Source organism: Argiope bruennichi, chromosome 2, assembly GCF_947563725.1.
Source record: "Argiope bruennichi chromosome 2, qqArgBrue1.1, whole genome shotgun sequence".
Lineage (NCBI taxonomy): Eukaryota > Metazoa > Arthropoda > Arachnida > Araneae > Araneidae > Argiope > Argiope bruennichi.
This window is the reverse complement of record NC_079152.1, coordinates 53729990-53802078: the sequence shown is the minus strand read 5'-3', so window position 1 is coordinate 53802078 and position 72089 is coordinate 53729990. Positions and strand designations below refer to the sequence as shown.

The following is a 72089-nucleotide window of genomic DNA, read 5'->3' as shown; positions in this document are numbered from 1 at the left end:
CTAGAATAATTTTTACGATTATTCCATTATCATGACCTTAATTATCAACCTTAATCATGAGATTTTATCTTAATTGTTTAATTCTGCTCTCTCCAGCTATCGTAACTCTTACTTATTGCACTGCAATTTTATGCTGAATTTTATCAGCAAAGTCATATTTAAACATTTATTTTTTTATACACCTTCTTAGGTATATAACTTAAAATTAATAATGTCAAAATGCCTTACACTATTCAATTTTTCAAAACAAAATGAAATGGTATATAATTCTGACTGAAGAGTATACAGAAAATACATTTTAAAATGCCGTTGTTTTAAATGAAGCAGTGTTTCCTAATTTCCGTCTGTATTCGAATATAAAAAATTACGCAGTAAAATGATTTTGGCGGCTGTTGAATTCCTTCCTTCTGAACTGGTTTAAACTGCTAAATTCCTTAGACTATTCATTTTACGATCCATCACCTTCCAAGTCTTTCTCGAATACAATTTCGTAAGATTTTTTATAGTCCTAAATTCTACAGAAGTGCAAAGCAAAAAAACTATATTTTTCATCTCCCCAGATTCTAAAACTAGATCTAAAAACCTATACATTTAAAAAGATCGTTTATCACACACATACACATAAAAACCCTTCACTGCTACAACCGTTGATAAATAATTAGATGATAAAAAGATGTCTTTCCTTAAATAATTGATATTTATTTAATATTGTAGCACTTCTCTTCATTAAGGAATAAAATTAATTGTCTTGGTCCATAATTCAAGCAAAATAGTACCCGGAGTACAAATAATGTTTGATAATTAAAAGTAACTATGCTTAATATTACAATCCTGCAGTTAGTAATATAAAAGGCCTTTGGATATTTTAGTAAGTATTGCAATAATAAATCCTTGTTTTTAGAGATTTTCATTTAATTTATAGAAATTTATTTCCAATTTTCTTTTTAAAAAACTATATAAAAGAACTCAATACAAACGAAATATTGATATAAAATTGTCTAAGTCGCTATCTGCTAATTTAAATCAGTTTTTGCTATTAAATAAAGAATTCAAATTTTTCTTACCCACAGAAATAAAACCTCTTAAAACCAACAGAACAGAAAGTCAGCAGCAACTAAAGCTTTCTAGGGAATGCTTATCATGACGTGTTCCTTCTTCTTCTTATCAATCTATTTCTTATATCCATGATGCAATGTCGCACTGCAGCTATGCAACTGATTTTGGATCTAATCTTAATCTTGAATAAAACCACGGAGATATAAGAATAAGAAATCTTTGATGAATCTTCAATTGATTGATTCTAATCCCTTATGTATAATCAATAACAAGACTTAGATTGATTTTGAAGTTTATCAATATTATATTTAAAGCATTGATTGTGGAAACTATTAATGCATAAAATCTACAAAGACTGGACTTCAAATTTTGAAGCAATATCAGATGACAAATAATCTGATAATAATAATCATACATCCCAAAATTTCATAATCAGAAGTTAATTCACGACAACCATGGAATTCATTTATATGCAGGATCCAATTCATAAAAATTCTATGATTATAAAATGAGACTATGCCATCGACCACTGCATCTTCTGTGTGCCTTTAAAAATATCCATGTTTTAACCTTAATTAAAATTATGACACACTCAAACTAAATTGTTCATTATTTCAATAAGACGGTAATGTTTTGAAAACTCGATAATGTTTATAGACTGCTTACCAGCACTAAATTTCAATTATGTGAGGTGTAAAAAAATAATAATTCAAAACATTATTCTATGAAAGCCATTCACTATACTTAGAGTCATCAGATTTAGTTTGCAGTTACTCTTTAGTAAGTTGAGGCCTTCTTTAAGAAAGAGGCTTTTCCCAAATTTCTGTTAAATTTTTAAATAAATAAAAAATTAATTGAAATTATATTGTTTTTCTTCAATAACTTTAGAGTACATTTTTGTAAAGAAATCTTTTTGCATCGCTTTTAAAATCAAAATATTATCTTCTCGATTATATCAATTTTTTTCGTACTATTTTTTTTCTATTCAGAACTTTTTTTTTCTAATTTCAAAACTAGCTGCAACACAATTTTGTAACATTTTTTTTACATTATATAGCCGAATGCAACAAAATTGAAGTAATCAGTATTATTGCAAACAATTGTGTGAAATAATCAGTTCAATTGTTTTAAAAGCTCTCTTACGACTAAGCACAAAAAAAACAAAAAAAACAACATTAGTATTGTTTTCCAATTTATTACTAAATTTTTAACAGAATTTACTAGCATTATTTCTTTTAAATGGACTACATAAAACTCGTTGAGTACAGATTTCAACATTTTGTGTAATCAAGCCGCTAATATTATTAAAGTAATATTTTTTTAAATAAAATTTAATATTTTGATATTAAAGAGGTTTGAACTTATGTCATAATATGCTCCGAAGATATTGAATATAAATAAAAAATTGCCTTTAATTTTTAATCGTTTCAAAACCTCATATAAATTTTGAAAACCCATTGTTATTCAATTTGGTTGTTCTAACTCCAATAATCTACTTTATAGAGTTTTTTTTATCGATTTGTACATCTTGCATTGCATTATTTATAGAAAATGCGATATCCTAAAATATTACCATATTTAAAAATAATTTTATACGGAATAATATAATGCTGAGTCTCTTTCATCCTGAGTCTAAGTATCATAGAATCTTGACATTTAGGTCCTTAATTTCGAGGACGGTTCGAAACCCGATTTCACCGAGGAACCGCTGTGTCAGTGGTACGTGCTAAATCCATTGGGGTTAAACGTTCTCTCGTAGGTACGGGGTTGATGCTTGCTCGTTCTGGTCATCTTATCAAGGTTCAAAATTACTAGGTGTGTCTCAAAATAACCTTAAGCGGCTTTAAAACGGAATGTTAATATAACTACACCAAATCAAACATATGTATCATAACAACGTCAGGCTATCTAAAAATGACCAGTCTACGCACTTTTATAGCAGAAGCAAGAATTTCGATACTAAAAGTACAAATGCCGGTATGCTATAAATTTATTTTTAACAACTTATTTTAATATTTTTTGTAAAATATTAATATGTGTTTGCGCAATTATTAAGTTGATATACTGTAGAGCTTTGATGGTTATCTTGATTTAATACTTAAAAAAATATATTATATCGCATCATGAATTCTATACTGATAAAGCACAAATAGATAAGCAGCATTGAAAACAATAATCCCACATTCATCATGAATTTCTGATAGCTTTCTCATTTTCATTTAACAAAAGATTTCAATCTCTCCATGTATAAGATAAATTTAGTTATGAATTTTTTTCTTTCAATTCCTACTCGAGCCAAATACGCCGAACCAATTCAATTTATTAGTCCATTGCGTGTTTTTGAAGGAGACAAACCAGTATGATGTCATAGTTCAACTTGGGAAAAATATGTAATTTTTCATGTATAATTACATTTGTTTTGATATTTTTATGTCGTGATTCGACTCTTTTTAGATCGCGATAGAGTCGGTGCGCATGTGTCTGACATTAACGAAAAAGTGCCTGAGAATTTATTAGCAGCGAAGAGTACATTGATGGTAGAATTCGAATAGTACACATATACTTCCCGCAGTGCTGTGGGGCTGGACAAGTAATTAGTGACAATTTTCCTCAGCAGTTCACCTAGAAATCTGAGGCAAATTGGAGGTTTATATACAGTACTCATTTGACACAAATGTGCTCTATGTTGTTATTCACTTCTCAGATATTTTTCTGCAAATTACTTACCCAACAAATCAACGGAAGAGGTCTCCTCAATACATTCTCGCAAATTCTCTAATAAAGGTGAATTTATATATTAGATGTCCTTTTCCCAATCGATTGAAGCAAAATCTGATGCAGAACTATAATTCAAAATTCAGTCACAAAATTACATACCAAATTTGATATATTTAAATCTTTGAACTTTTGAGGTATCGCGTTTACATGTTTCTAAGACCGACAGACTGTCAATCCCTTATTGGATTTAGCTCAAAATGTGATAAGTGTCCATAATATAGATATTAATCCTGTATAACAAATTTTATTCATCTCTCTTCATTCTGTAGTTATCGTGTCAATTTATATTTGAACAGACAGGCAGACTGACTTCTAAAAAGATTTTGTTCAAAATTTGATATAAATTTATAAATTTAATGTAAAGACCGTACATCAAATTTCATCTGTCTAGCTCAAAGCGTTTGTGAGTAAACTTTGCCACAGACAGACAGATATAATTCCAGAAATGGGTTTGTCGAACTCGGGGTCTAAAAAGTAAAGATTTATCAAAATCTCGAGTTCGATTTTTTTTTTTTGTACTATTATTGTTTCATTTTTTTATTTTCATGTGCATACAACTTTTTATTTTCATATATGCGAAAGAAAAAGATATATGCTTAGGATCTAGGAATGAAAGAACTTTCAATAGAACACAAGAAATAATATATTTTTATGTGTAGACATGTCATAAAGAAAATAGAGCTCTAAATTTTATTAAACAATTAGAAATAGTAATCTTTATTTATATAGTAACTTTTATTTATATTTTAGTCGTCAAAATGCAATTCGGTTAAAATTTATATGTGCATTTGAAACAAAATCATGTCCTCGATAAATGCAAGAGAGTGGGTTCTGACATAGATCGAGTAGGTGTTTTACTTTCCGCAGAAGATGGAATGGATGACTGGGATGAAGGCTGGCCACGATCAGGAATGCTACTTGAACTATGAAGTTTATTCAATAGCACTGGCTTTAAACTGAAAATAAGATTCATTTTATTATTTTATCATCAAAACAAAATGATAATAATGACGAAAGAATCCCTTTAAGTATAGTTCCATTATTTATTTATATAAGTATTACTGAAAATTAATTTTTATTTAGCAAATCAAAATAAAAGCACGAAAAGAGCTGCATAGTTCCAACAAATTTACTCTGATTTTTTAAATCTTATTTATCTTATAATTTATTTCTTATATTTTTTAAACTCAATTTTATTATTTAGCCTGATTTCTCTCTCTCCCCTTTTCTCTCTTTTTTTTTTAGATTTACTCTGTCATAGTGGTTCTAGATTTTACCACTAATCCTGTGGTCTATTTGAAAGTAGTGGCATCAGAGGGCTCTAAACTTCACTTAGATATGTCGTATATGCAGGCCTCGTGAGTGTTAAATCTAATATTGTGGTCATATCTCTTCCCATTGGTGTGATGCAAAGACTTAGAGAAGGGTTTAGTTTAATTTAGTTATAGTAACGTCCTGTTTTTTAAAGCAACACTAGGGCTATTTTGGGACAGACTTCATAATTTTGAACCGCGATCAGATGACGAGGAGTACACCTGAACTGGCACCTCTCCCCTCTCCAAAATTCCACGGCACACCAGCTGGAGGACGTTTGGCCCCAACGGATTTAACGTGCACCAGATCTACTTACACGACGATTCGTAGGTGGAATCGGGTCTCGAATCTGAAACCCTCCGGTTCCGAAGCCGATTTATAGAAGGGAGTGCTTTTATATTTTCAAAAGTGAGTTATTATGTGATTTGTTATGCTACTGCAGCATTTGTTAAATTTTTCTGCTCTCATTTTCACTTGTAAACATGTAAACTTCTATTGTTAGCCAATTTTGTATATTCATTAATGGACTTATGTAATTCATCACGGTATAGACGATAATGTAGAAATAGTACATGTATCTCACGTGCAAGGGACAAATCTTTCGACTTATGAGTGAGAGACTATTAAGCCCATTCCTGATCAGGAGAGCTATATAACAATGTCATTAATTCACTAATAGTTTGAATTATTTTCTACTGAATAGTGCCAAAAAACTTTGAACATTGAAAAAATAAACAAATTTTTAAGGCTGATTTTTTTCAAATAGATTTAGCAAGTTTATCCACTTATTTCATCATTTATTTCAGTGAATTCTGAGAAAAATATGTCTTTGAAATTTTTGTCGATGAATTGATGAAATCCCAAAAAATTTCTTCAAACTCCATGACTAAAAAATAATTTCTAAATAATATTTTGAATTACTTTATAAATTCTGAAACTGAAAAAATAAATAATTATAAATTAATAAGATAATACGAGGGCTATCTAAAAAGTATTCGACCTTGAATTTTCTAGCTTACGGTGATGATACTAGAGCGGCATCACTGTGCACAGCGGAAGAAGATAACTTAATACGCATGTTTGAATTTTTTCTCCGTATTCGAGTGCTCCAGTCGCTGCCTGCTGGCCACTGAGTAAGGTGCTGTCAAAAGTGTTCGTCATTTTGATTTCTCTCAAAATGACTGAACAAAATGAGCGAAGATAATTTATCAAATTTCATCAAAAGCTTGGTGATTCTCAAAGCGAAACAATTTGTAAGATTCTAGCAAGTGTTTTGAGACGATGTTATAGGGGTAACACAAGTGAAGGAACTGATTCAAATATGGCCGCATATCGATGGAGACGATCACAAATGCATCACGAATACGCAATGGAAAGACAAATGTGACAAAACAGTATTATCAAAAAGTTCTACGCCACCTCATAGATGCAGCTCGGCGCAAAAGACCAGACATCTGGAAGACGAAAAATTGGCAGTTGCATCATGACCATGCTTCGGCTTATTTGTCACACCTGATCAGACTTTCTTGCCGAAACACGGAATTCTCCAGTCATCTCCCAACCTCCCTACTCTCCAGATCTGGCTCCTTGCGACTTCTGGTTGTTTCCGAAATTGAAGATCCCGTTTTGAGTTGAGAAGGGATAATGCAGAACGTAACAACGGAGATGGTCATTCCAAAAAAAGCTCTTCAGGGGTGATTTCGGAAGTGTTGAAAAGATTGGTGAGCTAAGTGTGAGAAGGAGCAAGGGGAGGGTTACTTTGAAGGGTATTAGGGTTACAATTTCGTCACGTAAGTAATATATTTTTCAACCAAAGGCCGAATATTTTTTAGATAATCCTTGTAATTAGTTGAAATTTTTAAATTTACCTGAGAATTATTGCTACTGTTTCTAGAATGAGAAAAATGCTGAAGAACAAATACATTCCTGTTCCGGTGATTCCAAAGATTAAGTAAACCACGGCCACCAAAAGAAACGTTATTCCGCTTATCGCTAACAGCTTTACAGTGTAAGTACTGACCAGTGTACTATTTTGCCTTGGTACTCTTTGTGTGGAACTACTTGCATCTCTTACCAACAAGAAATCTCTTATGGGCATCATGATCCTGAAAAGCAATATATTGTAAATGCAAGATGAGAAATTTAAAATCTATCTCTTTCAACTGACATAAAAATTAAGCAATTTAATACACCATAAAGCATATTTAGAAGCCACGTCCCAAAGTTGCTCATGTTAAAGACCGGAGTACATTTAGTATATGGTTTTTTGAAACCGCATTACATATTTGTATTAAATTCTTAGTATAATCTGTTCAGTCCTTTGTATATACTCGTGTAGGTAAACATAAATGTGATCTTATTACCATAGCTGTTGCTGTTTCTAATGGTACTTGCTATGAACAAGCCCACTGACGAAATCAGCGATTTAATCCAAGGGAGCGTCTTTTGTTTTAATAGTGCCAACTAGGGCCAAGAGTACATCTTAGCTACTCACGCATCACATTAGCTTGCACAACCCCTTTTTTCAGGGGGACACATTCACACATCTCACAGATAGAACAGATCAAGAACAATCATGCCCAAACCGGGACTCGAACCCAGGACGCCCAGATCACGGGGAAGACGCGCTACTCCTATTCCAGGACACCGGCAACCATAGTTGTAAATCTGTTTTGAATTTTTGTTCTAATCGGTGAAGTAAAAGATTTCAAAATGCATTTTTTTTTTTTTTTTTTTTTTTTTTGTACCAGGAAGCACAAAAAGTGATATATTGCTTCAGTAAAGGAGAATATCTAAAGGAGAACCCTTCTGCTCTTTTATTTAACTCAAAATATTTAGATTCACAATAAAACATCAGGAGTGACCTCCCCGAACTTTTCTTGTATGCTTGTGCACGTATATTAATAACCACGTGCTACAGCATACAAGAAAAGTTCGGGGAGGTCACGTGGTTATTAATATACTCATGCACGTATATTAATAACCACGTGCTAAAAGTTACGAAGCGTTCGGCTTCTGGCTACTTTTTTTGGTGATTAATCGCTCGAATGCGGCTATTACACAAGCACAGAACACCAAATGTATATTTTAGATTATTTTTTCCATTTGATTGAAGCAAATTTGATAAATAATTATAATTGTAGTAACAAAATATCGTAAAAATTTCTTATATTTAAGTCGTTTCGCATGTTTTAAAGTTATCATATTTGCATGCGTCTAGAGGTGCAGACCGACAGATGGTTGACCACTTGATTTGAAAAGTATTTTGACGTTAAATGTATGTACTAAATTTTATTCATCTTTCATCACTACTCTTTGCAGTTATCGTGTGAACTTGTATTCTAATAGTCAAACAGACTTCATTTGAAAGATTTCAATCAAAATTTGACACAAATCTACAAATTTGGTGTAGAAACCGTATGTCAAATTTGATATGTCTATCTCAAAGCGTTTTTGAGTTGTCGTATTTCACAGATAGACATAATTCCAAAAATGTATTCTTCTGATTCAGAAAGGTCTGAAGCATGAAGATTCGTCAAAATCCCGGCATCGAATTATTGAAGATTACAATATTTTCTCTTTGTTATACTTCGAGTACTAGAATAACAAATAAAAAAAATATTGACGGAGATATTTTCTAAATATACACCACAAATCCTAAAGCAGGCACTGCCTCATGGATGTTGGAGAAATGAACTGAAATGAGCACACAGTGTTCAAGAGACCTGGTACTTCTGCCTAGAGGAAGTTTATACATAAAACGACCTGGGCTTCCAGATTGTATCGAGGGTTGACAACCCCCCCCCCCCCTCATGCTGTTAAACATTTAGTGAATATATTATTATATGTTTGTAATAAATTAAGTATTTTCTGTATCTTAACATATAAAGATCTAATGGAGTCAAGTTTATGAAATTTTTATCCGCATTTTTTGATTTTGTTTAAGTCATAAGGCTGTTCCGTAACACCATCGTCATAACTAAAAGTAATCAAATCGAAAATATAAATTAAATAAAATGAGCCATTATACATTTTTGGTTCCAAAATATTATCACTGTAACAGGAAAATCCCACATATCAATATATCATCAGTAAGCAATATATTTTGCATACTTACTTATATTTAGCATACATTTTAAAATAATAAAAAACTTTAGTCACTTTTAGCTGCATACATACGATATTGTTTTGAATACCTCTATCCAAACTATTTCAGATAAATATGTTTGTTTAACATTGATCGAACATATATTCAGAAATATACACATTTTTTAATATAAATCTTTCGTAATACTTTATAATTAATGTAATGGCGCGATCCATTACACATGGAGTTAAGCAACTACATTTTTTTCACACACTCTTTCATTTTGTGTTAGACAACTAGCTAGGTTAACCAAACCAAAAAATCAATATAAATTTTATAAAAGGAACTACACAGAAGGTAAGCGTCCTGATTTAGGGGTAGCGCGTTTTCACCGTGATCTAGGCGTCCTGGGTTCGAGTCCTGGTTCGGGCATGGTTGTTCTCTACCCTGTGTTCTATCTGTTAGGTGCGTAAATGAGCCTCTTGTAAAAAGGAGTTGTGCAAGAGAGTGTGTGTGTCATCTTCATATGAGCTAGAAGTCAGACTTCTGCCTTGGGTGCTCAGGGGTCTTTACCCTCAGAAGCTACTACGCAAAAACTTGGCTTAAAATAGTCACACGACAACAACTACACAGAAGAATTGCGGATATTTCAGTATTTGTTGCATATCAGAAATCAATTGCCATAAACTGAACACTAATAGGTGATTTTATTAGCAAAACTTGATTATGCTAGTCAATATTTAAGTACCGAAAGGAATTAGCTCAAACAATTTTAACATTAAACAAGAATTAAAAAAAACGAGATTAAGGTGCATTTCGTACATGGTTAACAAATTTACAGATTCTATGTGAACATTTAGGCAAAGAGTATTATTTTAAGCACATAAGAAATGTAGTGATTTTTAATTGATTCGAGTGCAATTGTAATTTTAAAAGTATTGAAAATGTAATTTCCATGTTCGCATAAAATGCTTTCTTTTTTCTCTTTTCTTTTCTTTCTTTTTTTTGCGAAATTTCTGCATTAAGTCTGCCTCAAACGTCCTTCAGATTCTCCTAACACTGCATGAAATTGCCGTTCTTAGGTCATTTTAGCTGATTTCATACTAATAGAAAAATAATTTATTTAGCCTTTTTCAAGAAGATGGATGATTTATTTAACTGATATTTACATCGATTAAAAGCGTGAATTCGATATTTTTTTTTTAAATATTAGTGCCAGGTTCTCGCCAAACACAAATGACCATCCAAAACTTCGCCAGATGTCCATCATCATGGATGTTAGCAAGAAAAGATAAAAAAAAAAAATTTACGATTTCATTAAACATTTGTCAAGATTGTATGAGGCGAGAATTAAGCCCCCAAATTTCAGATTTGGCGAACAAACATTAATTTTATGTCGTGCCTACACTAAGGGCATAGATTATTATCTGCTTATTTTGGAATTACTTTTATTGATGCGTATTAACCGCATGCTAGCGATTAATCACCAAAAAATCACAAATAGAATTAGTAATTAAAATTTGACTGTTCTCACCAATGGCATGTGGTTAATTTTAAGTGTCATTTTATTTGTTAATGCCTTGTTTTATCTGGATTACTATTTGCATCGTTATTGAATCAGTACTTACAATTCAAACTGATCAGCATTATATTCTGTTTTACAACATAAAAAAATCGCCAAAAAATAGGAATGCTAAAATTTTCTTATCGATTGGGATTTTTTTACTTATAAACCTTTTTTTGGTACGACTGAAGTTTAACCCCCTACTTGGCAAAATTTTCAAAAATCGCCAACAACGGTCTTTAGACAACGGTCTCGCCAACAACGGAGTAGATGTCCAACCATAGTGCATAATAAAGGCGAAAGATAATAGGTTTGTCAGTCTGGAGGTTGCTAGCTTTGGCGCAACTTGGCGAAGAAGGGGATTAAACTCCGGTTTACCCCTTATTTTTTACTTATTAAAGCAGAAAAAAAGTACACAGAAATATTTGTATGACTTAAATAGGTTCATTATAGTAGAGTTTGCTACTCGAAATCTGTTTTCTCAAAGTTCCAGTACATTACATAGCAAAAACAGAGCTTTTGTTAGAAATAACGTAAGATACTCGGATAAAAAATGACATTTTTTAATTCAATCAGTCTAAAAAAATCTGCGTGACTGAATACTTGGTAATCGGATTGTACAATATTACAAAGGAGAAATTAAATGGTTGGAATAGTGATGATAATTGATTTCCAAATTGGGCGTTAGATTTAACACATTTAAGATTTATCGTTTGATAGTCATCTTAAAAGTTTGCGAAAGCTTTATGAATTTGGGGACATTTTTAAATAACTTTTAGTCCAATTAACATGGTTATTTCCGAGGTATAACATCAAATATATTATTAGATTTAACATGATTAAAACTTGACATTTGGCTAATGGTGCGATAACTTGGTGGCAAAACTATATTCTTTTCTTAAATTGACTAAAAACATTAATGAGGTTTTCACAAAATGTGTGTTACGCAATAAATATATTGAAACTGCCATCAAATTTTACATTCTACTACTCCCTCTAGATTTTTAACAAATTCTTAAATGTCTATATATTGCGTGTCCTCTGTAAAGTCTAGAAAGATAGAAGAAAAATTTTATCATATTTTTAGCACGCCTTAAAAACGATATATGTCAATATATTACACAGTTTTTAATTAAAGCTTTATTACTTACCTATCGATATATTATATGGGAAAAGCACATTTCACCGATCAGATTCAATGATATTTGTATACTGTCATATAAAAGTGATCCGCAACAAATATAAGCAAAACCATTTTAATCCGTTGAGTAAGTGATGATGAAAACACACAAACCATGTGTTTCATTATAATTTAACTTTATGTACTCCAGGCTCATACAATTATTGAAATTTGCTATTAAAGCGAACCTTCTTCTTTCGCGGATTTTTTTTATTGCAGTCTATTCTAGAAGTTTTCAAGAATCTATCATATTTCATATTTTTTTCTAACACTGTTTTCTTTTTTCAGTTATTACGGGTGATATTAAATACTGCGAAACATTTTGATTATACGCAATGGCAAGAAACGAACAAACAATTCATTTCGGTGTACTTATCGGTTGTAGAGACCACAGGGTCGAAGTGCCAAAAGTGCAAAACAGCGCCAAATTATGTTTTTAATTATTGGTTTTAATATTCATCATATTGCCATTATTCGCCAAATTTCTTGTTGGTGGCTATTATGAAAAATGATCGCCAACAAGTGTTAATCTTTAACCAATGTTTAATAATTTTTAACACGTGTTTCTTATACACCATCTAGGAATTCTTTTTTCGCTCCCCCCCCCCAAAAAAAATCTTTCAAAAAAAATCATTTTGTTTAGTGTTCGTTGTATCATAAGCGCTTGAAAACAGCATTCATATTTTCAGAAATTAAATTTTTTGTGTTACCTGTGATCGGCAATGGTAAAGACGCAATAATAAAATTGGTTTGAAATTTAATTTAAAGTACCTCTAATTTGTTTATTTCAGAGACAGGTTGTGAGATGCAGAGCAGCAAAGTACAATTCCCAAGTACCCTTCGATTTTGTAAGGATTATCAATATGGTAACCCAAATAAGCAAACGGAATAATTTTTCTAACAACTCTTTTTTTCTTTTTTGTTCGAGTTTTGTTTTGCTTTGATTAGCCTTCTTGGCGATAAGAACGAGTGCATTTTTATATTTCTCCATTTTTTTTTTATTTGAATCGCGTTGATTGTATATTTTTATAGATGTATTATGTTTTTAATGAACTATACTGTGAAATTTAGACTATACTTTTATTAACCGTTTTACTATTCAAGTCTTTGTAAATGGCAATAGTTTAAAATTTCCTGTATCATTTAAAATAAAATTGAAATGGGAAAAAAATGCTTATATCTTAAAAAACTTTGACTTCCACATTCCGATTTTTTTTTAAAAAATCTTGAATTTGAAAACTATTGTTATTGATGAAAAAACAGTTTTTAATTTAATATTTATTTTGTTTACCTTTTGTTAAACTTTGAGCATTATTGGTAAAGCCGACTGACTGACGAAACTAAAATACAAAACATCAAAACTTTTGAACTGAATGTATCGAAACATTAATATCCAATCCATTTATTTTATAAATTGTGTGAGAAAATATGACAAAAGGCGACAAAAAAAAACCGCATTAAAAATATTATATTTATTTTGGATAAATAAGTATTCACAAGTCTACAACCAGAATCAGTGGCGTAGAATTCCAAATTATAAATTCTGAACTAAAACGTTTGTAGCAGTTAGACTTACCGTTAATAAGCTCTATATCGTTTGCAAATAAATTCTGAAGAATAGGCAAAAATATAAATGTTTTTTTAACAAAAATAAAAAAAGGAGTGGCAAAATTGATAATACTCGTTTTTTGTTAACATGCCATACCTTCTATTTACTACTGTCATTTAATGGAATTATATTGTATTGTAAATTTCAAAAATTATCACTTAATCTAACACGATTAACTGACAATTTTTAATTAAAAATCCTAATTTAATTTGAATTCTGTATTAAACTTGTTTATCTATCGTTTAGAAAAATTAAGCGTTATCGGTAAAGCCGATTGATCGTCAATATCAAAATTCTTAAAATGAACGTGAAAATATTCTTCACGTGCAAATGAAAGAACAATTATTGATATTTTTAGACAACATTAATTCCAATTCAAGTTAAATCACCACTACTATATCATACATATAAGTAATATATTTAATTAGATGGCTAAATGGGGAAAAGGTGATCCTCGACGGTTGGTTGAAGACCGGCCTGATGCAAAGAATGTTAACAACTGGCACTGGTCTGAAAAAAATGCATCTTACTGGTCCAAAGAAAAGTTAAAGAAAATTTTTATTGGAGCTAAGATACAAGATGAAATTGCTCAGTGTGTGATAGTAGAAATGACTAAATGCGAAGGTGATGCTATTGTAAATAATAGAAAATCTAAATTAATCGTTTTCTATGACTGGGTAATAGAGTTTAAATGGATTGGTTCTTTAAAATATGACGACTCTGATGTTGAAGGATATATTGAAATTCATAATTTTTCAGAAGACCACGACATTAACGATATTAAAATCCGTGTGCATTCAGAAACAAATGGAGCCAAAGGAGAAGTTATCAGAGATGCAATTCAAGAAGCTTGCGTTGAAGTTATTCGTAAGAATCTGAAAGAATACGTAACTTCTTTGAAAGAAGAATTCGCAAATGAACTTATTTTGCCTGTGAAAGACAACGTACAAAAAGACATGTTTAAATGCAAAAAAAGCATCGAAAAAATTAAATTATTTGACGAAACAGGTTCAAAAACTGCTAAAAGTGATATCTTCGAAACTTGTGAAATAAGTAACACGGAAACATTTAAGTGCACTGCGCAGGAATTCTATTTAGCTATGACTTTGAAAGAATTAGTTCAAGCCTTTACTCAAAGTAATTGCATTTTAGAAACTGAAGAAGGAGGCAGATTCGAATTGTTTGATGGTAACGTTCAAGGTTATTTTACTAAACTTGTTCCGTATCGATTAATAGAGCAAAAATGGAGATTCAGAACTTGGCCTGAAGGACATTTTTCCAATGTGTCTATTGATATTAATGAAAGGTCAGATTGTACAGAAATAAATATTCACCACAAAGATATTCCAAAAGACTTTCTAGAATTTACGAGAGAAGGATGGAAGAAGTTTTATTGGGACAGCATGAAAAGAATTTTAGGTTTTGGAAGTTTTCTTCTATGAAGTAACTTGAACTTGTAGCTATGTACTTTTCTGTTATTTTTACAACAGCTAAAATGCATGCTCGGATAAAATTATGTTTCTTTACAAAAGATCCTATGTTTAATGATATAAAACATATTTCTACTTCTTATAGAAAAATGTATTTTTTTGTTAGCTCCATGTTTGGTAACAGCTGCTATTGAGCTAACGAAAAAGTACTCATTTTGATAAACAAATTTAATTTTTAGTTACTATGTTAACCCGTTTTATTAAGCCATGCCAAGACATCTTCTCGCCCACAAAATTACTTTGTAAATCATTTCGTTTCTGTACGTTCAGTCAGTTATAAGACAAATTGGCGTATCTTCGCTTAGCGAGTGTGCTAAATTCTAGCTTTCAACCAAGAAATGTATGGAGTTATAGCATTTTATATTAAACTTAAAGAAGTTGCTTTTTGATTTATTATGTACATTACAATTTTTGTAAAGAAAGTTATGAAGTATACCAAAAATGTTAGATAATTGCCCATGTTGCGATTCTTTTTGGCTGCTGAGAATGATGTTTCAAGTCAGATTTCCACCACTTTGTTAAAATAAACTCATAAGGGAAAAAAAAAAATGTAATCATATGCATTAAGTTTGGCTCCAAACTATGTTGATTGTATTCTTCTTTATTTGGTTCTTTTTAAACGTAATGCTATTGCGTATTACCCAAAGAAAAATTTATAGTTCATGAAACCCTGTTTTTGTTGTATTAACTTATAAAATTAATTTAAAAAATAAAATAGTTTGCGATTCAAAAATAAAATTGTGTTTTTTTTCTTCTGTCAAAATTATTATTATGCCTGATTCAGATATTATTAAATTGATATGAGCTTTTTCACATTTCATATAAAAGCATATTTTTTCTATTGTCTATAAAAAAATAGATTCCTCATGTTTGCAAATCGAAAATTTTCTTTTATAAATATGACAGATAACAATATATATATATATATATATATATATATATATATATATATATATATATATTTCGTCATTTTAGGGAATATTTTGAATAAATTACTACTAATTCCATAAAATGATTAACATTAGGCTTATATTGATCATCCATTTTCTAACCACATAGTTTTTCGCGATTATGTAACAATATTTTCATGTTCCTCATTAAGCACCGCAGATAAAAAACAGAAACTCTCTTCTGTAGCTCTTGTTAACGTAAAAAATTGATGCTATTAAATGTCTGAGGTAAAAATTCAAAAATATATGAATTTTTGCAACAATAAAAAAAGGTTTGCTTAAAATTATGTACGTGCGTGTAAAAAATTACCAAAATCAAGAAAAATACAAACTTAATTAATTTCATTAAAAGATTTTTTTTTAAATTTTAGGCGCAGAATTCATTTTTGCATGATGATCTGTTTTGGAAATTATCTTGGTAAAATATAAAATCTCGCTTAATTTTCGATTGATTGAAATTTTGTGAAATTCACACAAAAGTGCACATTCCTACCCTCCTATATATATTTGTGCCAAATGTGACTGCTCCAAGTTAATGGTCTAACCGGTGCTGCGCCAATGTACACATGCGCACTTTGTCCTTAACAGTTAGTAAAGAATAATGTTTCACAAGAAAATTATTAAATTACTTTATTAACATTAAAAAATTAATGTAGTCTAATTAGGTTACGTTTTTGCTTAATTTTTTGTTAGTGGATTATAAAGTTCTGAAAATTGATTTGTAGATTTTTTTCTTTTCGAACAAATAGAAGATTGAGCATGATCTGCAAAATATTTTGATGCAGAATATTGGGCCTTTCTTAACCATTCAAGTATTGGTTAGCCCTAGAGATATCTACAGAAGTGTTTGGAAATGGTGAACAGCAAGTATGAAAAGAAAAATTCAATTAAAAGTATATTTCCCTAATAACAAGCGGTTAATCGAATTACTCAATGAAAACAATTTTTTTCCTCAGAACCTGTGATAACATCTTAGCCGAAAGACAAAGATTAGTAGGCAAAAATGCTACATCTTGTTTATTTGGCAGTTTATTGATTATTCTGCTGAATATAGTTCCATTTGTAAGCTGAACGAGTAATATTTAAATCAAATGTCTAAAAACATCGTAAACTTAACATTGAGTTCTTATTCGACCGATGAAAAATATTTGGCTAAATGCGAAATCTTATTCACTTGTCACTTTATTGATTATATTGCAAAAAGTAATGTAATTTATAAACTGAATGAACGACATTTGAATCAAATATCTGAAAATCTGCGGTCCACCAAAAAATTTCGGCAGAATGCAATATCTTATTAACTTTATCGGATATATAGCCAAAAGTAAGGCAAACTATAAGCTTGATGAATGACATTTCAATCAAAGTCTGAAAATCTGCGAATTTAACTTCTTTGAAGTCTATCGCCATGCGTTTATAGTCGGTCGATCAAAATTTGTCCGCAAAACGCGACATCTTATTGATTTACTTCCCTATCGATTATTTTGTCAAATATAGTCAAACCGCTCTAACTATTACTTGGATATTTCAACTGTTTACAACATATTAAATTTAAGGTAATTTTTAAATTATCATATTCAAGAATGTTTAGCTCTCCATAACCATCCTAAAGTGGTGAAGACTTTTGCCAACGGAATTCTTAATCTCTCACCAATGGAGGGGGGGGGAACAAGTGGCTGTCGACAGACAATTGCTCCCCTGCCACTAATGCTGCTCAAAAGCAAAAGAGACATAGATTTTTCTTCAATGATTTTAGTATGAGATTTTGATAGAGATTTCTTTGACACGTGTAGTCTTAGGAAAGGGAATCTTAGGTATCTTTAGAAGAATGTTGTAAACATTAGGAAATTTTATTCCTTTGCTCGGAGCGTGAGAACAGGCTGAAGTCATCAGTTTCCTATAGCACCTGTAGAATTAATTAAAAAGGGGGAATTGGATCAGGGAATAGGGAAATACTTTATAACTTTATAATGAAATTAACATAGACTTATTTGAGATAAAAATTAGGCAATCAATTAGAATTTAAATTAAGAGTTTGTAGCGGATTGGTATGGGCGAGGACAGAACCCGGGACCTTGTAGTTCGCAGCCCAGTAACATGACCACAATAAAGAAGCAATTGCTGGTGTAGCGTAGCTGTAAACTGGCTTATAAACTTTCACCACAGACTCCCTCCAGTAAGTCAGAGGTGAGATGGACGATATGGCTGTTGAGTGGTGATGTATTTAGTTGTTGAGTCTAATGCGCCTGTACTCATTTGAGTAGCGCCAAGCGTTATGGCAAGCGAGAGCGTGTGTGTGAGTGGTTGCTGTTGCTGCGTCAAGTGAGTCTGACGACTTTGGTTTTTCTGTGTGTAGATGGCGCCACAACAGCTGTACGAAGGTTGAAGGTTCATCGTCCGAGGTACCAATGTGACGGATTGGGATGAGCGAAGATAGAACATGGGACCTTGTGGTTCGCAGTCCAGTAATATAACCATAATACAAAAGCAATTGCTCATGTAGCGTAGCTGCTGTTAACTGGCTTATGAGCTTTCACCACAAGTTATATATATTGCAACAAACATTGATCATCGAATCAATAATTTAATAACAATAGTAATCTGTCGAGCCCCTATTATAGTTTTTTCGCACCCAATTAGATATTATATTTCCTCAAATTCATTAAAAAAAGATTTGAGGAATGTATGGATTTTTCTTATCATTACTAATAGTTCGAACATGTGTAAATAATTCGTTTCAGTTCAATCTCATCTTAAAAAATTTAAAAATTCTAATACTTCTGAGTATATAAGAATTTTGTTTCTATTAGAATTTATATGCAATCAGTTTCAAAATATTTTCTCAAGACAATATGAATTAGAGCTTAAAGTCAACACTATAGGTTAAACCGAGTACTCACATATAATGAAATGAAATGAATAGTCGTAATTCCGTATTACCGAAGGTAGTTTGCAAATAAATCTCGTCGCGCAATTCTTTAAACCGTAAATCACATTTTTTTTTTTTTTTTTGTGGATTGAGAAGTTCATGTTTAATAATTCTTTCACGTTTATATTGTTTATACATTTATATTTTTAGGTTGAGTTTTTCTTTTATTATCCAATGATACATTTTGTAACTCGATTTTGCACGCAATTCGTTCCCCGATTATCCTCTGGAATACGCTATACATTAAATCAAAAAACAGTTATTGGGTCAATAAATTCAAATAAATATGTTCCACATTCTGTTATTTGTTGCACACCAAAGTGGATGTCTTCATCTGGTAAGTAATAATAATACCTATTTTATGTTAAATTCCCCATTGCTCTCGTGTTTATTCAAGCATCGCATGGGTGGAAGTGTGATAAATAAATAAATATTCTGGTTCAATTGCTTCAAAAATTATTATTTTTTTTAAAGTCTGATTTCTAATTATGACCTTAATAATGTTACTATTAAAAGCAATATAATATTACCTGATAAAATATTTTTACCAGAATATTTAGGAAATCATTTAAAAATTATTTGTGCAATTTTATTGTTTATGAGAAAATATTAGGTAATGCTGAGGTTTTTATTTTAAGAATATTTAATTTTTCATTTATATATATAAAAAAATCTGCATTTGTCTAAAATTCTGTGATTATTAATTTTGCAGCACACTCTTTTTTTAAGCTTGATATACAAAAATTTGGTGCATTTTTTTGCGTTTAAAGGTTTTTAATATCAATAATTAATGGTCAAGCTATCATTAATTTATTCTAAGTCAACATTAATTTGATGGATCAGCAAGTGTGTAAATATTGCAGTACTTTTAACTTTTTCTATGTTTTGTTTTAACTAACTAATTTATTTAATGTGAGTTGAATATTTATAATTTGTAGTTAACGTAGTATAATTTCGCTTAAGTATTTCAGTCTTCAGAGGGAAATGCAGGGATAGTTGCTATTCATTTTGTTATTTCATGGAGAAAAAAATTTTTCTTTGAAAGCTGTTTTCTTGATTCTTACTTTTTTCCTGTTTTTCTTGTATAGTTACAATATCTTTTTTTTTATTATTCATATGGTTGTAAGTGAATAATTACAGTTATGTATTTGACTGCCTTTGTATTGAATAGGGGAAAGAAAAATAACTTCACAGAATTTAAAAATAAACAAGAAGAAAGAATTTTGAAAATATTTAGCATTAAAAAAATTTTCTTATAAATATGAAAATATTTACCTATATGTATATTTATTTTAAATTTACACTGCAAGTTTTTTTTTAACTTCAATTCTCTCTATTTTCTCACATTCAGGGGGGGGGAACCCCAAGAAAATTTATTTTGAAGTTCAGTATTTAAATTAAAATTTGTTGTTTGCAATTAAAATTTCTTTTAAAATTTTTCTTTAAAAATTCATGAAGCATTATGTAATTATTAATTTTTATAAACTAATTGTTAATTATTTTCCCTCATGTTAGTTTTGGAACTAATTAGTGACTAAATATGCATAAGTAATTAAGAAATTAAAATTGACTACTTATTATGCAATTATAATTTACAATGAATAAGCTGATATTGTTAGTTTATTCAGTTAGGATATTTGATTTCATTAGGATGCATTTGAAAACTAATTACAAAGAAAATACATTTTAAGATGGAGCTGTTTTTATTGTATATTACACACACATAAAGTCAAAGAAAAAGAAAATACATCATAGTATTCCAAAATTATTTATAGTATTGTAATTAGCCTGTAATCCTACAAAGTGAGATTAATGGAATTTTGCTCCAAAACTGGGCACACTTATATAATATTTAAAATTCTGTTTCTGATTACTTCAAAATGGTTGTTGATTCCCATTGTATTATTACATCTTACTGAGTAATTTCTAAAGATTTCAGATATGTGCTGGTACTTAAATTTTACTGTGGAATTGTTTTTCATTATTTTTATTAAAACTGAGAATTTTTAAAAATTAGACATTAAATTATGTAATAATGCATTCCTTATATGTTTTAAAATTTGATTTCTATAAAATCTTTGATTTGGATATTAAATATTTTTCTTTTAATCCAGTTGCAGCTGTTGCCAAGCATAAATGTCTAAACTTTGACTAAATATCCTGCATATATTTATCTACATTTTTAGAATTTATAAAATATTTTGCTATTCTAACAGAAAAGTTTTGAAAATGTAAATTAATTTTGAAATAGATATTTTGTGTCTAATAAAGCACAACAAGAATAAACTAGTCATAAATTAAATTACCTCTGTTCTGATAAATTTTTTTGCAGAGTAATAAAAGTCAATAAAAGAAATATCTTATTTCTTATTTAAAGAATTGTTATACATAGGTACAGATACGAGAACAATCTATTTTGGCTTATTATTAATTGATGTCATAGTTTTTCTTTAACTTTGCATAAAAATGGTAGTCTTTCTGTTTAAGTTTTTAAAGGAATCAATGTGCATTGTACATTGTGTAAATGTGTTAGATATTTCAATTATAAAAGTGAAATAAGTAATATTTATATTTTGTTATCAATAATGCATGTATTATTTACTTATTTGACGTAAAATTGTATGTATTTTATTATGTCCTATAGATGAGACTGGCTTTATTTCTTTTTAGCACATTCCGAAACACAGGCTGAAGAGCAAGGAGAAAAGTAAGTTCAAAAGTAGAATAGAAATAAAGATATTCATTGACCAATGAAGCCAGGATGTTGATGAAATAAGGACAAGATCAAGATGAATAGTTCTAAAATTCATTTTTTTAAAATTTATATATATTGAAAAAGTTTCCTTCTATCTTTCTTTCATTTATGTGTTATAACTCAAGACAACAGAAAATAGTAAAATAATGTGTATTATATATTATATATATATTTTTAAATCAATTTTTCCAGTACATGCATTATTAGACTCGCCTGCAATTTTTGGGACATTACAAGTCTTGGGTGGAATAAAAATGAAAAAATATCTTTTGTCCACTTTCTTTCCATATAGTCTTTTTCAAATAAAATTATTTTATTAAATTATATATTGAATGCAATTACACATGGGATACCAATTATCATTTTTTGAATTTTATACTTAGTTTTGCAAAATTTTCTATGAAGTGTAAAATTGCAATCTTTTGCAGATTACTTGATACTTATGTAATAATAAATCAGTATTTGAATTTTTTTCTTTAATATTTTTATGTAAAAATAGGTATGTTACAAAAGGGTGTTTTCAAAGAGATTTTTTCTTACATAACTGCCATAAATATGTTTTAGATATCTAAATTTAAAATAAATATTTTCATCTTTGTTCTTTATCTGTTTTACATAACAAATAAAGTAAATTCAATGAAGTTTTTGAGATTTGTATTAATTTATGAAGGCATTTTTTAAAGCATTGATTGATCTTATTGTTTGCTAATTAATAAAAAAATGGTTCATTTTATTTTATTATTAAAATTTTCATAGTTTAAAAAATTAAAGGGAATGGCTGTTTACCTATTTAAAAACATTTTTATGTAAATATTTATTTAAGAAATATACTATAAAATATGCTATTAAATTTTTTTTTCTTGAATTATTATAATTGTTTAAATAACAATTTTTATCTATTCAAATGTTTTTACTGAAATTTCAAAGTTTGTTCATTTATTATTGATTGATTTTAAAATTTTCAAAAACAGCAACAATTGTTACTTTTTATATTGAAATAATATTGGTTGCAAGATTTAACTAAATCATTGTAAAAATGTCATTTTTATATATATTATTTTAAATAGGAATTGAACATAAACTTGTTTCTTATTACTTTGCTATTTAGTATGATTCATTAATTTCTATATACTACAAAATGAATTTAGTTAAAGCCAAATGTCTGTAAATTATGGGGGTTTCTGAGATAAGCACTTAAATTTGCTGTACACATTTATGAAATATTCTACTCTTCATATTGTAGTTTTCTCGCATTACTTTTTGAATGCAGAGACAGAAATCCTTTATTTATTTTATTTTATTTTTTAATATGAAACTTAGAAATATAATAAATATTAACCATATATCATCAGTTTGTTTTCTCAAGATACTTAAATGCTTGATTAATTCTGCAGAGTAAATTAAAATGATGGGCAGAAATATATGATACCATATTGAATTATTATAATATAAACTTAATATTCAAATTGTAATATCATAAATGATGAAAAAATATTTATTTTCAAAGATTTTTTAATTTTTATATAATAGATATTTTGAATTTGTCTCTTATCAGCATTTCTATAAAGACAACTTTAAAACAATTTTTATTGTGTTATAACCATATCAACAATAACTCACTATATAAATGTAAGTGCTGAGTATTATCTCATTATATATATAAATGTATTAGAGATATATATAAATATATTAATCACTTATAGGGTGAAAATTTATTTCAAAATGCCTAGAACTGGCGAACTTGTTGAAGCCACAGCTCGAGAAGGCCAAACTGTTATGAATGTTGCTGTAAGTCATGAAATAAGTATGGAAGGTAAGTTTATGTTTAAAAAAAAAGTATGTTTCTTATCTATTATCTGATTATGTAATGTGAAAATTTAATTACACACTATTACTAAGTGCTACTAAATCATTTCAAACTTATAAGGATTAATAAAACACATCTGAATAAGCACTGTTTACTATACTATGCATTATTCCTACTCAAGCAGGAAAGTTCTAGAGAGAGAGTTATCTACTAGAATACTACTGTAGTTTCTGATATTTTGAAACTTAAAAATAATAAAATAAAAATGGAAAAAAAAAAAAAAAACCTTGCCTTATTCATGAAATATGGAACTTTGTAAAATGAATTACAGAAATCACTGAAAAGTAATTATGGCTACTATGACATGCCCAAAGATTGATGAAAATTTTGAATGAGTGAAATGGAATGGAATTATTTGTACATAATGCACAATGGAAATGCAATTCTTAATAAGTAAAAAAAAAAAAAAAAATGTTAAATGATTGTAACAAAATCTGCATTATTTGTTTCATACTGTGTGAGTAAAATTTGAAGAAAATTTGTTTAGTTTGAATTTTTATAGCATACAAATTATTTATGCATTTCACTTTATATTATATATGTTTGCAAATTATTCTAATCTACTTCTGTGTTAATAGAATAAATTGTCCAAATAATTTTTCTATCATGTGTTCAATTTATTTTCTTTTTTGAATTTGAATTTACAAATTTATTCTTTAGATAAATTTAATAAAAACACTTTCTTATTAATATATGCTTAATTATAATTTACTTCTGCTGAAAAAAAAAAGAATTTAAATTATCTTTTATTATCTTTTTTTTTGATACATGGCGAACAATTTTCTTTAATTGCATTTCAGATTAAAGACAGTTTTTTTTTCAACAGTGTTTCTGATTTTAAATAGTTATAAAAATTTTAATTTTAGAAAAAAACAAACATTAATTTTATATCATTTACATTCTCTTTGCAATTCTCTTTACATAATGTAGCATGGGGCTGTTATTTTTTCACATGTTGTCTTTACAATTTTATTGAATATTGTGAAGAATCTAAGAGTCTTTAATCGTATGATTTATAGCAACATATTATTTACTTCTTTCTTATGGGTTGAAATCATGGTTATAATTTTTTTTCCCCATCTGATATGAATTAAGAATTGAATAGATTCTGAAATCTAAACTATTTGTATTTTACCTCCATACAAATTCACTTATCCATTCTCTTATAATTCAGTTTTATAGGGTTTTTTTTTCCTGTGTTCCATTGATAACTTCTTATATGATGTCTGGATACCATGTTAATAAAGGAAAATAAGTATAGTATTATAAATGTGGCTTAAAAGGAATATATATATCTAATTTTCAATTAATTGGAAAGGAACCAAAAGTTCTATTTCTCCATCAAAATTTCTTTTCTAGCAAGAATTTTGATGAAGAAATATAATTTTTTTTTTCAAAATTTCTTTCCTAAAAAGAATTTTTAAAATTTCATCCACCTGTAATTTAAAGTTTAAAATTAATTTTAAAGCTTTTTTTAAAAATTATTTAGTTTATAGTTTGCTGTTTTATTTTTTTTCTTTAATTTGTTTCAAATTTCGTATTTAAATTCTTTTGTGATTTTTTTTTGAAAAAATATTCCCAGATTTTATTTTGTATATATATGTGTATAGTATGTGGTTTTCCATTATCTGTATAAGTCTTAGTGACACATTTTAATTCTTTTAAATTCTGCTATTCTATGTCTTAAATATTGCAATTACAATTTTCTTACTATTGAAAAATTTTTATTACATGAAAAAAAATTCAAAATTAAGATTACCATTTTTCTTATCTTTTTAGAAGTTCCTCCCCCTTTCCATCTTCTTATGTATTCAACTAACATTTTTGGTTCCCTTATGTATTTATTTTATGTATTTTATGCAAGTCATTGAAGCTCTTAGAAAATCTCTAGAGAATTTTAGAGATATCTTAATATCTGAGAATAAGATATCTCAATGATATCTTAATTTTAATGTGCAAATATGAGATTGCTTTGCCATTAAGAAGAAAGGTTACTATGCCATATCCTAATAAATAAATGTGACTTATAATTATAAGAAGCTAATTTAATAAGTCAAATATCCTGATGGTATATGTGTTTTAAATCTTTTCCTTAGAGATATTACAAATGCTGTATTAGTAGCATTTTTTACATTATATATGGATAGTGCACTAAACCTTTGAGAATTCTCAGTGAATATAATCTGTTCATTTTTTCATTACCCTGTAGATAATTTTACCCACTAGATGCTTTATCTTATCTCATGTTTGTTACGAAAAGAAAGCAATCATGAATGAACAAAAGGGACTATTGCTTTTATCCTCTAGTAACTTGAAGAAAAATAATGTTTCTTTGTTTGAGTTTGTTTTAATAAAATATTTTTTCATTTTAATTAAATTTCTTTACAGCAAAGATATGTGTAAAATTATTTTCTCAAACTTTAATTTTCCTTAAATGTTTTTGCTTCTTTCAAGGTGCTTGTGAAGGAGCTATTTGTTGTACTACATGTCATGTGTATGTACAAGATGACCTTTTTGACAGACTTCCTGAACCTGTTCAAGCGTAAATATACTTAAAGTTGCATTATCTCATAGATTTATAAAATTTATTTTTATGTTATTTAACAGTTAAAAGTTATATTATTAACAATCAAAAGTTATTTTATTAAAAGTTATATTATTAATAAACAAAAGTTATTTATTTTTTTTATATTCTGCATCGCATGTGTACATATTGCTTTTTGTGGGAAAAATGGTTCTTTTGCATATTTTTATTGATATTAATATTTATAATCTTAAATATTTATGTGTTAATTTGGGATCTGTAAATTTATTTTTAACAGAAACAATAATTTTAAAATATTTATTTTCAAGTTGAAATATAATAAAAGGAATTTGTTATACTAAAATTGATAAGAGCGTAAAATGCAAGTATGAAATATTTGAAAATTACAAAATAAATGTATTTTATTTTTTAAAATTAAATTTATTTATAAAATTTTTCTTACATATAGAATAAGTTATTGCATTTTAAAAATTCAAGGTATTAAAGATTTTTGGTACTTTTTTCTTTTTATTCAGAATTTTGTATATACAGTAGTTTTGGTTGCAACTTAGGCTGCACTTTATTTGTTAAAATAAAACTTGTTCTTATTTGTTAAAATAAATACCCAGAGATTTGTTTAAAAGTAATTTTGAAAAGCGTTAAATTGGATAAATGGTAACTAAGTTAAAAAAAATAATAATTTAGAGTTTTCATTATTTTAGTGGTTTATATTTCTAAATTTTAACATTTAATGTTTGATTTTTTTAATATTATGTATTTTAAAAGTATTAAATCAGAATGTTTTAATGTGCATTTAATTTGTTTCATTCTTAATCAATGCATAAATGCTAATATAAAAATTTATTCCCGAATATATTTTTATCTCTGGATATCAATTATCTTTATTGGGTAGCTATTTCATAGAGAAAGCTTTTAAATAATATGTATTAAATAGGAAGATTTAAAAATATTTGAAAGAAATGCTTAAAATAAAATCAAAATCATGAGAAAGAAAATGTCAAATTTCAGAAAAAATTTGTATTTAGGAATAAGTTATTTAATTCTACAATCTTACCAACATAATTTGTCATGTTTCTATATCTTATTGTATTATTTCTACAACTTAACATACTTATTAATTTTTCTCACATTTTTGAGCTGCAGAAAGAAAACTATATTCAGTTGAGATTTTATGATGTATTAAATTTTCATAATAAAAGTGTGGTTATAAAATTTGATTAAGATATTGTTTTTACCTATAATTGCTCAGGATCATTTGAATCTGAGCAAGGATGATTCACAAATGTTAGAGAAAAAGGGTGGTGGTGGGGGTGGAGACTGTAATTCTCATGCATGAGGAAACAATGCTGCTATGTGAATGAAATATCCATCTTTATGATATCAATCTATTGTTAATGATTTTATTTTCATTTTAATTGCATAAAATGTGCAAAAAAAAAAAAAAAAAATTTTTTAAAAATTGCCTTATTGCTGTTTTTGTTTTTTTAAGAATATTATTTTTTTTACTTCTGTTTAACTGGTTTTTTTAAACCTGTTTGCTGATTAAAGGATCTTATTTGTATTTTAAAATGGTTTTTATTGTGAAAATTATCATTATCATCCATAATCAGATCTTGCCTATTTTCTTGAAGTTCAAAAATTCTTTTTCATTAGTTGCTAGATTTATTTGAAGTTTCAAATTTTTGTTGTTTAAGTTCAATTTAATTTGCATGATGTACTCTTTTGAAACTATATAAAGACTCTTTTGGGATCAATTCCAGAATTCTGAACTGTAGGCAGATAATGAGAATGAAACATTTTGTCTATACCTGAAGAAGGACAGATTTGATGGATTTAACATTTTAAATTTTTAGTGCATTCAAGCTACAAACCCACTACCCTTTGCTCGAAAGCTGACATTCTGTCCTTTGGCTATGGAGTGTATCTTGTCACTTTATAGATTGTCTGAATATGTTTCTAACTCTGAAAATCTTGCATAATATAAATTAATAATTTCTGTTTTATCAGTAATGTGAATCTTGTTATTGATATAAAGATTTGAAATTTGCTACTTTTAAATAATGTTCCTATTTTTTAATTTTTTTTTAAGGGTAGCAATTATACTTATTTCACAATGTATTGCAAAACTTAGTGTGTTTGTTGCATGCTTGTATTAGCTCCATTTTACTTTTATTGCTTTTAATAAATATGTCATTTCTATTTTGAAACATTTAGCATATATAAAAGGAATGATTCTTTTTATGCATAAATATGTTTTTAATTTTAAGATATACAATAATTTATTTGCAAAATTATACCATGGAGAAACTGGTTTTATTTATAATTCAATGCTTTTTTGTTTATTGTTGTAGTATTTTTCTTTTTTTGTATTGCTAAGTATTTCTACTTGAAATTTGTACTCATTAATATAGGAAGAAATTTCTTATTGTAAATAGGATTAGATAAACAAATTTAAAAACTAGATATATTTCATATAATATAGTATACAAAATTAAATTTTTCTCAGTATTCTATAATTTATTTGCTTATTTTATATAGGGAAGAGGATATGATAGATTCTGCACCTTTCCATAAATTGACTTCAAGGCTGAGTATGAACCTTTTTTTTATATATATATAATTTTGTATAGTATGTACGTTTAGCTGTAAGAAAGTGCAAAATTTCTAGTGAAATTGTGATTTTTTAAAAAATATAAAGATTAAAATTAAAAATAATAGGATTTTTATTCTTTATTGAAGGAGACATTTGCAGTTTTCTAATTTACAAGTCATTGATTTTTAACTTTATCGAAAAATCACATACTTATTCAGTTTTTTTCACTTAAAAAGAGAAACTTATTAAATTGTTTTTAGAGCATCAATATTGTTTGCATGAAAGAAAAAATAAGTCTGATAGTTATGGAATTTAATTATTTTAGAATATCAGTATAGAATATTTGTTGCATTCATAATTATCCACTGTTTATTTATGTCATCACAGTAGATTGTGAAGAAATGCATTTCACCCTCCCGCAAAAAACCCCCCACTTTAGACGGAATTAACTTTTTTTTTTTCAGTATGAAGAATGATCACTATATCGATATATTGCTGAGCATAAATAATTTGAAATAACAAGAGAATATAAAATTACACTGATAAAGGCAGATTAAATTTCTATATTACAAAAGCAAGAGAATAGTTCCAAGTCATAAGTAGAGAGATAAATAGTATGTTGAGAAAAAAAATAATAATGTATTGCAAAATAATAATAATAATAATTGAGGGTTGATGAAAAATAAAGTGAGGTGAAAAGCAATAAAATTATATATTTTCTGTTTCCTGCATGATTTAAAAAAATGTAAGAAGTATGAAATTAAGTATTTTTTCATTAATTTTCAAAATTTCTCTTGATTTGTTTAATATAGAATTATCTATTTACATGATTTCTTAAGAATTCTTTTCTTCTCTCTTTCACTCTCTCTTTTTTTTAAAACCAAATAACTTTTATTGCACATTCCATTCAAAATTGATAAAAGTGAAATTATTTCTATATGCAATTATCCATAAAGTTGATCAGTAATTGTTATAAGGCTATGAAATCTAGTCAGATTTACTTTTTTGTATTCTGTTGCCTCTATTTTACTCCCATAAAGAAACAGGGAGAACAGATACGGTATTGTTATTTATATTAAACATTGATGCTAAATTATTGAATCGCAGATAACAGCATAGGCACAGATAGCCGCATAGACAGCAATATCCTATAGACAATTTTATGTAGGATATGTAATGATTCAGAATATTGCAACTGTAAATTATGTTGAACTTTGAACTCATTCATTACTTTGTAACAAGGTTTTTGTTTATAAAAAGTTTAACCATAAGTTGAGATCCTGATTGTTGGTTTTTCACTGCAAAATTTCTTTTGTGAAAGAAAAAAAAAATGATTATAAATGCTTATTTTTATTTACAGGGAATCCCACTCTATATTTATGTTCAGGATGCTCAAAATTTAAAGTACTGTTTTGATCAGAAGTATTGCAAAAAATTTACAGAACTGAATCTAGATACTGTTTCATTACAATATTGCTACTGCTTAAAATGTCTTTCTGTCATAATTCAAACTACCAAATGTCATCTGATGAGAAGAAAGAGTAAAATTTCATAAAAAAATTAATACAATGAGAATTATTATGGATAATAATGGTAACAGCAAATGGGTTTAATACCTAAATTGTTTTATCAAAAATTTTCTAATTTTTATTTTCTGTATTCTTATTATCCATTTCTAACAGAGAATATTCTGTTTTGGAGCTTAGTATTGAAAAAAAGAAAACATGAGCTATAAACAAAGAAAATATGAAATTTGACATTAAATAAAAATTAACCTTTAGTTATGCACATTCATCGACTTGTAGCATTTCATTTATAAGACAAAAAGTGAATGTTATGTTGTTGATTAAAAACTGAATATTATATTTCAAAGTATGTTCATGTATTTTTGTCAAATTTGCTGGAAAAGTTACTCAAAGCTGTAGACTGATTTTTACATGCACACACACAAAACATTTTATTTTTAAAAAGTTGAATACTAATTAGTTTTTACTATATAATAATCAAATCAAGAACATATATAAATAAACATTTGTGAAAAGCAATAATTTTTTGATGGCTTTTTTATTGAGGTTCATGCAGGAAATTAAAGTATAATTGCATTTTCATGATTTTTTTTTCATAGTGCTTTTAGCCATTTTGTTTACATACTGTTTTCTTAATTTCTTATTACAGTGCAGATGTTTATATTGGTAGATTTTAAAATTATTGAGAAAAAATTTCAAGCATTTCAGTTTTTTTAAAATATTTTTGTTGAAATATTTACTTAAAAAGATTAAAAGTTTGTAGTCATTTTAAATAATTTTAGAAGTTTAACTTTTTTTTTTTGAAATTTTGAAGCATAACAAATATATTGCACTCTTCTTTAGATAATATTTTAAAGATTATGCATTAAATGATTTTTTTACCATAAATTTAATGTTTTGTTTCTTCTAGGTTGTCAAATTGTTGTAACCAAAGATATGGAAGGTGCTATTTTTGAGCTACCACTTGGAACACAAAATATGCAAATCGATAAAAATCACAGAGGGTAAGCATCAGATGATTTTGAAATTCTGTATAGCACCACACACTTTGTTTTTTATCAATATATATTTTACAAAATGTTTCCAAAATGAATTTTGTTCATAACATGTTAACATTTTGTAAAGTTAAACATAGTTAATTTAAGGCTTTTAATAACGCAGCATTTAAATGACTTGTTGCTTAATTTGTTGCTTAAATTGTATATTGTGTTAATTATGAGACCAAATCAATCAATTACAGTACACTCCCGATTATCCGCGGAATCGGGTGGCGCGGCCGCAGCAGATAACAAAAATCGCGGATAATCCGAAAAAAGTTAAAAATGGGTATAGCAAAAGAGAAAATAGTCATTCCAACTTTGAAAAATCGTTTTATGTACAATAAAAGGTAAAATAAACAGCAGGAAATATTTAACTAACGCTTAATATTTAAGTATATCACTCAAAACTAACATAAAATGCATTTTGTTAAAGAAAACAGAAAAGTGCTTTGTACTTACGAGAGGCGTCAAGAATACACAGAAAAATTAATATATATGTACAGTTTTAATACTGTAATGTATTATGTAATTACAAAAGCATAACTGTAAAACTGCACCTTTTTAAAGAAATCAGTAAAAAAAAACTTTATGTGGCAGGCGCGTATAACCTGCCCGTGGATAATTGGGAGTCTACTGTATAGGGATTATTGCTTAAAGATATGTATTAGTGGAATTGTATGTTTGACTACACATGATCATATCCCTGTATTAGATTTGTTTCCTTGAATACACTCTGTTCATAGAGAGAAAGGAGAAAATTTTGATCAACAAATTGATATTTACTTTATTTTATGTACTGTTGTGAATACTTATTTCTATATCTTCAGTTAAGAAGTAAATAATGAGTAAGTCTTTGCTAAACATTTGTGTGAATGTGTTATTTTTGATAATCAATGTATGATTGTTTTGCTGCTTCTGTTGCATTATTTATCTAATATAAAATGTGTATTATTTGAAGCAGAACAAATGTATAATATGCTTGACTTGAGTTAAGATACTGTAGTGGATTCATATCATCATAACAAAGTCTAAGTACAAAAATAATTTTCAATGATCTCTTTATTTAGTTTGTCTTTGAAATATGTGGATTTTTATTCCATTCATTAATTTCCCTATTTTTAGTAGAATAGCAGTGGGATAATTTCAAAATCAACAAATTTAATCATTGACTAATATGTAATCTCTTGATAACATTTAAAAAAAAATTTGTGTAATTTGGAATCATAGATAACATTTAATTTTATGAGCATTTCTAGCATTAGTTTTTATACCCAATGTCCAAGCATGTGGTTGAGTATATATTATTTTATAGAACACCTTTATTTTGTAAAGAAGTTGGAATAATAGGTAGTTATATGAAAATGCAAATTCCTCTTTTAATTATATTTATGTGCCTTCTTCCTTTACTTGAAGAGTTTTTTTAGTAATTTTTCTACAGTTCTTATAAAAGTTAATGAATTGATATTGCAGTAAAATGTAATAATTTAAGAGAAAAAGGCTTTATATATATGCTACAAAGAACACTAGTGAGTTGCCCACTAGCTTTTCAATATTCTTTTTTGTGTGTGCATGAACACATGGATGAGATTCACAGACACAAGCACAAATACATACATTGTAGCAATAAAGTATGTATCAACAAATAATCTGAGCAAGACTTGCTGTCATCATCAAATCAACTGTCACACTCCTTGTGCTTTGACTCTCTCTCTATCACTAATTAACTGCAGTTTTGGTTTTTCTTATTGTTAGATGGCACAGCTATTACATACTTCCTCCTTTTGGTTTGGATTTCTCCTATATTAAAAGTTCAAGAATTTAACACAAAATTTCTTTTAATGAAAGGACTAATGAAAACTAGTTCTGTAGAAAACTATCATTAGATTCATGTAAAGTTCATGGAAAATATTCATCAAAATGTAAGCATTTCTTAAGACATTCTCTATTTTATGATCTTAGCTGACAGAAAATGTTACACATATGAGAATAATAACAAGCAGGGTTGAAAGCTATATTCTTACAGTCCTTAATGCAAATAGAGTAGTGAAAATCTGAATTTTGTACCTGGGAGTCATTTAATATGCTAGACTTACAGAATTTGTTTGAAGAGAGATATAAATGTTTTACCAGATTATTCTGTAGTTGACAAATTGTACTTCTGATGACTTTTCTCCTAAATTCTGCGAAAAATTCAGTTATTAAGATAATGGGGAAAGACTTCTTCCCAATTTGTCTGGATTTCTCTTTAAAACCCCATATGATTAAAAGTGTGATAAGATGCATTCATTACCAACTTAGAAATATCTGGCATAGGAATTACATCAAGATGTTTTCATGCTAAGTTTTCTACAATATTGCTAGCTCCAGGATCTTAAGTTCAGTATTATTGGATAATTTAATTACATAAAGGGATGGTATATAGTAAGACTTCAGCATTTCCAGAATTCCTTGTTAAGGCTTGACTTTGACTTCCATTCCATTACATACATTTTTTTTTTTCATCTTACCCCCATTTTAGCTAAATAAATGATTCCAGATACATACATAAAAGCAAGGAGGTTTTCATATCTGACAGGCATTTATTACCCAGCATTGAAATAGGCAAAGGCACACATGCATCAGCATTAATTTTATTTAAAACTTCAGCTATTACTGGAATTTCTTGTTTCATTCCATTTTCTTCTCAGTTGATTTTCCCAAGGGATGAGTCACAAGCATCGCAAGTTAGAATGAATTTTTTATTTTTTAAATACTAATTTGGCCAAAAGAAATGCTTTGCTAACTTGCTTTAAAAATTCCTAAATGTCCTGAAGTTCCTTTAACACATTCTTTTAATTTGGTTCCTGAGTACTTCAAATACAACTATTTAAATATTCCTCATATTCTAATTGATTTATTCTCTTTTACTCTAAAATTACATTTTAAAAATAAAATTTAGTTTTGCAATCCTCTTTTTTGCTAATTCCAATATTTGCACTAATTCTTTGCTCTTCTGTTGTTCACGTATGAAAGTACTTGAATCTATATGAATTCTATAATATAAATGATCACTTAGATCTGCCTCAGATAAAATTTCTTCTGTATTGTCTATTTACTCCTGTTTTTCACAATCTTTTCGAATTTCATCCTATAACTTAATGTTTATTTGCTCACATGGTAAATTTTTATAATTCTTTAATTTCTGCTTTAGGATTTTGAGTAACTACATCATTAATGCTTTCACCATTTAATTTGTGATTTTCATTAATTTTTTAAAAGAAGATGTGCTGTTTGATTACCTTAAATATATTATTCTTGATCCAATTTATCACCACCAACAACTTTAGTTGTTATAGTGTCCAAGTTACATTTGACATGTATTTGAGCAATGGGTTAAATGCATATGATCAGCAAATATATGCTTTAGCTCATATACACTTCCCATTGTTGTGTCTCTATTTACATTTTTCTGACAGACAATGTCTACTGTTGTGGTAGTATCTCTGAGAACAGGCATGTAGTAACCATTTATTTTACACATTTTTGTGTATTGATCTCACATTTTTATTTTTTTCTGCCTCATAGAATTTATTTTCATTTGTGAGCTCGAACGCTGTAAATGATCATAAGAGTTGCATTAAAAAATTTTTCATCACTTTCTCTTAAAGAAAATCAAAAAATTTCCTAAAGATCTTCCGATTCATTTCCTTTCTTAAAATTCGAATTGGGAGGAATTTTACCTTTATATTTGGTACTATTATATGTTCATATTTAATTACCATTTGCTTAAGCTTTGGAATCTCCTAATTTTGTTTTCCCAGTTAAAACATTTTTAGCAGCTTTAACTTTCCCTTTATTTGAAATAACTCTTTATTCAGTTGTTAAATTATGGCTGCTAATTCATCAAGGAAAAAAAAAAAAAATCTTTAAAATCATTTGAGGCTCACCTTTTGTATCAATTCAATATCATTTGATCTTTAAACTTTTGAAATGTTCCAACTTCGTTAATGCCTCCAAATACATCCTAACTTCATTATAGAAATCTTGTCATTTAGAATCAAGATTTTTTTTTAGCTTTTATTAACAACTATTGATTTTTTTTGGTAGGTTAGAAATTTTTAAGCAGCAATGACTTAATATAAGGATAGTATCAAATAATTAAATTACTTATTTCACTTGACAATATACCAGTAAGATAGGTAATTTCCTTAGGTATCTTCATAATTTTAGTTTGTTCTCAAAAAGCACAAGAAATATACTTATCTCATCTGTTTGAGTATTAAATTTTGGCATGAGATTTTGAAAATTGTGATCAAAAGATGATACAACAATTGAACAGATACAATTTGTTATCAAGCATTTTAATCCAACCAATATTTTCTTAGATCAAATTCTCATTTTATTCTATTTTTCTAGTTTAAATCTCTGTTTTGCTAAATTTTTCTCATTCTTTCATTAATAATATTATTAAGCATATCATTAATTAACTCTGACTCATTATTTTTGTTTTTAAAGTTTAAAAATCTGTTGCCCATAAATCACCATCCCCTAATTCAATAATAAGAGACACAACATCGAAATACTTGTCTTTGTTTAAAAATGCCTTTTCAAAATAATTATATAGTTCAATTTTAAAGATTAAAATTATAAAATGCAAATTTTATTCAATCAAAATGAAATGAATTGCAGAATTATTTATGTGTATACTTATTAAATACTAAAAATTCATATATGTATATATGTTACAGTCAAAATGCGTTTTAACTGACAACGTTAAGGAGAACTATTAGTGTTTTGAATCATTTGTTAGACAATATAATTTAATCTAAAATTATTGTATTAAACTATATTTACTAATACAGTGTTTAAAGAAAGAACCTATCATTGAAGGAAAAAAATACTACTTGAATATTTTTTAATTAGTACAGTTATTACAAATTACTTATTTCGACATGGCAAACTGCTACGACGCTTAGAATTGCAAAGAGAATCATTTTTCTTACAGAAAAAAATCTTTGAATCTATTTGAAGAACAATCTTTTTTACAAGAATAGTGGGCAAACTCTTGTCCAATTCGTACAGTTCCGTTTCTTGCTGCTGTTCGCAGCAAAATGCCCTGATTCAGTACTCATTCTTGAGGCAAGAAAATTTGCAGTGATACATCGAATTAAGATCTAAAAATCAGTGAAAATATTAAATTTTTGTATCAAACTTTACTCAGGTTAGCTGTAGTCTACTGCATAAATACTTATATGGTTATTGCTTATATTAACTTTATATTTATTGAATAAATACTGAACTAATTAATTTTAAATGTCATTTCTTACTTTGAATACAGTTTGTTCAGAACTCTATCTTTTATGCCAATTTTGTACAGGCCATCTTAATTTTTTTCAAGCATTACACCGATGATATTTTGCAAATCATCTTTTGCTCTATCAACTTCTGGAATGGGAACAAAGACATTTTCTCAAATATAAAACTTAGGATGTGTTGCATTTCTTTGGCTTCCTCTCTAATTCGAAAATTGTTGATTGAATTACTTGCAAGCATATGTGCTCCCCTAATTGTGCTTATTCAGTTTCTTGCTCTTTTGCATTCATGTCTGCGAAAATTTTTTGAAGTTCATTCTCGTCTTCTATATTTTTATAATATCTGATGACAAGGTTGTGGCTGTCATTCCAACTCTTGGTTCAATCCCAAAATTAATTTGTTTGGTAATTGTTTAATTCTTGAATTTAGAGCTCTGTTTTTTCATGAATTGGACAAAACAAAGACTATTGCACCAATTTGTAGTTTGCTTATCCTTCGCCCATGAAGCCAACATATTTTCTATGTCTTGGTTGGCCCTCTTAACTGAACCCTGTGACTGGCTGTACCGAGGTTTTCCATGAACAATTTTCAATTCTGGCCAATACGTACTTAAGAGCTCTATAATGGAATTTTCAAACTCTCTTCCAATATCAGATTGCAGTATACAAAGAGCCCCTAATATTAAAAAGATATCAAGTACTTGGAAAGCAGTCTCTTCCTTTTCTTTGCTGGGCATTGGTCGTAGTAACACAAACTTTGTTAAATGTTCCTGGTAAACCATAATAAACCTAAATTCATTATCTGTCATGCATTATTGATTGCATATCAATCAAATTCACTTAGCAGTGTCCATTAATTTCTGAGTGAATAATAGGTTTAAAATCCAAACTTTTTATTTATTTTTTATTTTTTCTGTTGACATGTTTCATACATCAATAAAAAAAAATTTGTATCATCTCATTAGTTATGTTACCAAATTTTCTTGAATTTTCAATTTTAAGTCTGTCTCTAACCCCATGTCCTATGACCACATGTGTAAATTTGATAACATCAAAAATTTCTACAACTGGTAAGTAATATTTTATGAACATATTTGAATAAAGCAATTTTCTTACTCCACTGATTTCAAGAATGTCAAACCTTTTTAATCTGCAGTACTGCACACAAGTCTTGCTAATGGCAGATTTTGCTTCTTCAACCTCAGATAAGAGAGTGTTATATTCATAATGTGTCATAGCTTTAAAGTTATTGTGTTTTTTTGTGCAAAAAATAGTAATTGCCCTGTAAATTTATTTTATTTATTTATTTAGAAATATATTTTATATTCAATGTTAATGCTTTTTGGCTCAAAGGCATTAACATTTTCTTCACTCATCGTAAATAAATTAACAGCACAACACGCGTACCGGCATGAATAAAGCCAGACAACTGCACTTGCTTTGAAAATTTCACAAGCAAGATATCTAGATTCATATGGTTTTAACTGGACAACACCTGAAATAACTAGAGAAAACGGGTTTTCTTTATCGTTGTCAGTTAAAACTGATTTTCTGAGATAATTCGCGTTTTGACTGATTTTGGGTTTTAACTGTAGCATACATATGGAATTTTTCCGAGGATGAGAATTAAATTATTCAAAATGAATACAGATGTAATTCATGTAAATAGGTATAAATCATAAATTAACTATATTTTTGTGAGGAGAACAACTATTAACCATTAGTGTAATGATGCCTGTAAACCTCTCGGAACATTACAAAACCTCTTTCCTTTTTCTCAGGATGAGAGACAAAACTCATATAATAGCAATAGTCTGAATGAGAACTGCTTTATTTCAGGATGAGAAATGAAATTTAATCATATAATACCACTTCAATTCTGAAAGGCCAGGTAATGGATAACATAAAAGAGAGCATACCTTTTTATTATTTCCCAATTTTTTCTTTCTTCAATCTTGGTGAAACTTTCAATTTATATATCTGTCCTGTTTTGATCATCAAAGAACAGCAGTGTGTTGGCATGAGTTATTTAACTCTTTATTTCGAGCATACACAAATGGACAGGATTTATAGGTACAAACAAATATTGTACAATAAAATATGTATTGAAAAATAATCAGAGTGAGATATACTATTAGAAACTATCATGACTTTGTGCCAAGTAAATCATTATACACCCAATTCCTTGACTCAGACTAAAAAGAATCCAATAGTCTTGTTTATTTCCAATCACAAGGTAGTTGTTTAATGTTTTATCCAAATATCTCCAATCTAGCATGCAACAATCATTTTCAAACATTTTAATGATATTATACTTATTCTAAACTTTAATTGGAGTTGTTGTTACAAATATCTTCATATTTATTAAAAAGAAAAATACATTGTAAAATTTTAGATTTTCAAGCGCTTAGAAGTATTATTTATCGGAGAGGAGGGACCAAATATGAGTCTTTATGTTGGCATGATTTGAAAATTTGAAGAAAAATGACAGAGTGATTTGCTTTCATTTTCTGAATACAGTGTGAAATGATTAGATCTTTTGAAAATAGTTTTCATGTTGCTTGAAAAATGTTTGAAAACCTGATATATGCTGCTGTATTTTTTTAAAAATTAAGTATTATTTTGCATATGTGCAAAAAAAAAAAAAAAAAAAGCTGATGCACTAATTCATTTCCATTTAATACTAGGTATAGACATATATTCCAACACAGCAGAATGAAATAAAGTGTTTACTTACATCATTTTTGCATGAAACGTGCCGGATTCATCTATGTAAGAGTTGAATATATAAAAAATATTGTAAATTTTCTTGGAATATCTGATTTATTAAAACATTTTTTCATTTATTTGCTAAATGATATTTGAATTCCTTTTATATAATTGCTAGCAAAGATTGAGTTTATGGTTAAGAGTTTTATTTTATATCTTTTTACCAAGGTGAAGAATAAATTATTAAACACATATATGCACCAATGCTGTTTACAGTATAGAATCTGCTGCATGTCTACAGCATTGAAAATTATTAAATCTAATTTAAACAATATTTTCACAATAATTTTTAGAGATTTACTGATTATTTTTCAAATAATGCAAGAATTTAATTATATCAAAAAATGAAACGAAATATTTGATAGACAAAATGAAATTTGTCTTTCGACACCTATGTCATGAAAGATATCAAAAATTGTTTATTCTGTTTCATTATCCCACTTATTTTAATTGTTTAAACTTAACATTTATGTTATTTAATCCAGTGATCAGAGTATAATTATCTAGGTAACTAGAATCCTAAGAAATACATAAATTATAAGTGATTATATTCTTTATAGACTTTAATTAGTTATTTTTATCTGGATAAAGAATACATAAATAATGCTCACAATATTGTTAATTAATTCAAGAATTTTATGGAATTAAATTTTGGAAGTTTAAAATAAGTGAAATTACTGAAATCAATATTACTTTTGACACTCTTATTTAATATTTTAGCATCTTTCATTAGAGATTTTTTGACAAAATGTTATTTATTACTTGTCTATTAAACAAAGACTATTATGAAATTAAATATTTAACATTTTCTTGACCAATGGCTTTAAGCTAATAATTTTAATATAAGATATCTTTTGTAAATAAGTGATTAAGATTAATAAAAGTTTATAGTGATCTGGTATGGGAGTTAAAAGAATATTATACAAGAACATAAATAATTAATGTAATAAGATAAGCTAAAATATATCTGAAATGAAATAAGTTAATATCTGAAAACTATTCCTGTAGTATGTGTGACCTCATACTACAGGAATAGGTTACAATTGTATGCCATATATTTATTTGCAGAGTAAAAATTTATTATATATTTTTGATTCATTCTGTTTGTAATCTTTGATTCTAAATTACAAAAGTTTATATTCGTATTCATCATTAAATTTATTATTTTTCTTGTGTATGTTTATTATAAAATTGTTGTATAAGTTTTTGAAGACAATTTTCTAAGAGCATTGGAATCCCCCGAAGGAATTTTTCTTTCTTCTAGATCTTAACTTGTCAATACATGCTTGGTTTTTTTTTATCTCATCCTTTCTCTTTTGTTGAGATATTCTAGGAATTAATAAAAGTTTACATCTATTACTTTCTATACCTTCAGGGGTGAGCTAGAAAAAGATTAGAACAGAAGAAATCAATGAAACAGTGTAACTAATTTTTTACTGGAGAGTTGGGACGAAATTGATCCCTGCATGTGTTAGCTTTTCAGATTCATTTAAAGTTATAGTTATGGTTGTGTAGTACAAACATGAGCAATGTAAATTGAAAGATCTTCTAGTGTGTTCTTGCTTATAGTAAAAAGGATGGCAATTCAAATTCGTCAGATATTGATGAAAATTTGTAAAGCATCATGATATGGAATAGGAACAAAATGAAGGATTTTTTTCTGTTTACATTTTATATAATGATTTGCTGCTTTTTCATATTTTTATATAATAGGAATAAACTATCTTGAAATTCATTTTATTCTGAAAAAGGAATGTTAATTTTTTTTTTTTAAGTATGTATATTAAAATGAAAACCAAAAGTTAGGAATTTTCAAAATTGTATGTTTAAGCTATTTACTATATATAATTTTTTTTATATACATATATATATAGAGAGAAAAACTACTTACTTAAAAAATATCGAGCTTTATATGAATGGAATGAATAGCAAAAATATATGGGAATAAGGAGCTAAGTTCATTTATTAAAACTGTTTTTCTTATTAAAAGTCACATTTAAATAGAATGGATGAAAAAAATATTCATATACCCAATAGGATAAGGAGTAAGTACCTAACAATTTGGGGGGCAAAATAACCCTGTGCGTGTAGTAATATTCAAAATTCAAGAATTAAAATTATAAAGGTTCTTAGAAAAAGTTGCTATGTAATTCTATTTGATGTATTGAAGGTTTAATAAATCATCATAGTAGGATTAAATAGTTTAATGGATAAATACCTAACATAAGATTTTGGTCATTTTTTGGTGGTTAATTGTTAGTTGCAATTTACATGACATTGGCATGCAATTAATATAAAAGTACAAATGAATAAATTCTGCCATATAGTCTAGTACAATAGTTTAATTTTTGTAAAATAGATTCTTGATATCCATGAATTATCACTTAAGTTGTATGTTTATTCTGTATGTTGATAATTATTTTAATTAGTATTTAGCATTTGCTAATTATTGCAAAATGAATTTCACTAATTGTTCGTTTTCAAGTTGCTGCAAATCAAAATCATAGTTCACTATTGGCATTGATGTAAGATTTTTTGCCAACAAATTAATTGTTGCTATTTCCAGAGAAAATGCAACATTATGTGAATATATACTATAAAACTAGACAAATTAGAAAAATCATTGCAATATTTAATTAATCAGATGTTACTATGAATACTATTTACAGAATGACTGATGTATAATATTAAATTAATAAAACCTTGACTACAATAAAATCAGTTTATATCAAAATTTATTTATAAAAAGAAACCAGATTTTTATATGCATTTTGAGGTAACTTATCCAAATAAAAAATAGATTAGGAAAGGATTTTGAATTTTGAATTCTTTTTTAGAATTTTCAAGGTTTTTATCAAGTTTTATGGTACAAAATGTTTCGTAGCAGATATCTCCAGATTGTCATTTCCTTGCTTGGTAGCCTTATTTTTTTGTAATGAAATATTATTCTTTTGCAAAAAAATCAAATGTTTGTATTTCATTCCAATAATAATTTAATGAACTGCTCAGTATAAGGAATAAAATAGAAATTTATAACTCAGTATATGATGGTTATAATATATATTAAATTTGAGCAGTTTTTTCCCCCCTATATATTTTCTATTTTTTAATTGATAATTTGACCCGCTTGAATGAGAAGCACATATTATGTTATGGATCTAGAAAAGGAAGGAAAAGTTATTTATGAGAAATTTGTGTTTAAATTTGTAATTCAATTATGAATTTTTAATCTTTGTTTTAAAAAATAGTACTTTTTGGATATTAATATTTCTATCTAAACATATACCAATGGTGTTGTATTGTAAACTTATATGCTGTTCAAAAACAAATGCTTATAGTATCAGACATCATTCTTTTTGACTGTTTTGGAGCTGTTAAATAATCCAATAATGAGATATTGCAAAAAGTTAACATTGTCTGTGGTGTAAACAGTGTAGTTATTAAACCTGTTGGTTAAGGCATATAAGTAAGAATATCTAGTAATTTAATTTGATTCACATCATTTTGCAATTATTACATTTTATATAATATTAATAGAAGTTTGAATTTTCTTTAAAGAAACCTATAAAACAAAATTGTCATGTACTATATTGTAAGTTTTTCTATTTTCATGCTAAATTAAATTATTTTATTATTTTTCTTTTAAGACAAAATTGTTAAAAACTGCTATATTTAAAAACAAATTATTTTTATCCTAATAATTATTCAAAGCTTAAGATTCTTCCTTTTACTGAAAATTAGCAACCTTTCTTCCCTTTTAAAAGGGGATATAAATTGTTCCATTTTAGTTCTATAAGAATTCAGATTATTATATAAAAGTTAACTTGTTTTTAAATTTTTTCTCATATTTTTTTTTCAGGAGATAGAACAATTCTGATTACTATGAAAATTTAGTCATGAATTTAGTGATTTATAAAGAAGCAATGAAAGCCTTTATGTGATTAGAAAATGTTTGTTATTGTTTTAAGTTGAACTCTGAGAGTGTACAGACAATAAAAATTATATGTTTCTTATATTTTTGTTTTATTATTTATTTTCAGAAATTGTTTTTAGCACTAAATCGTTGTAATAAAATTTTAATTTCCGGTTATAATCACGGAATGCTGCTAACGAATATATTAGATGATTAGAAATTGAGCAAATAACTGTTATGTATCTCCATAATAAACATATAAGTTTTGAACAATCATTTGTTTACAGTAGAGAATAAAAATATAACAAAATAAAATTAAATTGAAGTTAAAAAAAGGTAATTAAAGATAAAATAAGGTTTAAAAAAAAAGATTTTTAAGTTTCTTTTTACAAATAGATACTTTTTTGAGTTGCTATGTAATGCCATCTCATGAAAAATATCATGAGATGGCATTATGTCGCTCTTCTTATTAATATTTGAGTACTTCTTACTTCTCAGTATATTTCAAGTCTACTACAGTAGTACTTAGTTCATTCTTATAAAATATTTTCATTCGTTTAGAACATTGCATAGATTCTGAAGAGCCTCAAATTACATTGTATAATGCAATAATATTAGCAGTTTTTCTTTATAATAATGAAATGTTGGAAACTTACGAAATTACAAAAACAGAAAGTAAAAGGCTTCCAAATTTATTAACTCTTAAAATATAATGGTGAAATTAAAATTTCATCTATTGAATTTAAAATAAAACTTCTGCCTAACTTATCTTCGTTAAAATTACAAAACAAATAGCATTGGACATATACTTAGAATGACACCAAATGATAATACAAGAATTACACGCTATAAGACCTTATGGAAAAAGGGACACTGAAGTCTACATCACACCATATGACTATAGAGAAAAAAAAAAAAAATATTTGGGATGATAGAGTTGGGAACTAGTGTTAGACCGTATCGGATGTCATGCAGCTATTGTGGTATCATGCACCAGCTTTGTGTAAGGAAGAAAAGATATTTTAACCTTTTCAAATGCTATCATTTGAACTTACCCTTCTCATTCTTTATCAATTATTTCAGCATCCATACTGTTCAACAACGAAGAAAAATTAATGGAATATTAACTCTCCCATTCGCCATCAGTAATCTTATCGATGTCAGTATCACTCATTTGATTGACATTCTACTAGAGGAAAAAATAAAAATCATTTAATGAAAGTGAAACTTTTGTGTTTTTTTTATATTTATAATTTTTAAGTTGAACGTCAGATAACTGAGACTACTGTTTTCAACTTACGCGATAACACGGACGAACGCTCGAGAGTATCTGGATTCGAGAATCACAATCCCCACCACCTGAAAAAAACATCAACAATTAAAATATATATTATAACGCTCATGATTTTGACTGAAAGAATACTTGGTTTCCGATTCACTTTAACTGAAAAGTTTCAATAGTACTAAATGAAATGGAGAAAAGAGCGCGCGCGAGAGAGGGGAAAATAGGTTATCCTAGCTGTGGATAGACTCGTTGCCCGATCAGCTTCTACACTTCATACTTTCATCAGAATCAGACGGCGCTTAAAGGGTAGGCCATCATTGCGTTGATATGATTGGCTTTTCGCTGAGATCTTTCCGAATCCGAGTGAGCTTCAACCATTCCACTAATGCTGCGTAGTCTTTAAGAATTGCTCTAATTTCTTTCAGGACTCCCATAGTTTCTTTAAAGGTATTATATTCGTCTGGTCTAAAGTCTATCTCCACTCTAGCTGGTTTTTGTGGTTAGCTGGATTTCTTGTCTTCTAACTCTTTGTGCATATGCTTTACCTCGATTCCTGTTATTATTTATGGCAAGGATTCCTGCAATGTCCCGTTACGCGACCGTTGATGCAAACTGGTTCTGGGGTTTTTTTTCATTGATGTTGCAATTTCTAATCGCATTTCTAGTCGCCCGTTACATTTTATGCAGCGCGGATTGCAGCTGTATTTCTGCATGCTGTGGTAAAATCTTGCACATTGACAACACATAGTGCCTTTAGTTCTGTATCGTTTTAATTTTACCATCAGATAGTGCAATGTTTTGACCTTGCAGATGTTCTAGAAGTTTCCAGTTCTACCATGAAGATGGGCTGTAGGTTCTTTATAGTTTTCAAGCTGGGAGATCTCGACTCATAGTTTAATTCTTTTAACTCTGTGGCCAGTTCATTGTTGTGTTCAACCACCGGCCCTTTAATAATTAATGCTTTGTTGTCTGGGATTTCTGACTGGTAGTTCTCCTTTTCTTTCTTCTGTCTGCTAAATACTGTCTATCACCTGGATTCTGGGGCTAAATTGTGATGTATTTTTTTTTGAGCTTATTTTCTATCTTTAGGAATTTTTTTTGGTAGAATCTGCTTTAATTTACAGGTTACTGCTGTAATTGCTTCAACTGCCATGTTAACTGCACGAGGAGAGGGGAGGGTGCTTCCTGGTTGTCTTATTTCCTTCCAGGATCAGAATTTTATTCTGGATGGTGGTTTTTAGGTTTTCATTTGCTTTTTTGTTCTAGTCGCTTTTCCATTTTGTTGTTTTTATTTCTCTGTAACTAAGAATAAGGCTTTTGTTTCAGTAAGTTTTCATCGAACTTTTGAGGGCGTATTGTTTCTATGTATCTATCAAGGATCGTACTGCATTACTCCGTCGATCCTGGCCTGCTTGGAGGGTCGGATTTCCGTTTCTAGCGGTATTGACTAGCGGGATCACAATCTTCCTCTTCCATAGCTGAAGTGAGAAGAAATGCGCTTCTTATAGTTTACAATATTTTTTCTCCCGAAATTATTAAGTTTTATGAGTAGATAAACACTTTTTTTCCTTAATTATAAAGTTATTTGTACAGTATTTGTGATGCTTTTAATCAACAGTATTTGATAATAAGTCGACTGAAACTCATTTGACATAAAGAACGCAATAATGAGCTTGGCGAATCATAATCAAATATGGCTCTTGCATAATAAACACCATAAACTAAACAAGAAATGATGTCGGATGGAAATGATACTTTTTACTGTTTCTAAATGTTTTTCATAACTGAGTTATAGTAAGAAGACACATTTATGATATAAAAGAAAGTTTTAATTTACTATATTGTACGCTTAAATTTATGATTTATCTATTAGAAATCTCTGAACCAGCAGATATAACAGTGAGAAACATGGGGGAAATTTATTTGCATATAAAATACTCTGCATTACTGTTACATTTTACCCATTTGTGAATTGATTTTATTATCCTTTATTTATTTTAAGGGATTTTTTTATTGACAAGTTATTAGAAATGACTAAGATGCATATTTTCATCATTAGTAGCAATAATGAGAACAGTTGTATTTAAGTTATAATTAAATATAACTTAGCTGTATAAGCGGGGCTGGTGTACATTAAATCCATCTGGGCCAAACGTCCTGCCACTGGTGTGGTGTGGAAGCTTGGAGAGGGCGGTGCCAGCTCAGGTGTCGTCCTGGTCATCTGACCGCGGTTCAGAATTACGAGGTCCGTCCCAAAATAGCCTTAGTGTTGCTTTAAAAATATTTAATATAACTAAATTAAACTGTAATTAATTTTATGTGAAGAAAATGCAGCTTTTAAAAGAATTTCAGAAACTTGCTTACAATGAGAAACTAAAATGTCATTAATATTGAAACATTTGTTGTAAGCTCATTAAGAGAGAGAGTGAGAAAACCAATTGAGAAAGTATTCTTTACTATTGCAATGTTATATAGTTTATGTAACAATGCTGTGTACTAAATTTATCATCCATTCAGGATAAGCAACAAATGGAAATTAATCTAATACGAAACTGTCAAACTCCCTGGGTATGCACAGCCTAATGAAACATTACTTTAAAAAATTAAAAGTAAATAAAATGAAAAAAAAAAAGGCTTTGTAAACTCCGATACTTGTTTTTTACATGGGAACGATTGAAGATGAACATGGCAATTCATTTTCTGTTTATATCGAATTAAATTCAGTTTGAGTTATAATTTCAATAATGTGAAATTGGATAGTAAACCGGCCATACGTTTCTTATTTTTGATCATTATGGAAGAATGGACAACATAGAAAATGAGACAGCACTTCCGTATTAACCGCATACTGTTTATTCACGGATTCTAAATCTCTCCGCACTTTTGAGCGTCCGTCAGGATGCATTTATTTAGTCAAAGTAGAGATGAAAGTAATGATGAAAATAGAAGATGTTTACATTTAACTGTAAAGTGAAGTCGGAGTATTCGTGGATTTAGAAAACGAAAAAATTGCGGATCACTCGTAATATTGTAGAAAAAAAGATTCTGATTCACAATAAAATATTTAAGAACAAATTTTATTTACTGTAAGGTACCTAAACTTTAAATTTTGATGATTAAATGGAATATATCTGTTCTTAAAATTGGATAAGTCCTTTTTTTTAAATAATAATAACTTTTTTATATTAAAATACTTTTTTTTATTTGTTATTGAATTTTTTTTGATAACATTTTGAAATTAACAATGGTAGATAATCTCATTTAGTGGTATTATATAAAATATTCTTTAAACCGCTTCTGAAAGCCCCCCCCTTTTTTTTTCTCCCCACTTGAACTAGCCATATGATCAATGAAGACGAAATTTTGTATTAAAATAGTATGCTCAGAAACAACACAACACTATGTGAGGAGAAAAAAAATATTTAATGGGGTGCAAATCAAAGCCAAAGAATGGCGAAAATTCTGGAAATGCACTCATCCTCCTCGGCTCACCCCTTAACCATGTAGAATCGTCGAAAATTGATAGTCTCGGAATACTAAAACGAACAGTATCAATAATTATTCACAAGGGGGAAAAAGCCGAAGAACGGTTTTTAATAGTAAGTCAATGTCGTAAGTAAAATTGGAGTATTTTCGCCAATGGTATGGTTAATACTACCCATTAAACAAACAATAAGATTACAATAATTTGCTTATTAGGGGGGGAGAGAGAGAGTGAAGAAACTTTTCCAAAATGCAGATAAATGCTCTGATTTAGGATCGGGGAATTTCAGGAGGGATTTCCGTTTAGGATGTATTTACCATTTTAAATAATTATCAGTAAACAAATAAGACAGCGACCATTGTTTTTATTATTTTTAACTATCTTATAGTAATAAAACTGTGTTTATGATAAAAGATTTCAGCAACATATTAATGTACATTTTAAATTTACAAGAAATCTAAAACAATTGAAACTGTATTTCAATTCACAGCAGATAACACCAGTGTCTACTATGAATTAAAGTGTCCTATCTGATGTAGAGTTCTCAGAAAATGTCGCCTTCAGATCATTCGGTCCTTAAAATCCTTCCTCAAAGTTTAGAGATTTTGCAATTCGTATTACGCTTTAGAAACTTTATGCATTCTAGTCGAACTTTCCCGTCCTACTAAACAGTCACATTTGCGCAACATTATTTTATACTACAATAACTTTTAATCAAAATCTCTCTTTGGCAGTAGTTCTCATTTATCAAAATGGAACATACAGATGCTTTTGTAATAATTTGATTATTGTCGTCTGACTGTACAAATGGGACATTTTGAAACGACATTTAGGTAAAGACTTTAGAATAATAGAATACATAAGTTAGGTTCATATTAGAATCTTAGAATTCAGGTAGAATAATATATTTATTCGGATATTGTATCAGGCATTTCATCAACACAGTGAATCATCAACAGATCCATCCGAAATTTTAGTAATATTTGTTGATCATTGTTTTCGCAAGCATATAAACGCGATAACAACGAAACGCAATGAATAAATCAATGAATTTTATTATGTGATCTTATTACAACAATTATAGTTTTATGTCACAATTTAATCTCTGTTGGTAAAGTAAAAATGCATTAAAAATACATATTCAGTTTGTTATTCACGTATTAGTTGCGTGTTACCGAAAAAAGAACACCAAGGAATGTACGTGAAATTTTATGAAAAAATTAGATTCATGCCGAAGACCAATCTTTCGTAACTATAATTTGGAAGGGATATGCAGTTAAAACCACATGTGCCAGTTTCCCTTAATATACTTTGAAGTTCAGTTAGCTCAGTTATATTAAGATCCAGTGTTTAAAGCAACACTAGGGCTATTTTGGGACTAACCTTGTAATTTTGAACAGCGATCAGATGACGAGAATGATTCCTGAGCTGGCACCCCACTCTCCAAACTTCCACGCCACACCAGTGGGAAGAAGTTTGGCCCCGACGAATTTAACTTGCACCATCCACTTACACGGTGATTCTTCGGTGGAATCGGATCTCTAACCTGAAACCCTCCGGTTCCGAAACCGAAACCAGGCCACTGCGGCACTAATACACTTTAAAACATAAAATGCTAGCAGAAATTATATTTACTGTCTTGTCCAACATGTCTTCCTCGGTCAATTTTATTAATGAGCGGGAGATTGAGATACCTGTATTAGAGTGTATGCGAGAAAGTTTCGGGAGACTACTACCGTTGTTTTTAAGTAACGGCTCTGTACTGGGAAGACCGTATTAAAGGCATTCATACTGATATGGTATATTTCACTTGGATATTTTCAGGATCCCTTGTTCATTTTCAATTGAAGAAACGGATGTGACATCGCATGCACTATTAGATGTTAGAAGAAATGCATTGTTGTGTTTTCCAGTGACTATGACGCATTTGAATTCACTCCATCCTAATATTTAAAAAAAAATTCTTATAAAATTTGCATTACAAATTGCTGTTTAGATTATTGAGTTAAAAAACTATATTTACAAAAATATTCTCCTGTTACAAATTTAAAACTCAACTGCTGTTTGATACATAGGCGATTAATTCATGTTATTTTAACCCATATTGGACCACTCATAAAAACAACCACATGAAAAACTTAGTTTTACAGATATGATCAACGTGTGGAACTTATACGCATTATAACGTATAAAATAAAACTTATAAAATAAAAAAACTAAAAGGAATAACGGTCCAATACAGTACTAAAAATTACATGGGTTGACTTACTTTACTAAGAAGGTTTTATAAATGGAAATCCGAAAAACAGTCTCTATATAATCTAACATTACACTGCGTAAAAAAAGTAGAAGGACATTGCCTTTTTGCCAATTAATATCTCTTATTTTCTCCTAACTACCAGATATTTATGCAGATTTAGTTTAATGACCCTTGTTTTCATTTTAGGCAAAAATTAAACATCTACCACTAATATTATTAAGAAAATTAGTATATATAATTTCCGATGCGTAAAAAAAGTAGAAGGACACTTGCCAATATATTTAATTTAGTGAGTTGTTCTTTATTTAAATAGTGATCTTGTACTTTGTTTATCCTTTTCTGTCAAAAAAATCTAATTTGTTTAATAGTTGCGTTGTTTCTCCGTTCTCAGAAATGCCTAAAGGAATACCTTTGAACGATTTGCAAAAAGGGCAAATTTCCGCATATCAAAATGACGGTAAAGGTGTCAGAGAGATTGCTCGATTGTTGCAGGTGAGCCCCAATACAGTTTCAAACTTTATCAGAAATCCTTATAAAAATGGAAATAAAAAGAAGACTGATAGACCGAAGAAGTTAACGCCACGTGATGAAAGAAAACTTGCTCGTGTGCTGAAGAAGAACAAAGGAAGTGTTTCAAAGGCAAGAAATCAAGCAGGACTTAATCATGTGACGAAACAAACAGTTTACAACTATTAAATGATCTAAAAAATTCATTTTCAAAAAACGGAAACATCATCCTAAGTGGAAACAAGCTCACATTGATAACCTTTTAGTGTGGGTTAAGGAGCACATGTCCTGGACTACAGAATGGACTTCTGTGATATTTTCCGATGAAAAGAAATTTAACTTAGACGGTCCAGACGGATATCAGCACTACTGGCATTGTCTGGGGACTGAAGGCGAATACTATTCAACACGACAAATGGGAGGAGGGAGTTTAATGGTTTGGTTGGCTGCTGGATACGGAGGAAGGACAAGTCTGGTTTTCTTAAATGGTAGGCAAAAACATACAGACTACATTCAAGTGCTGAATTCCGAGCTTCTTCCTTATGCCTCTGACATGGGGGGTGAAGAGTGGAAGTTTCAGCAAGACGGAGCTTCCATTCACACCGCGACTGGAGTCAAAAATTGGTTCCTAACAAATAATGGGGATGTTTTACCATGGCCAGCCAAAAGTCCTGACCTTAATATAGTGGAAAACATCTGGGCAATACTAGTTCGTCGAGTTTATACTGATGGAAGGCAATTTGATTCGCAAACTCAGCTTCGAGAAGCATTGAATGACTCGTGGGACAATTTTTGTCAAACTGAAATTCAAACTCTATACAATTCACTTCCAAACAGAATATTTGAAGTTATAAAGGCCAATGGGAAGACCATTCCTTATTAAAGTCCCCATTTTTTCATTCATTATAATGCTGTCCTTCTACTTTTTTTACAAAGTTTCAAAAAAGAGAAACTATTTTTGTTGCCATTAATATTTTATGTTTGAACATCATAATTCTGATGTTAAAATTGCATTTTTGAAATATTTGCTAAATGTTTCTAATAAAAAAAATTTAGTAAAAATAAAATATTTTTCGGTTATTGTTACAAAATCAAGTGTCCTTCTACTTTTTTTACGCAGTGTACACATTTTGCAGACTGTAATAGGTTTTTTTCTTGTAATTTTTTAAATTGACATTGTCTTCGATGACCCTTACTAATAAATGATCACAATTTAAGAGACGAAGTTCTTTATTATTCTGCAGCAAACCTCTTTGTCTAATGCTATTTCTTGGAATTGTTTCATTAAGGTAATTTATTGTTATTGACCTGAGAAAAGTTAATAAATCCTGTGAATCGTTAAGTAAAACAGTTTTGATATTTCCTAGGCTGCGGTGAGAGCGGTTTCAAAACAATTCATGAAAGTGCCATTACCACTTTTTTCCTTGACTGGAAGTAAAATAATTTTTCGAAAAAGTCAACTCCATTTTTATATTTGTTATAAGAAATAACATGAAATGATACATCAACATCCTTTTTGCCTCCTTTCACACGACGCTGTATTTTTCTGTGCACTTTTGTAACTTCAAAATTTGTTAGCTATGAAAATACACGGTTATCATTCCAGCAATCCACAGATATTTTGTTTGCTTTGTCAAACAGTGCATCAGATATTCCTCTCTGAATTTTAGCTAATGATTTCAAAAATATCAAAGGGCATTTTGCTATTCGATTATCTCGAACAGTTCCAATGGTGAAAAGGGCCGCGGTGGACTGGTGATAAGGTTTCGGTTCGATACTGGAGAGTTAAAAGTTCGGGAATTGATTCTACCGAATAACCGTCGTGTAAGCGGTCTAGTGCCCGCTAAATCCATCGGGGTCAAACGTTCTCTCGTTGGTGTGGTGTGGAAGTTTGGAGAGGTTGAACAACAGGTGTCGTCCTCGTTATCTGACAGCGATTCAAAATTACAAGGTCAGTCCCAAAATAGCCGTAGTGTTTGTTTAAAACGGGAAATTGATATAACTAAACTAATCTAAATTAAACTAACCAATAGCGCAAAATCCTTTTTGTTTCAAACAAACCATGAACAAATATGAAGTAAAAAAAAAAGTTATCCATACATATTCTGTGAAACTTGGGATTTTTCACTACAGAGGGCAAAAATTCCACAACACGTTGGGTAAGTGATTCCATAAACCTTTTTGAGCACCTTGACAAGGAATAATATAGGAGGGATATCCATTATAAGATGTCAACATTCATAACTTGTATCCAAATTTCATAGGTTTATTTTTCTTGTACATCTTTATCATATGTTGACCAAAATAGCGTACCCTTCTTTTAACGATTGTTAGATTTTTCGAAAATATTCCAAATTGTTGCAGTACAATATTAAGTTTTCTAAAAGTGGACGAATTTTGTAATAGCAATTCTCTTTGTTGATGGCCGAATTGTCATTCAAATGTAGATATTTTTTATGGCACTGTATGATTTCCTGGACATAGCTCTATTCACTATGGTTGTTCCAGTGTCCGGAGCCATTTCCTGTAAATTTTTTGATGTCACTTTCGCCGACTTCAAAAGAATGATCATTCTTCTGCGTTGCGTATGGATTAGTCTCTGTAACTGTATGCTACATCACATCATTAGGCATCGTGTGAAAAAGTCCAGCTGGAGTTTTTCCTAATATTTTATCTGTAATATGTTGATGATCTTGAGAAGAAAAAGAAGATGGTGAATGCGAAGATTCTGGTTCATATTTTTTCCATTTGGTTGGTTTTGTATCAAACCTTGTTTCTTCACAGATATTTGACAAAAACTCTATAGTTCCAGCAGTATCTTTGATTTCAGGATCACCACATGTTTCAACTATATTGCAATTTGTGAAAGAATCGTCTGCTTTTTTTCTTCGTCACTGACTTCGTCGCATCTGTTTCCAGCAGAATAATTATCATTTCAGGATCATCAAATTCTTCATCGGATTAAGAATTCAGATATTCAAGAACTTCCTCCACTGTTAGAAATTTTCTGGCTATTTTACAACAACTAAAGTGATCAGATAAACTCGCAAATACAAAATAAAGCAGCAACTGAATTAATGGAAAGACAAGAAAGAATTGAAACAAGTTTCACAAGCGTATATGCAATGTTGTTGTGTTGTGACTTATGGCACTTTACAAGCCCGCTGACAGTTATCTTGTCAGCAATTTAAGTCGAGTGAGCGTCTTTTGTTTTTTTCAGTAGCACCAAGTAGGGCCAAGTGTTTGACTTAGCTATTCCATGCGTCACATTCGCTTGCACAGTCCTTTTTTATAGGGGGCCACATTCACACACCTCACAGATAGAACACAGAAGAAAACAATCATGCCCGAACCTAGACTCGAACCCGGGACACCCAGATCATGGCGTATGTGCAATAGCATACACAAAAGAATTGGTTTTACCAAAGGGACTGATATCAAGGAATTTTCGAGAACATTCCAATCTTTTGTTGCTTTCTACCTCCTAGCATGGGAAAAAAAAAAAAAAAAAAAACGTTGTTTCTTGAATTTAAAAATAATGCGATGTAGAAGTATGGGTGATTTGAAAAAAAAGATGGGTATCGAACATTTGTCTTATTTATAGGACCTCTAAAAAATACATGTCAAATACTTGTAATATTTATTTTTTTCATGGATACTTTTAATGTTTTGAATACTGATGATTTACTAAAAACTCTATATGTTTATTTAAGGAAAATAATAATTTTATTATTATTTAATAGGTTAAAACCATAACATTCTTTCAGGGGTGAATTTAAAGCAATTTCTTTTAATTATTTTTTAAATTCCATTTTTTTCTTACTAATTCATTAAATTTAATCTATTTATAATAATTTATGAAAATTTTGTGTAGATTTTAATTGTTTCTTTTACTTTATTCACATTTAATTCAACTGTCCTATAAATAGAATATCGGTCCAATATGGGTTGAATTCAAAATGTAAAAGGACGTAATTTAACTTTTTTCATTCGCTCTTTCAATTATCAAATAAATATTTTGAGAGGAAAAACTAATAAAAATTTTAAAAATAATGAACATAGTTTCAATTTTACTAACTAACTAAAAAACAATCAAATGATATATACTTTATATATGCAGAAAAAATAAAATAAGAAAATGAACATTAATTAAAATAAGAACATTAGTAAGAGCAATTCTAGTCCAATTATTTTTTAAATGATTCACCAGGTAATCAAGGATAACTTTTTATTCCATAAAAATGCAAATTAAAATTTTTGAAGGGTGGTATATTTCATTCTATATTTATATTCCTCAGTTTCGAAATACGATATAAAAACAAGAGAAAAAAATTTCTGTGTAAATCCAAGAACTGCTTAAAAAATGAAATTTTTTCATCTGTTATTAATTAACAATTAATAATGATATATTTTCCAGCTCTTCAGTTCATTTTTTGATCTCATTTATTTTAAAGTTCTTCGTACGATTAATTATTATTTTTTTTCAAGCAAGTGGGATAAAAATGTATGTGGGTATGTTTTAAATTTATATCAGTTTTATGTTTTTTTTTCTTCTCATGGCTCAGTAGAAACTTCCTCATTAATTTTTATAAAGTAATGTTTTAAGTTAAGTGTAATTTATGATAGTTTAATATATTTCGAAGTCCTCTCATTTGTAGGTTGATAAGCTGTTCATGTATTTTTTTAAAAAAGCTGTTCGAGTTTTTTCCCAATTATTAATTACATCAGCATTTTTTAACGATGATTCTTAAACTACCATGTTAAAATTTTTTATTTGTCTTTAATGATGTTTCCTGTTTATTTTTTTATTTATCTATAATAAATATTTCCTTGTGCCATGAAATTTTTTTGATTGTCTATTGGTTTGTCTACTTATACTATGTTAACAAGATAATTCAAGTTTAGTTATATTAACCTCCCGTTTGAAGCAACACTAGGGCTATTTTGGGACGCACCTCGTAAGTTTGAACCACTATCAGATGACGAGGACGACACCTGAGCTGGCACCCCCCTCTTCACACCACACCACACCAGCGGGAGGACGTTTGGTCAGGATGAATTTGATGTGCAACAGACCCCCTTACACTAGTTCTTCGGTGGAATCGGATTTCGAACCTGAAACCTTCCGGTTCCGAAGCCGAGACCTTACCACCAGGCCACACGGGATAATTCAAAAACATGCTAGATAGAAGAAATTTGATATTTGACTAAGATCCATTTTTATAGACCTGTATTGGATATTAGAACATAATGAGTTTGGCAATAAAAAGAAGCACTGTGCAAAATGCGCATTCGATTATCACTTTAATTCCACGAAGGTAAATACAAAACGAATCATACTGTGAAAATATGCAGAGCAAACTATAATGTTGTTGGTTTAATTCTTTCAATGCCTGCGATTTTTTTTCTACTGCTTGTTTCGGGATCCTGAAACTAGAACTTTCATGTGATTTAACCTCGCAAAGGGGTGATATGTAGTCAGATGTGCGCTTTTCAAGAATTCTTTGTTAGGCATTTACTTTGGCTTTCAATCTGTTACCCGCATCTTCTTTAATTTCATCCTATTTTGACTAAATAAACGTCTCTTGATAAATGCGCAAAAGCATGAATTGTTTCCATATCTAAGACTTGACTAATGAGTGAATAATTTTAATTCATTCATTGTTAATTTGCATCTGAACGAATTGAATAATTTTAAACATGAAATCTTTCTTAGTATTCTTTCAATTAATAATTTACTTCAATAATAATGAATAGAAATAAGCAAGATTTCTGAGTGTGAGTAATATGATTATCATAAAATGAAGTTTAAAAATAGTTCATTGAAAAGCTATTAAGCCGAAATCACTCAAGATACTTAAATGAAAATTTTATCAACCATAAATCCTGGCCAACCAACTGGTCGTCATAGGTAGCAAGTAATAAAAATGCAAATGTGAGAATGCTCTACAGGTCAAACTGTCAGACTTAGAGCTTTAAAATTTGGCATAGATGTACTTTAGAATGTGATAATGTGCTCTATGCGATTTTTTTTCGAAATTTTAATTAGACTTCTTACGAATTAAAATTTAAATGAAATTATGCCATTTCTTCACAATAATATCCGAAAGTACCATTGCATAAAAATTATTTTTACGTTAATTTAAAATTCCAAAAAAATCGCTACAAATGGATGTTATCACTTTTATTATTGTATAATTTTTTCTGAATTTCAAAATTTTTTTAAAAACTATTTGTTTTTATAATTCTGAACAATTTGATTTGTTATTGCAAAGAAATGTAAAGTTTTTTCATTGTTCCATCAGTTATTTAACCGTATAAGTTACTTTCAATGTTAAAACTATATAAAGGAAGATTCGTTTTACATGAAGAAAGTCGGAAGACGCATGAAACGGACAGCTACATTTTCACTAGTACTATTATGTTATGGGATTTGATTCTATTTTGAAGATTCAAACACACAATAAACAAAAAAAGTTCAAGATTATTAAAATTACACGCCATTACTATATATAAATCACAATTTGATTCTCAAGTACATTTATTTGTGGGCGTTATTTATTTGAAAGGCGTTTTTGCGACTTATTCATTTAAGATATAAAATTTTTATGCGAATGTATTAAAATATAAATATATCAAATTTCTTAAAAAAACTTTTTAAAACGATTATATATATAAATTTAAAGCTGTGTAATTTTTAAAAATTTCAAAAAATTTCAGGCGATTTAATTTTTTACTTTAATTTTTTTCTTATTACTTAATATAAATTTATTTGGAACAGAATTGTGTATAATTTTGTAATTCCAATTAAATTCTTAGAACAAGGTATAATTTTGTAATTTCAATTAGATGCTACTTTTTTAGAAGTATTTTTATGCACACGTATTTAATTTTCATAAGAATTTTATGTTTTTCTGAAAGAAAATTGACTCTTAACTATCTAAAAAAAACTCGAAATATAAAATGCATATCACTTTTTCTTTTGATGTTTAACAGAAATCTTTATTATCAATTTCATTTAATAACTTCAAAAATTAAGACACCTGGAACATTTCAAAGATATTTAAATCTAATTACAATATCATTTTGCAAAAAGTCATTAATATGTACTTTTTCCCTATAGCACCCTTAAAATATTTTTTTTGAAAAATACATTTTATAACACTGTTTTAGTTGTATATAAACATATATTTTGGTAATAAAACGAGAAAAATAAAATATCATGTTTCTGTCAATTTTTGCTTAGTTTCATGTCTTCTTAAACTCAACTCATATTCCCAGCCAACCATCAGCTTGCCTAAAGCGGCCCGTTAATAATACTCGATTAATTTCATTAACTTTAACATATACACAAAATTCTATTCCAACAACAATGCAATATTTTTTCTCATTTTTTTCAATAAACCTTTTAAATGTAGGTATTGTAGGTTGTATAGATTATAAGCATTATTGATTGCAATGCAGTTTTTGTTACTATAAAGCTAAACATTACAGCTCCATATATATTTTTATTTATAAGGATTTTACATCTATATTTATACAAGAAATTTTTTAGTTATAAAATATGGTATTTAAATTACAGTTTGAATAAAAAAATAATTTCAAGTTGTATAAAAGTGTCAGAAATATAAGCTATAGTACTTATAAGAACGTCGAAAAGTTACCGATGGGGAAACTAAATTCTTACCACTGTCACGTTCACTTCAAAAAAATTAATAAATAAATTACCGTAGTGATATATTTAGTATGTGACTTGAAACTCATGCTGGGCTTTAAAAGTGTTTAAGAAGTGGGATATGTTTAACTTAAATTTATTTTAAAGCAAGAAATATGAGTATCAAAGAGTTGTAAGGAATCTATAATCATTTGCATCGCATTCAAATGGCGAAGTAAATATTCAATTCACGTTGGAAGAAATGTCATCTGCAAATGCACGACCTTGATTATTATTCTACAGTTGATATCCAATGTCAAATTCATGTTCAAAAGCATAGTTAATCTTTTTTAAAGGATTCTAAGATTATAGCTACAAAGACGGAAGCAAGTTTTGTTTAAATTTTATGTTGATATTTCATACCTATAGTTGGTAGGTCAACTTCCGAGAAAAATAAAAATAGACTTCTCGAGATTTGAGTAGATGTAAAAATTAAATTTTGAGAAAGAGGAAGAAATATTTAAAAAAATGTATCGGGAAAAAATATGTACTTCCTTTTCAAATTTAAAAACTTCAAAAATAATTAATTTTTTTTCCTGTAAATATTTAGTTATAGAATAAGTTGAGAAAAAAAAAGGTTAGGTTTTTATACATCGTTGATTTTTATAGTTTAAAATTTGACTATTTTCTTTTTATTTTCAGCATAAGCTTACATGTCTCTTATATAAGCTTAAATAAGAAAATAATATCTGCAATTATTTATTATTTGTTATTATAAGCTTATATATTTGTTTCTATTTTCAAAAATAAATAAACAAATTTAAAATAAAAATAATGCATCGAAATAACAAATAAGTTTATTTGGAAGTAACTTTTATGCAGGTAGGAAAAGCGAATAATTTTCTAATAAATTGCTTTCGTATCATTGTTTTGAATCATTTTCTAAATCTTTTATTTAAGTATGTTATTTTTCTAATTATTTTCAAAAATTATAAAAGGATTTAAGAGATAAGTCATTAAGGAGAAATACATATTTATTTAAGAGAAATATATTGTCATTTTTCGAAATTCATTAATTACGAATGTCGTTTTTTAGCTGTTTACTAGAATTAAAAAATAATTTGGGAGGAATAAGAGATAAAAATGAATTTAAAATATTTATCCACCAAATTTTAACGAAATATTTATATAAGAATTTCTTAAAATTATTATTTTTCTTGCATATTTTTTACAAGAAAAGGCACTTTAAAGTTATCAGGCCAAAATGAATTTTTCAAGCATTTTTAATAAAGATTATGTGCCACAATTTAAAGTGCTTTATTTTATAATGTAAAAAGGACAAAGTTATTGGCTACTAAAACTGATCTGGTAAATGCTATTTAACTATATTTATGAATATCCTTATATAAATTCATTTAGAATAATAATAATAATAATACATTAAATAATTTATATAAGTAGCAGGAGTATGTTTTTTCTAAGAACTTTTGTATTTTTCAATAGAAAGTCGTAGACTAGAACAATAATCCTGTAAATTTAAGTCAGTTAAATTTAAGTCAGTTTGTATCTTAAACTCGCCTCATTACGATTTAATGTCCACATTCAGTTGCCTGGAAGGGAAATTTAATTGCTAAAGCAAATGGTTCTCGCAGCAAAGCCTGAGTATTATTAATTGCAAAGTAGTATTTAAGTTGCTGACTTAAATGATCCTTAATGGATTAGGAAAGCTTAGAAAACAGTTTGAATGGTAGGAAATTAAATTGACTAGAAAATGTTAAAGGAAATTGTAATCTGACACAAAAGATGACATTTTTAATAGTATTAAACGCTGCCATTGTGACAAATTGTAGCTTTAATGTCTAATCTTAAAATTCGATGACTTTTAAAACTTCAATAGTAGTCTAAAATTTTCTTTAGATGGAAATCAACCACAAATATATATTTTTTGATAATTGAATAAAAATTGGCAATATTTTCTTCTGATGACAATATATATTTTTCAGTAGTTCGTTTTTAACGATGATAATATATAAAAAAACATATTGAAAAAAAATTCATTCAATCATTTATAATTACATTAATTTAAGAATGTTATATTTTTCATTTCGGAACTTTTAAATTATAATTTAATAAAAGAGGGGTGAAAACAGGTAATTTGAATAAATAATAGCTCGAAACTGGGCAGAAAACAAATTACATTTTTCTTCTTTCTGTCGAAACTTTCGTGCTGTGTAATTAAAAAAAATGATGTACTTTCATAGAACTTGAATATTTTTGCAAGCTTTTAATGATGGATGAAATATTGATAATATTGAGAAAAACATTTTAAAGGTTATAATTCAATAACTGCGTTTAGTTTAGTTTTGAATACATGCTTACTATTACATTATGAAAGAGTTAGAAAATAATTCAATCAAATCTAGCATTTAAAAAATCTTACACTTTCTAATTAAATGAAAGAAATATTTCATCTCATTTAAGAGCTTCTTAATCTTAACATTATCCAATGTACTTTTGATTTTACAAAATTATTTGAAAAAAAAATTCCTTTAATCATTTAAAATTACATTAATTTAAGAATATTATATTTTTCATTTCGAAACTTTTAAATTCTCATTTAATAAAAAAGGAGGTGAGAACAGGTAATTTGAATAAATAATAGCTCGAAACTGGGCAGAAAACAAATTACATTTTCCTTCTTTCTGTCGAAACTATCGTGCTGTGTAGTTAAAAAATGACCTACTTTCAGGCAATAATCTGCATATTTTTCAAAAATAAACTTCATTTAATTAATTTTTTCGTCGAGGCTGATGAAAAAATTAATTGGTAGGGGACTAATGTGTTTTACCACATATTTAAAAAAGTGGCGAAGTGAAATATAACTGTGGAGAACATAACTTGAGCAGCCACATTTTTTTATGTTGATCCAAAGTTATTATTCATTTTTTACCAAAAATGATGTGCGTTTCATGAAATTTATGGAATGTAAAATTGCTTATCTATCCTTTACGTTTCCATTTTTTCCCCGAATCTGTTTATATTATTTTCATTTACAACAGTAACAAAAACAATTTTAGAAGTTAATAATATTAATAATAAGTACAATTTTGTAATTAGCAAATATTTTACACTGGGTACTTGTTATTCACCATTTGTTAAGTTATTGGTTAAAAAGCGTGGTTTTTGATGAGGTATTTTGAGAGTAATTTAGTTTTGTGTTTTTGCTCATTTACTAAGGACTTTTTGAAATTAAAATCAATTATCCCTTGAATTACAAAGAAATATTCTCAAGATTTTTCACACAATTTCAAATTCGCTTGCACAATAACGTATTACCTTTTTTCATAATTGGACATATCATGATATTCAAAAATAATCAACAGGCCTCGTAAAGTTTGTATTAGGGAGAAAAAAGGTAAAAATGTGTTGTAATTTTTTTTTTTTTACCATTCTTATTTAAAATTAATTTTAGATTTCATTTTTTCATACTCAATCCTGAAGTGGGATTCGAAATTTAATTTTTTTATTCTTTAAATTCCCCTCAATATTTGTTACTTATAAATTTCTTACAAACAAATTAATTTAAAAGCAATAAAAAAACAAGAAAAACTAAAAAAAAAAGTTACGCCGTCCAAGGAGTTTCACAAGAGTTAATCGGGCCCTGAATATAAGGTTGAAGATAACATAGCATCATCTTTATTTGAAGTATGATGCTATTTTAAGAACATAAAAAAACAGGAATTAAAGGGACAGAAAAAAAAAAATTAAGATCAAAACAACGTATCGTTATATTATGGATTGCACTGATCAGTCAACAAACAACAGCAACCTTATTTTACATAAAGGGTGGGAAACTCTCATCAATCTTTACACACAACAAGAAGGACTGACCTGCGTTGAAAAATCATGTAATTACTTGCTTCCGACATGATTTATGGCGAACCGGAGATTATCCCATCAAAAACGTCCCTGCTTCCTTTGGTATTGCATACATTTCTGTCGCTATGCGGAAGACAATGAGGCAAGCACACCTAGTAACCTTTGGAACTCGTATTTCCTGCCCGAGTTTCTAAATTTTGATGTCAACGGTCTGGCAGTACAGATCTATATATATATATACGATTCTTACGTGAGGTTACTTTTAATTTGTAAGACATCTGTCTCAGTTCTTTCAAAGCCGCACTCTATAAGCAAGATGAACAAAGTTGTGGTTCTTCTGTGTGCCGTTTTGGTGCTAGCACAGTTTACGGAATCAGCGGGTGAGTATGTCTTCAAATAATTCTTTAGTATTGCCTTTTTAATTCATATTTAAAAATTGTTAAGAAATGGCCAATAAAATGATGTATATAAATTCCAAGTTGGCTTTGCTTAAAAAAATCGTTTTCTTCTCTGATTACTTTTATAAAATTGTTTTCGTTTAAATTGAATTAAAGTGAAATGCTTTTTTTTGTGGGAAAAAACATATTATTTTAGATCTCGTATAAATAAAGTCGTAATTTGATTAGAAAATATACAATCGTCGTAATTTGATTAGAAAATACAACAACAATTAGAAATATACAACATATCTGTATCACAGGTTTTGGTGTTTTTTGATCGCATGATTTTCAATTTTAAAACAAAAGGCAAATTTATTTAAATAACGTTGTGCATTCAATATGTGTGCAGTTTTAGCTCTTTATTGCAATTTTAGATGTCTTTTGATCGCATGAAGTCAATTTTAAAACTACAATCAAATTATTTTAATAACTGTGCATTTAACATTGTGCATTCAATCATTTATGCAGTTTTAGCTCTTTATCGCAGTTTCAGCATGATTTCCAATTTTAAAACTAACGGCGAATTTATTTAAATATTTAACTTTGTGCCTTCAATCATGTGTGCAGTTTTAATTCTTTATTGCAGTTTCAAGTGGTTTTTGATCGTATGATGTCCAATTTTAAAACTAAAAGCAAATTATTTATCACTTTATCGCTGTTTTCAGTGCCTACTATATAACCGTAATAGTCTGAGTTAATAAAAATGCTAATGTTTCCATTGTAGAAGTATAACAAAAATATTCAAATGATTAAAATTAAGATTATAAAATAAATAAAAGAATGAAATATTCTCATTGTATTAGCTTTATGAATAGAAGTTTTAAAATGCATGGACACTTTATTCTCCTGTAAAATTTCTACTTAAAATAAATATTTTTATTCTTTTATTATTTAACTTTTAGGAATTAGTTGGTTATTATAAAACCACAATTTACTTAATTAAAAAGTTATTAAACCTAGCACTTCTTTTCTAAGCCAAGCTAATTATTTTCTTTTCTAAAATATCGATACAAGCTATGAAAATATTTGATCCAATTAAATCAGGCATCGACTAAAAAAAATGTTTCAATTAAAAATATTCTAAAGAAAAGCCAATAATTTCATATCTCCAATCTAAGATCTCATCTTTTTTTTCTTTCTTTTCAATGAATGTCTAGACACATATATCCTATATTCCAATTAATAAGAATAGGATATATTTCCAGCCGATGATCAAACGCAAAAGTTCCGACTGACAAATTGGATTGGCTAGTGTGCAGAAAATACTTAAAACTATGTGAGTGGCTGTTAGTCAAGGCTGAGTTAACCCTCATCGGATCCCCTGATTTCATATATTTCTGCTTTAGTTACGATTTCCATCATAATTCTGATTTATCGCATTCAGGATGGATTCAGCCAACCGGCTTTTCCTAATAAATAGGGCCATGAAAGACTTACTTTCCCTTCTTGCTTCATTCGTATCTTTATAATTACGACCTGTCTTATGTCTTGCTGCCTTATTGCTTTTCTCATCTCATTCAGATGCTTTTTGGGCTTTCTTAGAGCGAATCACAATTTTTCTCGCTATATTAACGCTTTCATTGCCATAACGAGCTTATGGCCGTAGAAAAAAAAAGAATCGAGACAAAATGAAAGGAATGTTATGATTAAAATAATCAGATTTTCTGAGTTTCAGTCGTCTGGGGCATCTGCAATCCAGGCACACATTTCGGGGGGCTCCCTATGATGGAATGCTGCCTATGTAGGAAAAAATCAAAATCTAGAAACTATGTAAATAAACGATAAAGGCAGTCACAATTAAATGAAGGCGAATGTGTTTGTCTGTTCTCTGTGTGTTTTATCACTGTACAAGATGGATGGTTTAATTAAAGCTATCAAATTTGTAGCATAATATATATATATGTGTATATATATCTATTGGAGCGTGGGAATATGCATCTTGGAATCAAATTTTTGAAGTCTTAATCAGATTTCAGATCAGTCCAGGATATTTGGAATCCAGACACGCATTTGAGGATTCTTTATTTCTTAAGTAAAACTTGGTAGTAATTTTCTAAAAATTAAATTTATTTTATATTATTTATTACAATACGATAAAAACAGGATTTTTAAAAAAAAAGCAGTATATAAAGTGAGAATACCGCAGAGTGTTAGTTAATTCGGTAGATCTGGTGTTAATTTTATTGACTTTCTGTATCGCGTAGTCAATAATATTTAATTCCGTATTTAAGATTTTGCATCAACTATAATAAGTGTTTATATGAACTATGCTTAGTATTAAGATTGAAATTGAACTGGAAGAAAATATATAGGGTGTTCATTCTAATCATATCCCAATTTCTAAACCGCTCGAGATAGGCACGTACTAGTAATTGGAAAAATACTTTGAATGGAATAAATATTTATATTTTGTGTTGTTTGAGTCAATAAATATAATGTCGAAAGAAATATGAAATCAAAATTTATAAAAAATTTTTTTCCTATTCTTTTATATATTTAATAAAATATTTTTGATATTCTAACATTTTAAACAAGAAAAAAAAAAATAATGTTCAACATTTCTGCGATCAAAACTGACCGACTTATGAAGAATTTGAATATCTCTTTTAGAGAATTTTAGACTTTTTTAATGACTGCCCCAAGAAAAAAAATCACCCAATCAACAGAATTTATTTTCCAAAATAGATTGCTGATTGGTCTAAAACAGTACAATTCAAGATTTATACATCGGCAGATTTTGCTTGCAGAAGAATAGAACTGATTTTATTTAAAGGAATAGTATGACAAGAGTGTTTTAATAAATATAACTAACAGAACTCAGGAGAAATTAAAATGTTGTAATTTTTTGATTGACGTAAAACGAAATACAATTCTTCAATTATTTAAAGTATTTCGTTTCAATTGAACATTCATGCTCCTACCTTTAGAAATTAGCTATTTAGTCTTAATTATAGAGGCCAATCCAGCAGTTTAAGCTTTGTTTGCCATGCAATAGATATGTTAAACTTAAGCTTCTGAAAGTATTTCAGTTGTGACAACATAGTTTTAACAAGCAAAGGTGAGAAACACATAAATTAGATTTAAGAAAGCAACAAAATATGTAAAAAATTATAAGTAAAAATATGCTTTCTGCGAATTTTAAAAGAAAAAAGATGATACCTACTTTCAAAAAACTGAATAATTTATAGTGAAAATTTTTAAATCGGACACTATGCCAGTGATCGTAATTTTAACTTTTTATTAAAAATGTATTGATTAAATTGTTAACTAGTAAATGAAATTTCAGATTGCCATTTAATATATCTTCGATAAACACATAACATGCCATAAAATTTTACATTAAATTATTTGCTTGAATATGTATTTAGGTGGTTTTGAAATAAAAATATTTAAATTTTTAGGCAAAATATTTTGTTCTAAACTTTTTAAATTTTTTTTTCAGAAACCAAGAAGAAAAATACAACTGAAAGGAAGAAGTTTAGTCAAAACTATGCTGACGTATGAATATTTCGATACATTATAAAAATGAAATTCCATTATTAATTACTTTCAATTTATTCTATTACTATAATTTTTCAAAAGTAATTTTTTTTCTTCTATATCTTTTCTATAAAATTTTTTGTTTAAAATTTCGAATACATTAGTTTTTATTCCTGAGATTTATAAGGAATTAATTTCTTAATAGAATGTATTTTATGAATTAATGTATGTATTTATTTACGATGTTTGTTCGTTAAATCTGTGTAAAATATAAGTAATGTCATCCCTATAATTTACCAACATTATTTTTTCTTCCGTAGTGATATTTAGGAAGCATTTGACGTTTCTTTGAATTCAATAAAATAGTAAGTTTCTGGAAAATGGACTCGAAAAAATTTTATGTGGTAATGAAGTATTATTTTCTGAATTGGAAAACAACAACCCAGAAAACATAATTTAAGCTTGATAAACTTTAAGATGATTTAGTATTTTGCTTATCAGCAGTTTATGAATGTAAAGATTATTATCAAAATGGCCATATGGACTTTCGTAATTTTAAATATCCAGGATGATCTTTTAGCTATTCAAAAGATCTTTGAAAAAACAAACTTCATATTGTTCGATGACAGGAAAATGCAGAGACATGGTATTTCTATTGGTATATCAAATAACCGCACGCACTCATGTATAATATTTTGTGAGAACAGTTATTCTTGAGAAAACTCTCTGTAAATGTATGGCGGGATTATTTGCTGAGTCAAAAGCGTGTTGCCAGGCAAATTTGAAGCCATTTTTAATGGAATCCATAGATATTTTTAGTTTCGTTTTGTAACAATGAATGGAACTTGTATTCGTCATTGCGAATTTAAGGGAAAAGAAAGAGAAATCAATAGATTGTAATAGGACATACTGTCTTCCAAAAAGCAATGTCCTTCTTAAAAAGACGAAAAAACATTCTTCAACTGGAAAGGGTAAACATGACTTAATGCCTTCTTCCTTGAGTAATGCCTTCTTCCATGCCTGAAATAAAGGAATAAAATATCTCACCTAGATTAAAAAGATATTCTTTTTCACCATAATAATGCCACAGCTCACTATTCTACATTTGTGAGAACTAAACTACATCCTTTAGCTTCCTAATTCTTACTAATTCCCATATTTACCGGATTTGGTTTTTTTCGAATTCTTTCTAAGCATGAACCATCGGGAGTGTTCTCCCGAAACTTTCCCGCATTTTTTCCAATGAAGATCTTATTCCCTTCCTCCTGTATCAAATTGTGGATGTTAGTAAGCTCGCGAATGCGTTGTATGACACTGATGAACAATAAATACGAAATATACATCGCCGGAGTGAATCTAGTATTTTTACTGAGATTATTGTGTGTATATGCATTTTTGGATGCTTTTTTTCCTACTGATTGAAACCAAAAATTGATACAGAACTAATTGAAAATTTGAAGCAGAATTCGGTTCGTAAGATTCCAAACCGAATTTCCTTCATTAAATCGTTGTGTTTATGAATCAATGCGTTTATATGCATGAGAAAGTACGACAATAGGCAGTCACCCATTTGACATATTTTGTTTAAAATTTGATAAAAATCTGCATTTTAGATAGTAAATTTGTATAACAAATGTTAACCATCTAGTTCTTTACGTTTTATAGCTATCGAGTTCATTTGTAATCGAACAATCAGACAGATAGAGCTCCTCCGAATGTATTCCGTTCCAAATTTGATGGCAATATACAAATTTCGTCTAAAATCCATATACCAAAGTTCATCTGTCTAGCTGTAAGCTACTTTCAGTTCACAGTACTACGTGTTCACAGACAAACATAATGTCAAATTTTTTTTTTTTTCATATTCAGAAATTTCTGAAATGTGTCGATTTGTTTAAATCAGAAGTTCGATTTTTTTTTTTTCATTTTAAAGAAAAAGTATGAAATTGTCGGAGTGAAAAAAAATTCTGCCAAATGATGTGAGAATTGCCGTAACAACTAATAATTGTGATAGTTGAACAAATTGCACTTCATAGACCATATGGAAAAACTCAAATATTATTTAACTAAATCTAAATCTTGAATGAGATTATGACGAAAAACAAATTTTACTTTTCTGACAAAAAAAATTATGTTTTCTTACTTTTTGCTTGGATTTGTCGAATAATCCAGTACATTAAAGAATTTATCTAAATATAAGACTTTTTTTTAAATTGCAAAAATTGTGTTGAACTTTTTAAAAAATTCAATGTGTTTTTTTTAGGAATGTAGAGACGATTTGAATGACTGCCTGGATCATTCGTGGGCTCATTTACCTGATGTAAGTAATTTATTGTCTCCTGTACTCGTAACAATCCAATTCATTAGAAATTTTCATTAATGTTTATTCATATCAAAGAAATTTGCCTAAATATTTATTAAATTATTATCACAAACTTCGTTAAATGCAGGACTATCTCGTATAGCTCAGAAGATTTACGATTTGGTTTCGTCAAAGCAGTTCCTATGCTCGAAAATTAGAGAAATCTCCAAATTTCTCAATTTTATGAGTAGTTTTAACAGTAAAAATTTATCACAATATTTATATATATATTTTTTACATTAAAAAAAATCAGAAATCGAGCTAAATTAGCTCTGACGAAAAACAAGTGTCCGATAGAAGATGTAAGATTTATATTTATAATTTTAATAACAACATAATAAAATGAAACAACAACATTCAATGCCTGCTAAATCATAGTTTGGCTTTTTTTTATCATGAATATATATATTTTCTTTTAAACATTCTTAAATACACTTTACTGTATTATTTCTTTGTTTTGCATAACACAGATTTGAATAACATGGCATTTGCATAGAATCAAATAATCGCATTTTAAATATGCGCTGAAATCAAACATAAAAAGTATTTTTCCTTTTAAATGTCGCTTTTAGCTTTACATTTTTATTTACTTTTAATAAAGAGAAAAATATTTTTTATTTTCGTTGCTGATTATATCATGCGATACTGGAATTCCTTCGGGCCTCATGCAAATTCTTTATGATAATATTATCAACTAAATCTAAATGTCTAATCAAGTAGCGCATATTTGACAGGCGCTGACTTCTCGCAACATCTAGTGACATAAAGGTGATTAAAAATTCAAGCTGCATATCGTTATCACGAGCAATAACGAAGATCTGACATTTTGACAGAAGAGGCGAAATAATATCGACAGAAGAGACGAAATATATTTCTAATATCGAAGTCCAAAGACGAGTGTATTTTGCTTATTATCATGATGTTGTTTTGGTTTGGGGGTTTTGAAGCTTCAAAATGCACGGGCAGAAAATTGGATATTTATCGCTTTTGAGGTCTCAATTTTTCCCTTTTAGGGTTATTAGAAAATGATGAAGATTGTCGCATTTGGCGATTTATCGCCAACAAAAATTTACATCTTGGCAGGAATGTCCACCATGTACCCGATTCTCCTGTCTAGTCAATAAAGAGCAAGGTTGAAAGAAGTTATCGCCCGAAGAAGCAAAAGAGAAGAAACGGGGAATGAGAATGAACGCGAAAAAGCGAGAGGGGGTATCGAAAGATCAAAAGTGTTATATATATAATTTTCAACTTTTCTAGCTGGCAAAGTCATTTTGGAGCTCAAAGGATTTTGTGATGGGAAAGGAAAATAATATTGCCGCATGCATAATCTGATAGTCAAAGATTGCTTGATTTTCTCGAAAAAAATTCTGGCCACGAGAAATTTTTTTTAGAACTTGATTGATTTTAAACCAAAATCTATTGCTTTTCTAAATTTGGTGATTGCGAAATATGTCGTATGAGAACATGTTTTTTTTTTCTATCGTACTGATACCACGTGACTTAAAAAATAATATTCTCGCATGATAACTTGAAATTTGCCGTAGCCGATTTCAATTTTTATTTATTGTAATATTGATTTGATTGATATTAGATTGTATTTATGTTTATGGAATCTAATATCTAAAGCTCTTTTTAGATTCGATATTCAGATGACTCTAAACTAAACGCCATCAGTTTGAAATTTTTCTATTTTATTAAAATTAAACAATTTTTTTCAGTGCACATAAAAGTTATACCTCTCATAGAATAATCAATTTGACAAAAAAGAAAAAAGATTGCATCTTAGAGCTTATTTTATTAGCAGAAAATTTACTTATAAACTCATACCTAATAGTTAAACTTATTTGTTACTGAAATAAACCAAGCAGTTAAAGAAAAGTCCATAAAAATTGTAAATGTATAAAAAATCTATAAAGAAGCATTAAAAATCATTAAAAAAATCATAGTATACAATGTCGTGATTACGTTTTTTCAGATTGTTTGTGCATTTTTTTATATCGTTCTTATTAGTTTTCTTTTAAAGCTTCCTAATTATAGAGCATTCATTTATTTTTTCATGGTTGCTAAAGGAATACTCCTCATTATAAGTGGTCTGTGTTTCAAGAAACGTGTTAATTAACTAAGCTGTGAAGTAATGGGAAATTCAAATTAGCGTAGCCATTAAAGGAAGATCGTTAATGTTCTGAAATCTTTCTAAATCCAAGCTGAAAATAAGATTTCTTTTTGTCTCATTATTTAGGTACCCTAGATTTAATTTTTTTGTATTATTTGTATAAAAACCACTTTTTTATGTGATAATTAGTAATATAAAACAGACATTGCATCCATTGTAGTAGTTTTATTTGTATATAAAATGAAGTAGTAGCTTTATTTTTCAAATATCTCAAAATCGTAAATAAAGATCTTATATATGTGTAATAGAATTTACAACAAATATTACAAATTTTGAATAATTAAAATTAGTAATACTTTTTTTTTTAAAAAAAGGGCAATTCTAAATATTTGAGCCTTTTACAGAATCTTAATTTGCATGTTAATTTAAAAATATAAAGACACACTTCTCTAGATGGTTGTTAAGTTGGAAAATAAGATCTCATTATAAAATACCTGCCATGAAACGCACAAAAAAAGACTTCATTTATTTATTAAAAATATGCAAGAGAATATATTAAATGCTCATTAAATGAAAAGAAACTAATTGCACTGAATTGCTAATTTTTAGAACTGATTGTATGACAATGCAAAGATTAATCATAATTCTATATTATTTTTCGTGTTAATTTAGGTATATTTTATTGATTTTTCACAATTTTTTTTATTTAGAATTTATATTCCATTTTGAAAAAGGTGAGTCTTATTATGAAATCACAGACATATAGAATATTATATATTTCGGATTTATCTGTTATTTTTTGAAACATGAAATATTCATTACAATTTAGTTTAAGAAATGCTCTGTATTTAGTTTTGCATCAACAGTTTTGGTTCTTTAAAGGGATAAAAAGAGAGAGAGAGAGAGAAACAGATATCTAATTAAAGGAATTCATTTCAAAAGATAATTTTTCATGAGGTATTTTTTCCTCCAGATAATAGTCATTAGAAAGCAAAACTAATTTACTGATACGTGGGATTTTTCATCTTCACCAATAGCAACATTTTTATTATTAATGCATGGTCCCTTTGGAGCATTTCCAGTATACCGACTTAATCAATTTTTGAAGTAAAAAAAAAAAAAAATTATGTTTTTCATTTCTTTTCGGATTTAGAAGCTGAATATTTTCTGCTTTTAGATAAATTAATATGACTTTATATTTATATTGTAATGCTACCATTTTTGTCCAAAAGGAATTGGTGGTACAAAGTTAATTAATATTTTCAGAAAACTTGCATATATGTATGATTCAACATGCTTCCGAGTTAGTCTATTAATCTACTAGTTAATTACCATTTTCAATAGTGACAACAGAAAAAAGTGCTTTTTA

General features: G+C 28.4%; 3 protein-coding genes across 3 annotated transcripts in view; 2 read left to right on the top strand and 1 right to left on the bottom strand.

The window, feature by feature from the left end:
* The window catches only part of LOC129961698 (uncharacterized), a 5257-nt gene extending 4100 nt beyond the window's left edge, over positions 1-1157 (bottom strand). The window contains exon 1 of the mRNA XM_056075240.1: positions 1065-1157. The gene's annotated coding sequence lies outside the window, so the exon portion shown is untranslated. The remainder of the gene's footprint in view (positions 1-1064) is intronic.
* A 12859-nt stretch (positions 1158-14016) lies between these two features.
* LOC129962188 (activator of 90 kDa heat shock protein ATPase homolog 1-like) lies at positions 14017-15030 on the top strand. Its single transcript, XM_056075928.1, has one exon. The coding sequence runs from the start codon at positions 14017-14019 to the stop codon at positions 15028-15030; it is 1014 nt and encodes a 337-aa protein (XP_055931903.1).
* A 3933-nt stretch (positions 15031-18963) lies between these two features.
* Positions 18964-43336, top strand: LOC129959658 (ferredoxin-2, mitochondrial-like). Its single transcript, XM_056072548.1, has 7 exons — positions 18964-19294; positions 21628-21664; positions 23416-23525; positions 26034-26121; positions 28663-28715; positions 31154-31247; positions 43203-43336. Exons 1-7 carry the CDS (start codon positions 19132-19134, stop codon positions 43207-43209), a joined length of 552 nt encoding a protein of 183 aa, XP_055928523.1. The 5' UTR covers positions 18964-19131; the 3' UTR covers positions 43210-43336.
* Positions 43337-72089: the final 28753 nt, after the last annotated feature.

What these genes read in the sequence shown, in the direction of transcription:
- LOC129962188 (XM_056075928.1), top strand. Translation starts at nt 14,017, where the DNA reads ATGGCTAAATGGGGAAAAGGTGATCCTCGACGGTTGGTTGAAGACCGG.
- LOC129959658 (XM_056072548.1), top strand. Translation starts at nt 19,132, where the DNA reads ATGATACATTTTGTAACTCGATTTTGCACGCAATTCGTTCCCCGATTA. An exon ending in GCTGAAGAGCAAGGAGAAAA is followed by an intron (nt 21,665 to 23,415) that starts GTAAGTTCAAAA and finishes AATCACTTATAG; the next exon opens with GGTGAAAATTTATTTCAAAA. An exon ending in CTTCCTGAACCTGTTCAAGC is followed by an intron (nt 26,122 to 28,662) that starts GTAAATATACTT and finishes TATTTTATATAG; the next exon opens with GGAAGAGGATATGATAGATT.